This window comes from Rissa tridactyla, chromosome Z (assembly GCF_028500815.1).
Source record: "Rissa tridactyla isolate bRisTri1 chromosome Z, bRisTri1.patW.cur.20221130, whole genome shotgun sequence".
Taxonomy (NCBI): Eukaryota; Metazoa; Chordata; class Aves; order Charadriiformes; family Laridae; genus Rissa; species Rissa tridactyla.
In genome coordinates, this window is record NC_071497.1 from 28,581,451 (window position 1) to 28,653,539 (window position 72,089).

The 72,089-nt window shown below is 38.5% G+C and overlaps 1 protein-coding gene across 6 annotated transcripts; it reads right to left on the reverse strand.

Annotated features, from left to right (window-relative positions):
- Positions 1-4,176: 4,176 nt before the first annotated feature.
- Positions 4,177-49,502, reverse strand: FAM174A (family with sequence similarity 174 member A). 6 transcript variants are annotated; one of them, XR_008463774.1, is made up of 4 exons: positions 49,149-49,502; positions 41,932-42,066; positions 6,790-7,098; positions 4,177-5,337 (listed from the first exon to the last, which is right to left on the reverse strand). XR_008463774.1 is itself a non-coding variant. In XM_054185365.1 (3 exons), the coding sequence occupies exons 1-3, from the start codon at positions 49,442-49,444 to the stop codon at positions 7,044-7,046; spliced, it is 486 nt and encodes a 161-aa protein (XP_054041340.1). In that variant the 5' UTR covers positions 49,445-49,502; the 3' UTR covers positions 6,586-7,043. The 6 variants fall into 6 exon arrangements, 2 of the variants coding, with proteins under 2 accessions (XP_054041340.1, XP_054041341.1); XR_008463775.1 differs by lacking the exon at positions 4,177-5,337 and adding an exon at positions 5,351-6,484; XR_008463776.1 differs by lacking the exon at positions 4,177-5,337 and adding an exon at positions 41,713-41,825 and having other exon boundaries at positions 6,580-7,098.
- Between the last annotated feature and the right edge of the window lie 22,587 nt (positions 49,503-72,089).

Here is a 72,089-nt window from a genome sequence, read left to right on the forward strand (position 1 = left end):
CACAGTATTGGTATCACGAATGTGACTACTTGCAGCAGAAAGTGGTCACTTTGACCTTCATGTTGAACGTAATGATGGACAGGTACCTATTAAGTAATCTCTGTTCTGCATTAGTTAGAAATACATTCTGATCATAATAACATCTAAGTTATTAAAATGTCATATGGCCTAAATTCTCAGCAGACATTCAGCTAACAAAAAAGACCAGAAGAGTGCTTGAACGATGTCTTGCATTTCACTATAGCTTTTCATTTATGTCCTATTCGACTCCCAAAGCTGCAGATCAAGCTGATGCGCATAAAGTGGTGAATAATACTATAGGAAATATGACTCCTTGGAAAGGATGCATTACTGGACTAGCTCATTTGTCTGGAAAGTTTTGGGGATATCAAAACATGAAAATGCATGAGCTTTTGGGTTTTAGAGTAAAATATTTCTTTCTTATATCCAATCTAAATCTAACATTTTTTATTTTAAAAACAGTGCTCCTTGTCCTCTCAATACAGGCCTTGCTGAAACTTTATATATAGAAGGGCTGCAATAAGATGACCCCAGAGCCTTCTCTTCTCCAGGCTGAATAATCACAACTCTCTCAGCATGTCTTCATAGGAGAGGTGGTCCGGTCCTCTGACCATTTTCATGACCATTTTTGCCCTTCTCCGGACCTACTCCAACAGGTCCAAGTCTTTCTTGTACTATGGACCCCAGAGTTGGATGCAATACTCCAGGTGGGGTCTCATGGGAGCAGAGTACAGGAGGAGAATCACCTCCCTTGACCTGCTTGCCACACTTCTTTTGATACAACCTAGGATACAATTGGCTTTCTGGGCTGCAAACACACATTGCTGGCTGATGTCCAGTTTTTCATCCACCGATATTCCCAAATTGTCTGCAGGGTGGCTCTAAATCCCTTCAGCCCCCAGCCTGTATTGATATTGGGGGTTGCCCTGACCCAGATTCAGGACCTTGCATTTGACCTTCTTGAACTTCATGAGGTTCACATGGGCCCACTTCTCAAGGCTGCCAAGGTCCCTCTGGATGGTATCCCTTGCTTCAAGTGAATCAACTGCAGCCCTCAGTTTGGCGTCATCTGCGAACTTGCTGAGGGTGCACTCAATCCCAATGTCTGTGCCGTGAATGAAGAAATTAAATAACACTATTCCCAGTACAGACCCTTGAGGGACACCACTTGTTACTGGTTTCCACTTGGACACTGAATCATTGGATGTAACTCATTGGACATGGCGATCCAGACAGTTGCTTATCCATCTAACAGTCCCTCCATAAAGCCCATATCTTTCCAAGTTAGAGGTAAGAATGTTGTGGGGGAGTGTATAAAAAGCCTTACAGAAATTTAGGTAGATGACATCCATAGGTCTTCCCCTGTCCACTGATGCAGTCACTTAATTGTAGGAGGCCATTAGATTATTCAAGCAACATAAATGTCTCAGAAGGTGGTCCAACAGCCAACAGCAGGAAATGAAGAGTTAATTTGGCTAATCAAAACCCTGGGGAGTAAAATCTGACTGCAGTACTGTTTATCTCCAGATTGGCAGATTTACCTTAGTGGACATTTAGCACTTAAAGTCTTGAACTCCCTTCTGGAGTCAGATGTTTATGCCTGGCCTTTCTCCAAAAATACTTCTGTCAGCAACAGGCACTCGTTTTTAACCAATACTCAACAGCTGACCATTTTGCCTTTGCCATTTCTTCTTCTTCATGGGGAAATTTGAACCCACAGCTTCTTCTCTGCCCCCACTCCCACTCACCCTTTGATTTCTGCACCTGAATATGACAGAGACTCTTACTGCGTATGAAAGCCACCTTGTCGACATGCATTGAAATCTGTAGTCATGCCAAGTTCTCATTTTGCATGGAGTATTAAGCAGGTCAGGGAGGAGGAGACCTCCTGAATCTTTTTTCAGGCATTTTGTGAATGAGGAAAGAGATACATAGTCTCACTGACTGATACTAGAAGGATTTAGTCATTGAGCATCAAATGGGAAAGAAAACAAACCACTGTCACTCTTGAGACTGAGGAAGAGTAAAACATTTCTAGGTCTTCTTTCAGGGTCAAGAAACTTTCCCTCCAGGTGTTATGCACTGACACTGGAAACAGCTGAAATAGCGTCTCTGAACCTCTCTCCCTCTTGTTCCCTCAGCTGTTTATTATGGGCTTCCTACTCACATTTTCCCATCCCCCATCTGAGCCGACCAAACAGACCAGATGAGAGGGGTGAATCCGAGCCATGTGGAGGGACTGCACACTCACATCAGAGCTCTTGTGATGCCTTATCTGTGGGGACTGTCACCTCCAGTGGGTGGCATTTCTGAAAAGTTATTGGCGAACAGTGTTTTGAATCATTTCATGTGTATTTGCAACCACGTCTGCAATGTATTACTCAGTCTCTAATTCTGTTCTGATATTCAGGCAGCTGACTGTCCATCATATTTTTCATATCCAAAGCCTGTTCTCTTTCAGAGAAGCAAGGACTCTCTAAGAATGAGCACTGCTGTGAACAGTCTTGGGGGAAGCATGAGAACCAACTAATATTTTTAAGTGCAGACAAAAGAAAAAAAAAAAAGCTGCTTTTCTGTATCCAGGCTGAGGAAAAAAGTATTTGATGCACTTTGTGAGCTCTGTATAAAAACAAAGGTTGGCACAACTAAAGATTATGCACATCAATTCCACTTAATTGACTTCTTACATGGTTTACATTTCTGTTAAGTTAGTTGATTAACAGAGCTTTCATATCACTGTTACACTGTATTCTCTGGAGCTATCCAAGTTTTGGTCCCCAGCCCTTATAAGGCAGGAAACGCCCCTCCTTCTGCTTCAGAAAGGAGTAACAATTCAGCATCCAATTGAGATAGTGTAGCTATTTTAGTAGTATTGTAATATTTTTCCCTCAAGGAGATGAACTGCATAACCCACGAGATTGGGCTGATGCTATGTTTCTACACATCATGAAAACCTAATATATAGAACCTTTTGAAGATTTCTCTAAGGTTATATCATACTTACCTACAGCTTGCAAAGCATGTTACTGTCACAAAATTTAGTCCTCTAAGGGTATGCTCACTTTAGTGAAAACCAGTGCATTTATAGAGAAAAAAAAAATAAGACACTGGGATCCCTACTACATGAGTTTCAGGGGTTTACCTTAGCTAGCTCCACTCTGGTTCCAAGGACTGAATTACCATCAGTGGCTGAAGACGGGTAGGTGCATTCCTAGAATGCATCTTCTTTCTTCCATTCAGTGGTACGAACTAAAGAATGCTAAACAGGGACAGTTTGGAGTTTTGTTTCAAAAGTGCTAAAAGCAAGCTTACACAGAGAAGTGGAAGTTTCTGAAACAAACCATTAAGAGTTTGTTGTCATCCTCTCCTAATCATTAGATTTTCTCAAAGGCAGCTCCAAAAACTTGTCTAAACCCTCTGTTATTTCTTATTTACATGGCATGACAGAGACATATATATGTATACTCTCTTGCCTAGTCCAAGCTAAAAGACACTAAAATTAAAACAAACAAAAAAGTCTTTGCACCTTAAATGAAAATCATTTTGGTCTTTTCATAAAAGCATCCAAGAAATATTACTGTTTTTTTTAAGTTTTAATTTTAAAACCTTCTAAATTTGTATATATGTAACATAATTCTGATAGGTAAAAACAGTTTGCATTTGAGCAAGTATTAAGTGTCCACATGTATTAAATTAAATTTTTTAAAAACTCCCTCACCACTTATCTGTGAATGCTGCTTAAAATTCATTAGACTTTGCTGTTGTTTAGATTTTCTCTTTAATTAGTTTTCAGACTGTACATTCTTTATAATTACCCCAAGCAAGATAAAATGAGAAAGTTTAATACACTCCATTTGTGCAATGAACTGAATCATTTGTGGAAGGTGCTGTATGATTAAGGTAGGTTTGTTGCTGACATACCATTTTGCATTTGATTACTGTTCACGTATTGCAATGTCTAATTTAGGGTCCTATTGTATTTTGTGGATATATCTTCGAGACATGCTAGAAATGCCCTCAGCTATCAAAACAAAAAAGCCAGAATAATTTTTGAAAAATTTGTTTCATTCAAAATGCAGAAACCATTTAGTTTTGATTGTTTAGGGTTTTTTTTGGTTTGTGTTTGTTTGGTGGGGTTTTTTTTGGGGGGGGGATGTTGGTGGGTGGGATGTTCAATAACTTGTGATTTTAATGAATTTTTCTACTAATAATGAAATCTCTTCTTTTGGACATGTACTGTTATTGGATCCTAACCTGTTACAAACCATTGATTTTGATCTGAGGATTGTAAAATTTATTGAAATCAATTATATTTTAATGAAGCCCATCATCACAAGAAAAATTGCTGTAATATCGTCTATACTAATGTTTGTTCACAACCTTCATGAAAGGTTACAAATAAAACACTAATAATTATTTAAATATTAATTTTCTTGTTTCCTTTTGGTTTTTAATTTGTTATTTATTTATTTAATGAAGCTATTTATTCTTTGTTTTCCTTATCATACAGAAAAAATGGAAAACCCTGTTTCAGATGTTACATTGTTTTTACTGTTTTGATTCAAACACCAAAACTGAAGGTATTTATTTGAAGAAAAAAAAACAAAACAAAAACAAACCAAAATTGAAATAATATTTTAGCAAATGCAGTACCAGTACATGTGAAGAATGATTCACCTGATAATTTCTCTTATAATAGTTTTCATGCTTAACTAACACAATTGAAGCACATTATTGTATTTAAAAGTATATCCTTATTCTAATGCAGTAAATATGGCTGCAGGTGTAGAATTGCACAACCTGGGCTGACACCCAGTCAGTTAAAGTCTTTGAAAGTTTAGGCCATATTTATATTCCTGGGAAAAAGTAAGGACCTCATTCTTTTCTGCAAAATGATTTTAATTTTTTGTGTTTCAGTAATTATTCCATTCTTTTGTTTCTTACTAGAGCATAAAGAAATTAATTTCAACCTGAATTAAAGCTTATGGATCATGAAAACTGGAGTTTCTGGTTACATTTGCTCTGGGCCTTTAATATGACATTTAAGTATGTGCTTTAAACACAGGCATAGCTGCATGAAACAGGTCTGTAAAGCTGAGCAGTAATAATAGATCCTAATGGATTCTAAGATTTCTTCATGCTTTACAATGAAGTAGGTGCTTGAGTAACAAAATCTGAGTTCCAGGTTTCTTACTATTTCCAGCAAATACCCTCCTTCCCATTCACAGTGAATCTGTCCTTACTGGGACAGCCTAGCCTTAAGAAACAGCTGCTTCTGTTCAGGTACTCCATCTCAGACACTGGCAACTACTGGATCTGTAGAGAAAGAAGGTAGAAAGAGGCAAGTACAGGAATTATTTTCTTTACCTCTGAAAAGCATCATTCAGAAAGTTCCTCAGTTGGAAATTCTACTGTGGCTCTTCTGTTCCCATGGTTATCCCACATCAATGGATTTTTCCTTCCTGAATTTACATCTGTAGGGTTTTCAGGCATAACACCCTTTTGCAAAACGTCTGGCAATCAATTTTAAATTTATAGTAGGTAGAAAATATCTTCCTTTGAAGCCTGATGTCTTAATTTAGGGGTGTTATGGTAAGTGTTGAACAATTGTTCTCTGTAACTTTCTATCATATTTATGCCTTTATAGATGTTGACTGAAGGGTATGTTTCTGTAAGGAATTCTCAAGAATGACTACTGTATTCTGAGTATAATGATAAATAACATTGCATCGTGTCTATTTTTTTAAATTTTCCAAAAAGTAGATTCCAAACAAATTTTGTTTGGAAACAACCAAAAAAGCTCTGGGAAGTTCCCACTTCAGACGAACGTGCATTTTCCATTTTGCCACCCTACGCCATCTATCTGCTGATGCAGTTACAGCTTGAGCTCCCTCACAAATCCCAGGGAAATTATTAAATTCTAAAACGAATTAACCTGAGTTCTTACACAAGTAGCTATAGAAAGGTACTTGTTTAAGTAGCTTTCTTGTGAAAGAAACCCAATATACACCTGGATATTCTGCACACAAAGTGGATAACAGACTATTGAGAACTACTTTCTCTTGCTGGCGAGTAAACCAATGACGTGTTAGGGAGGCACACAGAGAAAAAATCTTGGGCCGTGATGTGCTCCAATATCGTGCAGCTAAGTTAAAGAGCATCGATCTTGCAAAGAAATGGCTGTATGAAAGACAATGAGAAAAACTGGACTGAGACCATACAGCAGAGAGTGTGAGAGGAAGGCAGGTTGAACCACCTTGGAAAACCTAATCTCTGACTCTCTTTGGTGTGTTTCTACAAGAATTGGGTGCATTGCTTCTACAAAGCTATGAAATCTGACATTACAGACTCATCAAGAGAAGATGTTTATATCTAAAAAATGTGACCAAAAATAGAACCCAAGCTGAGTTCCCATTGAGTTCCAGAACTATCATAAACAGAGTCCAACAACTGCAAAAATATCCTAAAAAAGAAAAAAAAAACATGTCACTTAGACATGACCCTTATCTCTCATTTTCTCAGATAAACAGCTTCAGCACTTCCTGCTTCTTATCCATATGAAAGCCTTTGTGGGTCTCTAAAAGATACACGTCTCTGAGAGGTCTGTTTTTTTTTTTTTTTTTTTTATAATGTGGAAATTGTAACCTGTCTAAAAGAAAAAAACCCAGATATTAAAAGCTCTGCAGGCAGCAAGTTAGACTAGAATTGCAGCTAGAAAATTCCCAGTGTTTGACAGTTTACAAAGGCTTTATTGAAATAGGTACATACTTCAGTGCACTGTTAGTTGAAAGAAGTATTTCAGATGTAGTCTTGTTCTATGGTCTTCTAGAGGAATTTATGAGAGACTAGGAAGGTGTTCATCTCTGGTACGTCTTGGTTTTATCAAATATGTAGTATTTCTTAGGGGCCAGATGAGAAATCCAACGCTTGGTATTTGCCTCTCATGCCTTCAGCTTCTGAGAAGGGCTTTGTTGAAATCTCAATGAGCTTCTTGTGTTCAGTTTTGACAGGCAGTTCTTCAACTAATTCCTTTCTTGAAAAGCTGACGTCGTCCAGTCGCTACCAGAATTTTTTTGTCTGTAAGGAATGAAGGTAAATCAAACAGAATACAATTTTTTTTTTTTTTTTTCAGGTATCTTTTTTTTAATACTTCAGAAAGAAAGCAGGGTTTCTGTCTGGTATTTCATATGTGGGATATTCACCCAGAGTAAATGCAAATGTTTTATTGGAATCAAATTTTTTCAGGAACCCATCACAGTCAAATGCTTCAAGAAGTCAGCACTTTAGGATTTTAATAAGTACCTAATCTAAGCTTGTTTTCATCTTCATAAAAGTAATGTTGAGTGCTTTGCAATGTATCTGTTCAAAATAATGTTCAGGGACAGATACCTAGAATAATCCTCTTGATGAACTTGGCAGAACTTCCTTCCTATTTTGCTGTTAGTAACTTTTTTTCTCTGAATAATTTCTCTATTTCACAGCCCAGACACTTACAAAAAAGATGGCTTTGGAGCAGAATAAATGTGTTTAGTCTAACACAGCTGGAGGTCTCCAGTTTGCAAACTGTATAAGGCTTGGATGATCAGCAGCAGAACCAGATAGACATATAAATATTTGGAATATTATATGACTATCCTTATCACTACTGCTATCCTTATTTGGTGCTATTTAATGAATATATTGGAATCACTTCTGTGTAGATACAGACTATGTGTTTTACTATTTGTAATCAAGCCCAGAATACATTCAATATATTTCCCGTATTTCCTCAATTTAAATGTTTTCTAGGACTGCTATCTTAAAGTATTTTATATTCTCAGTATCCCCATAGCTTTAAGTGACATAAAAAGTTGAAAGTGTTCATTCTATGCTGAAACATTTGTTACATGTATGGAAGAGTATAAAAAACTACACTTTCAGAAATGCAGAAATGATGGTATTTATTACATTAGTTTCAACTTGAAAGTATCTTCCGTAAAGCATTTAAAACAACTGGAAACTCATAATGTTACTGATATTCATAGACACCATGAAATTTGTATTCCAAAATGTTATCAAAGCAAGGTGACGCGTGACACAGTGCCGTGTTTTCATATTTTCAGTAAGTTCCTTTTACGTGAGTAAATGATGCTTCCTAAGACATCTATAATTTAACTAAAATGACATGGCCAGCTTAATATTTTGAACTCCTTGACATAGTAGCATAAACCATAAAACTAAACAAAACACACAAAATCAATCAAGAGTGACTGGGAAAGAGCATGTGACATTTCTTAGTAATGTCTTGTAGATATGGAATAGCTGAGAGTTTAGACAGGTTTTTGGGCTGCCATTGAGTGTATCAAACGGCTAGGAGAGGATAGCAACAGACTCCCAACAGTTTATTTTAGAAAGCTCCATTTCTCAATGTAATCTTGCTGTTAGCAAGAGAAAATTGAACAATTCAAATTGTCCTCTAATTCTCTTAGGAAATATTCTTTTCCTGTCATCCTATTACTTAATTATATAGATTATATCAATAATAATTTACAGAGATTACACTGTGCCTGAACTAACAGCATATGTCCTTTGCTAATTTATTACATCCATTTAAAAAAGACTTTTTTTGCTTTATAATCAGAAACCTAACTAAGAATATACTAGTTAATCATTCATAAAAAACCCCATCAATTATATCAAAAATAATTAAACTTTTAATGCAAAAATAATCGTAAACCCCATCTAATTATGCTACCCTCTGTTTAAATTCCCTGTCTGTCTTTGTCTTGGCTTTTTGGTTAAATTCGTATTTCTTTTTTCCACCTAGAAGCAGACTATTATCCAAATAGATGGGAAATTCAACCTGTGTTATGATTTGCCTTTATCAAAGTGATTTTGCTTTTGAATTTGGCATTTACTAAAGAACTCATGTTTATGCAAAAAAATTCGGACCAGCTCCACCCATTCTGTTTTTGTGACTGCCAATTTTTCTGCTGTGTTTTGTAGCTTGAACAACTGTCAGTAATGGATAGATTTTAACAACTTCCTTTTATTGTTTCTAGCAAAGACAAAATAAAACAAACCTCTTTCCCCAAATTCCTAGAGAAAATATAAATACAACATATCACACATTTTTCATAGCAGTTATGAAGAACAGACTTCAACAACATTTTTACAGAAATGTCTGCCTAGCTTCCTTTTCTTCAGTCACTTGTACAATGGATGTTCTGTAACTTAATGTAATGTAATTTAATTTCCTATTTAAACTCGAATTCAGGAGATATCCATTTAATCCATGCAAACAGACTTTTGGAGTGGGCTTCTGTCATACAAAGCCAGACAACTGTGATGTATGCTTTGTTTGACAACTTAAATTGACGTAGACATTTTTGTAAAAAACTTTATTTTCCCATTAAAGTTATGAGTGATGGAAGGTGTGAAGTGATTCTGTCTGGTTTCAGAACTAAGGCAAAGAACTAAGTGCAGAGGATGAATCTAGGAAATTAATATTTAACTGTTTGTATTATCAATCCATAAGTAAATATTGTTTATAAAACAAAAAATCTTCCTTTCAAGAAAAACTGGTTAAGTGATATCTTTTAAAGTTACAGTTTATTTATACTTCTTTGCAGTAAAACTTAGGTATTGTCAACAATAAAAATCACTTACACTATATTAGACAACATAAAAGTTATGTAGTATAGATATGCATTCAGAGCCAGTGAAGTGAAAATCATTGACTGGTAAGTGTCCATGACTAATTAGATTTATGCAACTATAAACCTAGCGGTACTTATCCAGAAAATGATTAAAGAAAAACATCTGAAGACTATCTTACAGGAAAAATACCCTCATGTTGCTTTCTGTTTATTCATATTCACTACACGGCAGAAGAAAGAGCATATGTCCTAGAAATTCAGCCTGGTTTTTGGTTTTGGTTTTGGGTTTTTAGTGACACATTAGTAAAATAAGGCAGACAAATACAATGAACACATTAATGTCAGTATAGTCTAAATTAACAGGAGCAGAAAAAACATATTGAATCGCTGTAAGGCAAGTCGTGAAGTACAGAAGTAAAAGAGAGATTTTTTTAGACCTAAGAATGGCTGTGGAGGATTTATCATACTCCACATCTGCAGCCATGGTGCCTTATGCTGTCAGTATCTGGAAAATAAGCTATAATGAGCTTTAGGAACAGAGGCGATAGCATCACAGGACAGATAATTGAGGCTGGAAGAGCCCTCAGGACATCTCTAGCCCAGCCCCCCACTGCAGCAGAGCAGTGTTGGACCAGAGGAGTAATGACAAATATTTGCCTCCTCCAAGCAGGGCCAATTCCTCTCACACTGGTGTTCTGTGAGGATGCTAGCTCATGGCAGTAAGTTTTTGATAGCCAATGTTTGGAGGAAATGTCCAAAGAGTGTTGGTGTTGGCTTCTACACTCTACCCATTGCCTTATTGAGACAGTGTTAGAACTTTCAATGGAACTTTGTGCTGTAAATTAAGCAGTGACAGGTAGTATTCAAGTACTAAAACTCAACAAGCTATTCTATGTTAAATGACTATAATGTTAAAATGATCACAGGCAATTTTAGGGGACCAAAAACTATCTCCTAGAAAATTCTCAGAGCCAGTTTTCAAGTTAGAAAGGACTCAAAACCCATTCCAATAGGCAGCTTGCTATCCTGTTTAGTAGGTAAAATATGTTTAGGTATAAGGATGTAGGCTTTGTAGTGCCAGAGTGACAGAAAGCAGCCCAGGTTGTGTTCATTAGCCATGTTTAAAAAGGAAAATTAGTCTCCTGAATCACTGCCATAAATCTGAGAAATCGAAACGTAAGCAAAGACTTGTATCTTTATCAGGGCTTATTTTTCCCCTCCTGTCTTTTAATAGATCTGCTAGATCTGACTACTTTTTCTTCCCTTTTCCTTTCTGCCTTATGGTGGATAAGCTGGTCCCCATAAAAATGAGGATTAAAATCGTTATCATTTTCCAGTATTCTATTATGTTTAACTAGTTCTTCTACTGCCAATTCCTTCAACACCATTTTTTTTCATATAAGCATATACACAGAGGGTGAAATAGGAGATAGTTAAAGCTTTTTAAGAACAGTCATCACCAACTGCAGTAGAGATACTGCAATACTTGTGTTAATGATAATATTGTTAGAATGTTCTGAATGGTCAAAACATTAACCACTGGCTACAGACCTGTTAGTCTAACTACAGTTCCTGGAAAAATTATGTGGAAGATCATACTGGGTGCTACTGAAAGGCATTTAAAGGTCAATGCAATCATCAGGCACAGTCACCATGGGTTCACAAAGGAAAAGTCCTGCTTAGTTAATCTAATATTCTTCTAGGATAATGTTGCCTGCCTTGTGGATGAAGGGAACGTGGTACATGTAGTTTTTCTGGATTTTAGTAAGGCTTTTGACAGTGTCCCTCATAGCATCCTTCTGGACGAGTTGTCTGACTATGAGAACAAGTACGCAGTGCACTGGGTGATGAACTGGCTGAATGTCAGGGCTGGTGGAAGAGCTGGAAGGCATGTGAAGAGTGACTGAGAACCCTGGGTTTGTCTAGTCTGGAGAAAAGAAGCCTGAGAGGTGCCCTCATTGCTCTCTATTGCTCCCTGTGGAGAGGGAGGTGCTGAGCTCTTCTGCCCGGCATCCAGTGATAGGATGTGTGGGAATGGCTCAAAGCTGCGCCAGGGGAGGTTTAGACTGGACATTAAGAAGCATTTCTTTACCGAGAGGGTGCTCAAACACGGGAACCGCCTTCCTAAAGAGGTGGTTGATGCCCCAAGTCTGTCAGTGTTTAAGAGGCATTTGGACAATGGCCTTAATGATATGCTGTAACTTTTGTTCAGCCCTGAAGTGGTCAGGCAGTTGGACCGGATGGTTTTTGTAGGTCCCTTCCAACTGAAATATTCTAGTCTAGTCTATTTCAGAGCCTCATGCAATGCTGCTAATACTATGTGCTACTCTACCCACAATATATGCTATGCTCTTGGCCAAATTTTATTGCTAACACTTCAGAAATAAATGATCCTTCTGCCATACTAGATTGCCTACTAAGAGCACAGTCTTTTATCACACTTACAAACTTAGTTTGAACAAAAGTCTTTCCTTTTAGCTGGACAATCACAGAGTACTTGTTAGGTACCTGCCTTTCCAAAAAGTTTGATATGTTTTTTCAGAACACAGCAGAGAACAGTGAATTATTAAAATGTCTAAAATTTGTTTCTGCTTCTTAAGAACTTCCTTTACTGAATATTAATTACTTTGGAAGTATGGACCAAAAAAAAAAGATTATTGAAATAAAAACATTTCGACAAAGTTATAATTTGAAAGAACTTTAGAACTTTAACATGACTTTTATCATGCACAAAACCTAAATTGTTGGGACCAGGTAGTCTAAAAATTTCACAGGAATAAAATTTTCTTCCAATGTCTGCATACCTGATGTACTCACAAAAGTCAACACGATTGTTGTGTACAATGTTTTTCCAGTTTCTGCTGGAGAATCTTCATACATAATAACAGCTTGTGCAGTTTTATAGGAATGTGCACTGCCAGTTTGGCCAAAGGAAAAAAGCAATTCCATATTCAGTGGAACTAATACATTCTGGTTTCCAGTGTATCAGTCCTGCACACATTGTATTTGCTTTAATAGGCTGAATTTGCAGTTTTCCCCCTTGAGTTCCTCTTCTCTATTTGACTACCTCTTTTTTCTTTCCTTTTTTTTTTCTTCTTTTTTCTTCATTTTTTAGGGAGGTAATGACTTTAAAATACCTCTCTCTGTCATATCTACATGAAATGGAGCATGATCTTTCATTATTAAGAGAGGCTACCAGAAAGACTTTTGTACTCATGGAGATTATGTAGTCATGAAGCTTGCTTCCTTAGAAGGCCAGGCTAAAAGTAGGAACTTACCTACAATAACAATTTCTTTGCAATACGGTGTAATCCAATTGAGAGCCCAATAAAAATGCAGGTGCTTTCTAATATTTCATTCTACTGGGAATAATTTTTTTGCGTCAAGAAATTGCACGACAGACATTATTCAGCTTTACAGTAATTGTTATTAAAATGAAAGATGACTGAAAAAGGTGTAATTTACTCACAATTAAAAACGTTTTGGAATAGGATTCTATGAAGCATAAAAAAGGTCTTTAAAATCCATCCAGTTGCACAAAATGTTTCCAATGTGTATGCGTATTCATTAGTTTTTTAAGTACTGTATTTATTAATTTTTATGTATTGTATTTATTTGTTTTTATGTATTGTATTCTTTCCAAAACATATTTTGGAATACCATGGTTTTTGGTAATGTAGATCCAAAGGCAACATACCCTGCATCATGATGAGTGATCAGTACTTCATATTTTTGTTAAATCCCCTATTTTGAATGTTACCCAATAGAAGCTCACACTCAGAAATGAAAATCCAATTTCAAGTGTTTGATGAAATTTAAAATACATAATACAACAATAAATTAAATATTCTTCAAGGGAGGCAAGAATGGCTATTATCAGCAAGGTTAAAATTTATGGAGGGTCTTGTCCTTTTCTTTCCTTGAATGTTTCTTATTCTGTCCTGCTGAATCTCCCTCATATTAAACGTTCTGACAGAAACAGAAAGTAGAGTGCGGAGTTGGCAGATTATAGATATTTTTTGATTTTTACTAATCACCAAACAAGTAGACAAAGCTTTTCCTGATTTTGGAACACAGGAGCAACATGTCTCCTGAGTAATACTACTCAAATAATGCCAGAAGGACACTGGGCAGTATATGAGAGAGCTCTTTGTGATCTACTGTATATGAAAAGAAGTGCCCACTTATTTTCTTGAAGAGAAATAGAAATCATTACAAATGTAGTGGAAATTATAGCTCAATGAAACATGTACGCTGCTCATGTTGCTCATGTAGTCTTAATTCCTGTAGCACATTCACACAGAAAGCTACTGAATTAATGACATAGTGTGTGTGCATGTGTGTGTGAGTAAGAAAAGTAACTAAGAAAGGGAAGAAGGGGAATGGCTATGTCTGGATACGTTAATTATCTGGAAGACTATGAATTTCTACATGCCCTCTCACTTACTCTCTTATATGAGATTTCTTTTCTCATTAAATTGTAGTTTTTGTGAGTGTGGACTTTTGATAAACACTACAGACATGCTTACCTCAACCTGCTCAGGAAACTCCCCTTTTCCAAGATACACAATCTAAAAAAGGACTTGTTCCATTGTTAAAAACAGCTTCAGACAGAAAAGAATGCTGGGACGCTCAGGATTTTTATTAATACAGTAATATTTATCATACATGTCCAATTTTGAAGATGTGCTCACATACAGAAGCATCTTCAGCCTTACTAATGTAACTAACCACACTGGTGAAGAGCAAAGGCTCTTGGGCCAATGTTTGTTCACTAACATATAGCAGGTTAATAAACATGTGCACTGAAGTAAATGAAGTATGACACGCAGTTCCACTAGATGTGTGTAATAAATAGGAGACATATAAAAGGAGATTTACAGAATCTATTACTGTTTCATGCTGGAGAGAAATACAAAATGAAGTCCTAAAGGGGATATATGATTGTAAGCCATAGAATACTAAAAAAGATTGCTTATGCATCACTTTGTTCCCTAGGGGTCCAGTTTAAGGCAGGCCAAGCAGAGGACAATGAAGAGCAGATATAAAAAGTGCTTAAACCTTGGGGGCACAAAAGACCGTTGTACGAATGGATAGTTTATAATCTGAGCAGCTGCTTTACAAAATCAACAGGGAAAAAGAAAGAACTGGAAAATAATAAAACATTAAAGACACATTATTTTTGTTCATCATGAAAAATTCAGTAGAAGAGGTATTACTTAGTGCAACTAAGGTAATTCAGCAAATAATATGTGATTTATCTTTGCCAAACTGGTTGCAGCAATTGACAAAAAATCTGTCCATTTGTCTTACATTCTAAGCTTGCTACAGGCGTTGCCATTAAGTCCTTGTCATTGCTTTTGACATCACAAGTATCTGCCTGTGGAAATGACAGACATGGTGATCAAAGCGTAAATGCAATGTACTGCATAAAAAGTTCACAATCTGCATTTCACCTGTGCAGTCAGCAATGTTCATTTCTGAGAACAAAAAGACTTTGGAAGGTGAGGTTGTACAGGTGTCTGAGCACATGAATCAGAAAGAAAATAAAAGCTGAACAAAAATGTCCAAAGGGCAAATATTCCTGTCTCACCTCTTTGTTTTGATCAGATGTTTCAGATTTACAAAGAGTGCTGACAATAACTGAAACTCTTATGAGGTGAAAGTATATCATGAATAATATGAGTATTTCATGTCTGATATCCATCCCAAAGCACTTGATCATATTTTACAGATTTTGGATCTGAGCCTACAAGTTTTGCTGCAGACTCAGTTTCTTTTTTCCTGGTGTTCCATGCAAGCACAAAAATCTGCCTGCAAACTTATAGGTAGAACTGACCTGGTGAAATTTGGCTTCTCCACAGATGTGTACTTATTTTCTCACGCAAAAGAATATGAAACTCTTGCCAAACACCTTCTTCTGAGGTTAACTCTGCTGGCTGGAAACACTCCCATTCCACAGTGTCCACCATGGCCCTAGCTGGTTGTCACCATCTCCACATCTCTCTCTCGAGGGCAGTCAGGTCAACACTCCCATTCCTGTCTGGGGTAGTTCAAACATCCATCCATCCATCCATCCATCCATCCATCCATCCATCCATCCATCCATCATCCTCTACCCCCATTTAATCATAAAACAAACACAACTGCTTTATATGAAGGGACTAACTACCCTGTGCCAGAGGGAAATAAGAAACAGATGAGCAGAAATAATATCACATCTCTGCACACTGAATATTTGCCCATCCCTCCTATAAATACAGTCTGCTAAAGGTTTGAACAGGTCTTCAGGTGTCTGACATATTCCCAAAAGAATTTAAATTACAGTTTTTTCCTCTTGGTTGAGAAGCTGGCTTCCAGAATAGCTAATTTAACAAAACTTTGCAGCAATGTACTCTATTGAAATTTTAAGCATCCGAAGGCTGGAGGAAAGCTTATACTTACAATTTAGGCAATCAGCCACTCTTTCAAACTGATGAATGTTTACTCCTTTGCAGTAAAACCCTAATGATTTTTAAACTATGAAATTATATATATTTCTTAGCTTCCTATTCCATTCTTCACTACATCAGCATACAGAGTTGCTGCTTTTGATATAAAGCTTTGAGGTTTGTTTTTTTTTTTTTTTTAATTTCTTTTTTTTTCATTGTGAGTATGCTGAGTTTTCTAGAGAGGAAAGAAGAATTTATTAGAGCACATTCCAGGACATGACACATATAAGTCTACAGTCATTTCTACAGTCTACAAGGTTTTGCAATAGGGGCAGAAAGTAGTCCACTGATGTCTGACACGACTGGTCTATTTATCAATAATTTCTGTCCTGACACCTTCATTTCTTCTACCTAACAACTAAAACAAGATAGTAGGACTCAGTGTCCCTCTTTATCTGCTATTGTGGAACTATTTCATTTCCTGAAATGACAGGAGAAGGAAGGAAGAAGTTTGTCAGGACACTGCCAGTCTGAAGAATTAGCACAATGAACTAGCAAAACCAATCTGCCATTTTTATAGTGTTTAATTAGTAGCTCTTGGACCTGAGTCACAGTCACAGCCAGTGTTTGACTTTGAATGTCACTCAGGTTGATTTTTCACATAGCAAATATTCTTTGGTAGCAGTATTCACTCTCAGATGACATTCAAAGAGCAAGAAGAGTACTGGCAAGCCTCAGTAAGAGAATCTGGGGGTGACAAAGGTTAATAGGAGAAATCAAAGCATACAAGGCCTTTTGTAAGGCTTCAACTGATAAATATGGTTGGCTTTCTGTGGGGCAGAAGGGAAGGAATTCACATTTTTTCCCAGCCCCTAAGCTGTATCCTATTTTGCCTATCTCCTTGAACCAGTCATAGCACAGCCATTCTCAATGTTTCCTCAAGAAGCTTTCCATTTAATTGCTGAGCAAGTTTATTCTTTGTGTGCCAGACATAACGTGGCAGCAGAGTCTTTGGGCATGTTCTCGAGTAAGGAATATACAAGCACAGTCACAGACCCAAATATTTTCAAGAATAATGCAATTGGCTTTGTCTGAGAAGGGTGAAGAGTTGTGCTAATACAGAAAAGGGCTGTAACCTTTGAGGAAAGGAGGGAGGGAGAGAAAGAGAATGGATGAAAAAAGATGAGTTAAGCAGGATCTGCAAAAAGTGCTAGGAAATGACACTAAATATGGAAGCGCAAATGATATGTTATAAAGTGATGTGTTGTCCACAGAATTAATAATATGACCTAAGATAGAGGACAAAAAGTTCACTATAAGAGTACTCCTTTTCTGTATGTAAACACACTCACACACAAAAGAAATTCCAGCCCTCGTACTTCCCATTCCTGGGGGGTTTCCAGCATCTGTACCCCCCTCCACCTTTCGATTACTGACCCAATGGTCACAACTGAGGTGGGTGTGTGGCCAGCACTGGCGTAGAGGGAGGAGGGAGCTGAGATTTTGCTTGCGTATTACCCTGCTGTGACCATGTATTTCTGTAACGATTTGGGCATCTCATCTCCCAACATATAGACAGATGCAGCAGAGAGAAAGAGAAGTGAAAAAACCCCAATAAAGTTCCAGACATCTCTGCTACCCAGCACATATTTTAGTTCCTTATTCATATCTATTTTAGTATTTCACGTTTAATGGTTCACTTTTCATCTGAGAGTCTGTCTAAACGCCTTCAAGGCTACCCATAAAGAGGTCTAAAGCTACATTTTTAGAACAAAAGTAAGTATTATTGGTTTTAAAAGAAAGTTCTTTTTTTTACAGACAGACATGCTTGTTAAACCTCTATTCCACTCCTCTCTTAAAAGTTTGACCACCAGTGTCGCAACAAGAGCCAAATTTTTCTGAAAATCCATCAGCTATTGAAGTGCCTAAATGGGAATGAGAATTTTCTTAAAATCTAGTTCCAGATGTGCTGAGCCAAATAATGTCTTGCTTGAAGTCTAAACATCAGGTTTATGGGAACTACAGAATCAAGCTTGTGCAAGCAAAACCTCAGATTTGCCTCCAGTAATTGAATTTCAGGAAAACCTCTTCTAGGCTTGTAATTAATGAAAAAGAAACAGACTTGTGGAGTTTGGGGTAAATAAACAAAAGGTTGACCAGGTTATACAAGGGTATTTTTGCTTTTTGGATACTCCCAATAGCACAAGAATTGTTGTTCTCTCAAATTAGGACAAAATTGAAATAGATAGACATTTTGCAGATGCAAATATGCTCTGACATTATTTTTCAGAATTCACTAAAATGAAATATTTCATTGCTTTAAACCAATATTTGAATATTAGACTCAGTGTTTCAAATGAAATTTCAAATGAAATTTGGACATAAAATGGAAAGACAAATGCCTACTTGAGACTGGAATTTTTGCTTCAGTTCAGGAATTGAAATAAGTGTGACTTTTTTTGCTTGGAACAAGAATTATAAAACATTTTTAAAAATAGAAAATATTTTTGTGGAAATAAACATTTTTCCATATAAAAATTTATCTTCAACAGATTATATATTTGGCTAGCAACATTTCCATACTCATACTTTTAGTATGAAGTCATAGGTACTCATATCTGACAGTTGGATCCTCCATAGTCATCCCCATATTGAAATATTTTGACAAGTGTCTCCAATGAGCCCATATTTGTTTTCTACCAAATTAGGGTATTTTTTTTTTCTCATGCAAAACTTAGTAAAATATTTGTTTGAAACATAACCATGCTGTTCTGACCCATATTAACTCCTGAATTATGCCTTAAAATTGTCTGGAGAATATACACTGAGCAGAACTGTCTCAGGGGCCAGCAGTAGTATGATAAGTTAACTTCCAGCACCTAGAAATGTTTCTACAAAATATTTAATCTAATGTTGTTTTGAGTCCTTGCTGATTTAAAAGCTACAGAACAAGACTGATGACAATCCAGTTTGTTCTGAAATTTTCTAAATGAAATATTCTGAAAACGTGTTCGTAGCCAAATACCTTCATTCATTTCCTTCTATGTAAACACTGTAATTTCTATGGAAAGTGTACATAAACTTTGTGTGGAATTTCAACTATCTCTAAGTATAGATTCCCTATTCCATACATCTTGACTTGGTTATAGCACAAATACATTAAACATGGGAAAATTCAATGACGTTGGCATGACATGCTCACACCTGAGACAGTTCCCATATTTACAAATATGTACCGAGAATACATAAACAGCTTGTGATCTTGCTGACATGTCACACAGTCATCAATAAAAATTCCAGCTAAACTACAGCCTAAATACTCTAATGAAAATTCAAAGAATTAAGCTGCTTTTTAAAAAAAAAACTATTCACCTGCACAAAGTGAATTGAACCAATACACTACTCCAACTATTATGCAGCAATCTGTTAATCACTGATCCCGGAGTGTATATTTATTGCACAGAAGTATATGAGGCCTATTCATGGCCAGCATTATTTTTTTCCTAAAACATAGAATGTCCTCATTTTAGACAGGTGCCTCATGCCAACTGCCTAAGATATGAGAGACTTTTCTTTAGGAAGAAACTTCTTTTTCAGAGGACTATATATGTCACAAAACTGATGCTCTCCTCCTGGGAGAAGCAACTGACCTAATACTGGGTTTTACCGTAATTTAGAATCATAGAATCACAGGATGGTTTGGGTTGGAAGGGATCTTTAAAGACCATCTGTTCCAGCCCCCCTGCCATGGAGCAGGGGCATCTTTAACTAGATTAGGTTGCTCAAAGCTCCATCCAACCTGACCTTGAACACTTCCAGGGATGGGGAATTCCACAACTTCTCTGGGGAACTAGTTCCACTGTCTCATCACTGTTTAAGTAAAGAATTCCTTCCTTATATCTAATCTAAAACTACCCTTTTCCAGTTTAAAACCTTGTCCTAGCTTGCACCGAGAGAACAGAGCTTGCATTTGCACCAGAGCTAAACAAACTGTGAACGAGTTGAGAGACAAAATGTATTGCTGATCACAGAAGATTCATAGACTGTACTGCCATGGCAAAACAAGAAGTGGGAAAATGAAGTAGATGAAGTAAGAAGGGGATAAGACAGTGAAAGCATTCTTTACAAGGAACATGGTATTGCCTGACCTCAATCAAAATCTGTCACAGCTCTCTGACTCCTCTGCCTATTGTGTTGCCAGGATCAGGAGCCGTTTACCTGACCTTCCATAAAAGCTACTGGCTAGGAGAGGTGGCATACCATCTCCTCATACTGTTTTGTGCAGAACCTGAGCCTGTGCCGAGATGTACGCATGGCACTGTTAAGCCTTCAGGTATTTAAAACTTCAAGATTGAAAACTGGGATGTCCAATTTTGTGACTTTGCAGCAACGGAGAATGAATTTTATTAAACTAGATGATGCACTAAGATAAAGAGAATAGCACTTGCATTTAAGACCTTTTTTAAGTCCTTTTAAGAACCTAGCCCTGAAAAGTGACACAAATACATGAGATAAAAAATGGTCTTTAAAGAACATAGTTTGATTTGAAAAATAGAAAAACATTTAGGCAGCAGTATAGTGAAAGAGACTAGGAAATACTAAATACCACTTAAATAAATACAAATAACCTCTGGGTCTTTCAATTTCTTTTTCATGAAGTCTTTCAAAATGTGTTTTAAGGAAACAAAATCCTTGCATTCTTCCTAGCAGACTCTCTTTTTGTTTCTCTCAAAGAATAAAACGACCATCCTCCCGTTTCCAGCACCTGGGTCCTGTCTGAAATCTATTAGGAAAGCTCTGTGACAGCAATGAGGCAGCTGGAAAAATACGCTTACATTAAGTATGGGAACTAATAAGATGGAAAATGACTGCTCTATAGCTGTTCTCAAAATTCACAGTGTATATTGTCTACAGGAATCCTTACTTGCTTTGTTTTCCCCTTGGACACTGAACACATTGCATTTCCTGTAACAAAATTTAACCAGAGGTGCTGATCTTTCCTTTAGTCTTCTCTTTGATATTTCTAATTTTCTATTTCCATTCTTATCGCCATAGCATTCCCCTCTTCAACTAAATCTTCCATCCTTGCATTTCTCCAGCCTCCTTCCTCTCCGGATTCTACCTTTGGGTGGGCTGAAGGACCTGAGAACTTCACTTTTCTCTAACCAAGCTGACATTTCCTGTCTACTGCCCTCATCATTTTATCCTGCTTTTACTCTGTAGCCACAAAGGAGGAAATTAAAGTGCCAGTTGTACTTATGCTTCACGTACCAGTCCAAATAGAAAAGGGTAGTAATCTTACAGAAATAATTTCAAAAGCTTCCACCTAGATTCAGCTAGAACTGTGTCTCCTACTTACTCAAGAGTGAGTAAACATGTTTCCTATGGAAAGAGACACCTAAATTAAGGAGGTTCAAAAGGAGACATGAATCATACGATCACAGTGGTAAGTGTGGTCCATTTGGGGCACAGGACAAAAGAAGGTTCTCTTTTCAAATAATAATCATTTCAGTTTGCATTTTTATTACACTACAGAGCCTACCAACTCAAAGGAATTAACAGAGATTTAACATCCTGCCTTTACATGGTTTCTCATGTGTAACACCGAGTATTACATGGTGGTTTTACATATCTATGCAACATACTTAAGTTTCCTAGCATTTACTCATTTCGTTTAGATGTTGCCTTAGGACCATGGAAGGCAGCCAAGAAACCATAGATCAAAAAATAACAGTGATGAAGGAGTAAGAGGAGATGAAGGACAGTTAAATGTTGAGAAACAAGGGGATAAGAGAGAAGAAGTAGTCCCAGTTTACAAATGGATTAACACTAAATGTCAGCGTCAATAAAAAAATTTAGGCTTCAGTAAGCTCAAAACAGTAATGAAACTCAAAATGCTGGACTGAAATTGCAATGTGCAATCAGTGATGTTGCTCTGTTCATTTAATTTTTGTTACCTTGTCTCTTAATTTTTGTTGTCTTGACCCTTCCCAGCTTGGAGAAGAGAAGGCTGAAGGGTGAGCTCATTACACTCCACACGTTCCTCAAGGAGGGGAGCAGAGGAGGGTGCTGATCTCCTCTCTCTGGTGACCAGTGATAGGACGCGAGGAAATGGAATGAATCTGCATCAGGGGAAGTTCAGGCTGGACATTGGATAAGGTTCTTCCCCGAGAGCGTGGTCAGTCACTGAAACAGGCTCCCTAGGGCAGTGGTCACAGCACCAAGCCTGTCAGAGTTCAAGGAGCACCTGGACAATGCTCTTAGGTTAGTTTAGTTTTAGGTAGTCCTGCAAGGATCAGGGGGCTGGACTCAATGGTTCTTATGGGTCCCTTCCAACTTGAGATATTCTGTGATTCATCAGATTCTAATTCTCACCTTCTTCTTGATGGCTTAGTTGTATTTCTCTTCCCAACTTTTTAAGATGCAAACAAATGAAAGTTTGGTCATTTGCAGACTACGGAGTAACACAGAAGTAGTTATCACCTTGCTTATCGTAATGGTATGTTTAGAAATTATATTCTAGTGTGAAATACAACCAAGCACATTAAAATAATTGCTAACTTCCTGCATTACAAGAATAGCATACACTAACTTACACATTATGTAAGAATGCTAGTGTACATTAGCTGTATTCAAGTTGCGATTTCATTTATTAATTATTATTGTGCTCAGTGAATTCCTACCATTGTCTTGGGTTGTACAGCCACCAGTACGCTCCGCTTGGTAGGCTTTTACAAAAGCAATGGTACTGCTCTTATAAAAGCAGCTCACACAAGAAGAGGAACAATAGGAAATAAAGTACACAAACAAACCACCAGCAACTGCGGAAGAAACAGAAGGTATTCATCCTGACTGAAGAAAGGTACTGGTCACCTGGGGTCTTCCAATTGTAAAAGACTTTGGTGAAGATAGTTCTCAAAGATCTATGTCACCAGAGTAAACATAAAATGAAGTAAGTTCTCAACAATGAACCCGGATCAAAGGGAAACAGGAAACCGAAAACAATAGAGCATTATTTAAAAGATACGGGTGGATATTTTTAAATAGGAGTGCCTGTTAGAATCTAAATACGACAACATTGTTATTCAGATTTGGGCAATATGGAGAAGAAAAGAACTTTGAAAATGTACTCCATAATGGTGACTTTAAAACTTTTTTCTCAAGAGATGCAGGAGATCAGATGCTAAAATACTGCATGTAAATTTCTTTCCTTATGTAGTTACAACAATAAGGCTACAGAAGGCCTAATCTCACCCAATTTATACTTGATTCTAACTTTCCTAGCCTGATCTAGGATGTCGGCAAGATTAATTTCATTTTAATTCTTCACATCTATTTTGAATATAAATGCATTTTTTCTCTACTTTAACATGAGTGAATCACAAAGCCCCTGCAACACTATTTCTACGAATTCAGTTTACTGTCATAGTGTAAACAAAAGGAATCAGTACAATGTATTCCAGTCTTTAAAAATAGTGATGATATTTATAAATAAAGAGCATTATCACACAATAAAGGACTACAACATATGTGAATAAAAAGTGGTTTATAGAGCAGCAGACAGTGAAAAATATTTAACTTCAACGCCAGGTTTCTGACACACGTACTCTGTCGAATTTTACATGGTTCTTTTTACTTGTTTCACAAGCACAACAATCACCTTATTGGATGTCCCCCTTTTCAGATGCAATCTGGATGAATAAATAGGTTGATTAAAGATCCACTGCTGCAACATGAAGAAAGGTTTCACAGCCTGAAAAAAGAATGATTTAGCTAGAGCCAGACCCCTGCAGTACTTATAGTCACTTGTAACTCTATTATGGCAAGATTCATCCATGTCTGCCCATCAGTTGGAAAAAGGGCACCTTAAAATGTTAGGTTTTAGTGCTAACAAACCCCTTAGAACAGAGCCCATTATTATTAACAATTATCTACTCATTTGTGCAAAGATTCTGGGTCAAACTCCACTTTATATTATTTAGTGCAAATTCACATATCTAAATCTATGTCTTCATAGTTTTTCTTTACCCTCCATTCTCCATTTCAAAACTGTGAGCTGAGCTACAGGAAATTCCATGCTGAAAATTAACAAAAACTGAAAAAATAATAATATGGAAACGAAATGTATTTTCATACTAGTACAAATCCCTTCAGGGCAGAATTGTGCATAGATTTTTTTCTCTACAAGAATAAATATTTGAAAATTCCCACTCCATTAAGCTGTTTTCTGTATGCCACACTCTACTTTGACCTGTTTCCATCTCAGAATCCACCATAAGAGATATGCAGTATACTGCCTATTCTCATTTTTCATATGCCACAAAAATAGAAATAAATTGTCCATCCACTGAAAAAATGACAAATTAGGTTTCTTCACAGATAATTGTCTACTGAATCTAACTCAAGCAGCACATGTTGTACCTGTCCCAGTGGAGTTCACACACTTCCTTTCCACCTTCTTTACCTTTATCTATCTTCTTCAGTGGACAATTTATTAATGTGATTATATACAGGTATTCCTTAGTGTTTTGAGGGAAACACCTTTGCACACTGTACTTTCTCTCACAGTACGCTTAACTATTTTTTCTTGGTGTAACACTTGCTGTGGAGTAGGGTGCTTGTTTTAGAGAAATAATATTTACAAAGACACACAATTCATGTGCTGAATTCAAAAGATGGCATTCATAGATAGGCAAAGGATAAAATTGCGTCTTCTATGTTCAGAAAGTGAGTTCAGGAAAACACGAGTACCAATGCAGTTTATTTTGCTGTAAAAGTGAGGATGAGAGTGTTTAAATAGTTCACGTGAAAGGCATGGTCGCTCTATAAGTTGCAAAACTGCCATTTACAATCATAATGATGAAAAGCCATCAATATTCTGTGAGAACTGCTCAATTTCTGAAAAGAATGTCTTTCATAATACACAGCTGGGAGAATTTGACTGAGTCTGCTTAAATGGGGGCATCTGAAATAACGTAATATAGAGGATACAGTTCTGTGCATTCTGCACATTGTGGCAGAGTTGTGGCTGCTTCTATTTAGATGCATTAGTCTTTTCCTTTATAGGTCAGTTATAAATCACCCCTGCCAGCAGGCACACTACATAAAATAGGATTCAAGTGAATATTTACAGGGCATTTAAGGGGATCTTTAACTTGTTCTCACCGGGCTTCCTAATCGTTAGACACCAATAAAACCCAGGATGTAATTCTTGCGAGGATTTTAAAAGAACAGAAGACTCATAATAAATGCAAGAAAAACACACCATTTTCAGCGGTATTTAAATTTTCAATAAATGGGGCTTGTCATCCTTTAGTAGTCCAAATGTAATCCTTAAAAAAAAAAAAAAGAAAACCCTGGCTTCTTTGAGGAAACAAAGAACCATTAAATATTTTCCATTAATTGATAATGTATGAGTCTTTTGATAGAACAATACTGGCTATATTTCACAATAAATACTTTCTTTACAATATGAAAGTATTTCATCAGAGGAAGAAAAGTAAAGTCATACTTTACTGGTCTAAAGAACACCTCATGAATGCTGAAGTTCTCCAAAATTCGGATATATATTGCACATTTGAAGTTCTATAGTCTATTTTGTAAGGCATAGAGCAGTTCTGTTACATATTTAATCATAATTCTAAAATCACTATACTTAAAATGCATTATTTAATACATCACTCTATAAAAATAGCATTATCTCTCAGAGAAAGGTAACTTCAGCCATTCTCAACTGAGAACAATAATTTTGTAAGTAAAAGGTATCTTACCAAATATAATGAAAATTACTTTTTCTCCTCATCCTTCACACTTGAAATATATTTGAAAGACTTGCTCCTGGTATTCACTTATTCACTGTTCTGGATCAAATTCTGGAGCGAATTTGGAAAACTCATTCTCCTAGACTACTAGTTGCTGTACCCTGTTTGATTTCCTCCTTGACAGCTTGAAAAAAGTCCTTTCTTTCACTTGAATACTTACTTCCTACCACTTTCAGCAAACGTTAACACTATCATTGGTTTTGGGTACTGATGTCAGGTTGTAGCAACCTGTCAGAGACTCCATTTGTTAACAAAATTGAAATTAGAATTTACACTCTGCTTAAGAACTGAGATTCCAGACAAAAAGAAAAAGGAAATAGTGAGAGCCCTACAGTTGCATCTGGGGCTCATCGGAGGGTTTGGTGCTTCTCATTCCTCCCTCTGGGTCCTGGTGAACCCCTTGAGATAAGGAGCCCCGGGCTTGACGCTTAGTGCTGCCACCCTGTGGCCAAGAAAACAACTGACGACGATCCCTAAAATTTCTAAGCTATTACACGTCAGAATAACAGGAAATAATAAGGATTTTTATATTTTTTTTAAGTGTGTGTGTGGTGGGGGGGAAGTGTTTATTCCCATAGAGAATTAAACTGTGTTTAATTAAAGGAAAGGAAGGAAGGGACTCAGGCAAGGGAACCTTGGATACCAAACAACAAACATAAATTGCTAAGCACTGAAGTGACTCAAACTAAGTACTAGCAAACATGCATTGTCATTTTCCCACAAACTTTGGTTGATCTGGAAAGTGGAGCTCTGCATACACAATCCTTTTTAGGGATTCAACTTCCTTTCAGGAGGATTAAGTCAACAGTGACATTAATTCCTGGCTGCCCACTACTTCCTGCTGCTGCTGCAGCCTAAAAGAGACGAGCAGCACTGAAATTGATTGAGCTTGATTGTCCCTTGTGTAGCTGAGGGATCCAAACTCTTTTCAGGACCTCTGACAGTGGGAAGCCAAACGCCGCTTCTCACTCTTCCGCACGCACTTTTAACTTTCAGCTGCTCAGGCTCATCCTCCCTGAAGCATCATCTCTGTCCACATTCAACTAAGTATGACCAACCAGTATGCAAATGGGAATCTGGTGCATTAATTAATTTCTCCTCCTCTTTGCCCCAACCATCGGTAGTTATGTCTAGGACTGCCTTGTTGGAGCAATCTCTCGCTGCCCAGCAGCCGGTCCCCTAACTTATCCTTTAGTTCAGCCCAAGGATTGCACAGATTGCGGGTAGGCTCTGCAGCGTCCTCTGGAATTCCCAGATAATTCCTGTTAGTTAGGTGTTCAGGCATTACTGGTAAAGTAACTCCTCACTCAGAATAAAAATGACCCTTTCTCATTCTCATATTTCATTATTTATCTACATATAATTACACTGGTTAGACATTCAATAAAATTTTATTACAGGAAGACCAAGACCAACCATCTAATTTGTGTTACACGGTAAGGTGGGATGTACCTTTCCCTGCTTCAGAAAAGACACGTTATTTAAAAACTGACCCTTAAATAAAGTTGTTGCATCCTTTTCTCACTCCTTCACAAGAAAAATGAAAGGAAAGCTTCTGCTCTCATTTTTCTTGAGTGAAAGATCGCAAGTGGTTAGACTAGCAAAGAGTTTATAATTTGCCCTACCTGATGCAAAGTTTGTGGCAGTCAGTAGTGGATACTACATTTATGTAGCCATAAAATGAAGACACTGCTGCCTCTTGTCTATTATTTCTTCTGTGCTTCACTTGCTTAGTTTCTAAGCTCTTGGTCTGTTATTGTATTTATGTTCAACCATTTATGTTGAACCATACACAGTAAATCCTTGATTGTACTTGTTAGAAACATTTTGTAGGTAGAGAATAAAACCAAATACAAGTGGTTGTGAAGGAAACAAACCAGATGTTTACAAAACAGAGCACAGAGCTGAACCACAGCAAGCCAGATAGCTGACATGCATCTATTGCAAGAGAGAGTAAAGCATATCCTCAGACAGAATTTAAAATTTACTCCTGCCAGACAAATGGCTCCTTCAACCTTTTAGTCTGCCAAGCACTGAATTCCTGCTCAGTCATCCTCGAGCTATAACTATTGAGTTCTAGATAATTCATGCAGCTCACAGATCCAGCTTTGTAACAAGTTATTCAAAGCAAATCAATTCAGAATTAGTTTCTCTTAAGAGAATGAAGTAAATTGAAACCTGCGGAAAAAATACTGCAAAGACTGGTCTTTCTTCTGAACACATCATCTCATATCCCCTACCCTCAAAGAAATCCCCCTTCCTTCAGAAGAATCTTTAATAAAATAGTCCCTCCCAAAACAAACACAAATTTAACAGTTCCCAAGTTCATCCTCCTTTTTCTTTTTCTCCTACTAGCCCAGTTCTCCAAAGACAAATAACTTTTTTTTAATCATGGCAGAAGAAAGTTGCCCCCTTGTGCATATGCACTGCAATACAGTCCTTAATTACATAATCAGAAAGTATTTTTCCCAAAGGATGCTGCTTCATTCAGCATACCAGATGGAGCGCACTCAAGGAATGAACTAGGGATACACGGTGATTAAAGATCTATGCACTTTACTACAAGGTTAAAAGGAAAAAGAAAGGGAAACAAAATTGAAGAATGCTCTACAGAAACAGATTGTACTCCAGGCTCTGACACGGAGTTTCCAGGCGATACTAAACAAATCTTTTAACTCAAAATTTGTCCAGTTTGTCATTCACTATACATTTCTCATTTTCTGATTGATGAAATTAAGATTCTGACTCTGATCTGTGGAAGTTCTTACAACACAATGATGAATAAAACAACACATACTTAGAACACGTGAAATGCTTCAACAACCTGAAAAATAATTTGTAGCTTTTTTAACTGAAGCAAACTTAGTAAAATTAGTAACATTTTAGTCTCTCATGGCCTCAGTATCCTATTTGTAAAATGGGAATAAGAACTTCTGGTGTTTCTGTGAAAATTGATTTGGTTTTATTCGTTTGAAGTTCTAAGCCACTAATGGCATGGGCGTCTTGGAAGAAAGCTAAAAGGAAAGTTGTCTTTGGCTATGTACAAAAACAACTGAATTCAGGAATAAGGCCTAAATCATGCAAATGTGTGAGAAAAACGGTACTTGAAAATTTATTTATTAATTGGGTTTCTTTGCCCTGCAGTAAGTATGGCACGTCCTGTGAAAAAACCCCCAAACATTATATATTCATTAATAGTGATATCATTATCAGTTTATACATGAGAATTAAATTAAGGTTGCGCAGAAAACTTGTATGATACTTCCCAGTACTTAACCACTTGATCTTTTATTGTAACTGCAGCTATTTTTAACTTCTTTGTATGCAACATGGGCACACACACACACAAGCCGTGAGAGAAGCTAACAAGAGTCAGAGAATGCCTATTTGAAATATTGTCTATATAAATATTGACTATCAGTTCTCAACTAAGAGTTCAACTATGTTAATGAAAAGGTTTTAAGATTAAAAAAAAAAGAAGCGTGTAAACCCAGACCATTGTTACTCTAAGCAAGTGCAAAGCAGTAAAAGAGGGAAAACGAAACTTCTGATCATGAAGGCCAAAAAACCCTTTATGGTTAGTAACATTAAACATTACTTGGAACAGATGTTAGTGAATGCATGTAAAGATTTACGTCTGTCTTAAACACAGACTCATATCAAACATGAACCTTCAAGCAAATGAACTTATTTTTGAAGACGGCAGGGAATTTTTACTATAATACAAAACAAGGAATAATGTTTAACAGAGCATGTAGTTGAATTTTCCATATTGCATATGGCCATTAAATATGTAACTGTCATTTTTAAGTTGAATGAGTGTTCCTCTTCTCGGTACACTGCTGAGTATCTGCTGTTGAATACATGCGATGAAAGTGGTTTGCAAGTTGTTCTTCTGTTGCAAGTGATCATTCAAATGCATCTCCTTCAGTGAGACAAAACTCTACAGTACGTCAAATTTTGATTAGTACTACTAAGTAATGCATAATTTATTGACATGAACCGGGTATTGTATCTGCCTACACACACAGGGAATGGCTTCCCAGTAGCCTGGTACAGGTACCTGCTTTTTCCAGACAAACTGGAATTCCATTACTATAATTTATAATGCTTTAAGATCTTAGCTGAGCAGAGACGTTAGACATACGTTAAACCCAGTTGACCTCTGTGGGAATTAAGCATATGATTAAGTGCTCTAATAAGTTTGTTTGTTTTCTTGTTTGTTTTAAATAAGTATCAATATTAAGGCATAGTAAGAGTATTGCAAGGCAGAGCTGTGAGCAGTGCAGTTATTCCGGAGTTTAACGTTGCTTGTAAGTAAACTGTTTCTCAGTACACTGTGCTGAGAAGGTAGAATAATCTGTCTCAATTAGAGCTCTTTAAGAAGGAATTAAATACATTGTAATGAGATATAAAACCATCGTGCCTAGGTTGCCTCTTCACATCAAATCCAGATTTGAAATGAAAATGTTATCATCTGCTGCCTGTTTGAGCTTTCGTCTACATAAAATGAGCTTGGTTGCCCAGATGCATTCACCTTAGAAAAATACCTGTCACAAATCTGAGACAACGACTTACACACCTGTCCTGTTTGCACACGCCTGAGTGACCATCTAGGTCAGTCTACCACATTATTCCCAAGGGTTTATTTAGGCTACGCAGCTTCACCTATATGCACATAACATTCCCACACGGCAAGACATCAGTCTATCTCCCCTCATACCTGTGCTAATAAACGACAGAGGGATAGCTAAATCAAGATCTAAGGCATGAAAAAGGCATGATCTAAGGCGAAACTTCCAAGACTTGCTCTAAGTCTGGCAAGTCTGCTCTGGGCCTCTTCTCACTACCAATTCACCGGCACCTCTCTCAACTATCATGTAAGTGTTTTTAAGCTCTGTCTACCATTTACCTTCAATGTCCACAACACAAACCAACCTATGACTACAAGGTGGAGGTAGAGGAGACAGAGCTTTTATGAAGCAGAACTTCAAGAAACAACTAGTAAAGCACAAGAGAGGCAGCTACTGAATCTGCACCAACTTGGTCAGAAAAAAGAAAAAAAAAATGAGCAAGTTGTTGTCCAAATAGTTTTGAGTTCTTGGCAGTTTTGGGGCCTACATCCATCATTGATAAAAAAATTACAGGTATACAAAGTTGATCCCCTCAATTTCTGATCCTAAATTTCAGGGTGCAGGAGGTTACATTCCTGAGCCAGTTGTTGGAGCTGACGCTATGTTCAACTCAGTAACCTGCATTTTCTGGGCTTTTCTTGCAATCCAGAAGCAGGCAACACTTCAAGGGATGTGGAGCACAGCAGTTTGGTTAACATAACTATAATCAAGGTCTGTGCCACCACCTGAAATTTTTAGCGTAAGGGCCACAGAATTCAGTTCCAGCACTGCCAGTCCATAGACGAGGAGACACAGAGAGCCTGCAGTCATAATCAGAACAAGAGTGAAATGACAGCAGTGTCTCTCAATCAGAACTCCAGCAGCTGTCTCTCGTGATAAGCTGGCACCTGTTTCAAACATGGGGCAACAACCAGAATGTTGTCAGCAGCACTGTCTTACCTCTGTTGCTCTGGTGCCTAACTCTGAAGCATGGACAAGTTTATATCGCTTCCTCTACAGGCAAGACTGTAGTCCACGGTCAGTCTGCTACTTTAAATGAAAAATAATCGTCCAAACAAAATAGTCAAATTGAATCCTGAAAATATCAAACTATTATTATCACCTTGCCATTTAACTAGAAACAGATTTTAAGAAGCTGTAGATTTAACTTTGCTAAATAAACCACATTCACAGCAGCCTTCTCTTGCTTTTTCTCACTGGAGAATGGCATGCACGCTACCCAAAAGTGGTGTTTGCTGTGAGAAATGAAACAAAATGACAATCCTAAATGTTTCAACAGGATTTTGCTCCAATATTGCAATATTTAAGGCAAGTCTCACACTTCGGCATAAGGAGTGTCAAGCACAGTTACTTAACTACAGTGACCGTTAGCACCCCTTGCACTCAAAAGCACAGCCGAGGTGACAGTGACAACTGCAACATTACCCAGCTACATGGCCTGAATCTTCAATCCTAAAATTTCTTTTTTCTGGAAGAACTGTTTGGTTAAAGTCCTAGATTATAAATCAGAGGAGAAAAAGAACATCAAACCCTTTCAACTTGCATTTTTAATCAGAATTTTGCCCGTTCACAATTTTAGAAAGACAAAACTGAATCCAATATGTGAATTTTTATTTTCATTTAAAATTTGAAGCGTTACCAACAATGTTGTTAGTGATCTGAGTTATGTTATTTAGACATGCAAATGGGCAGAACAGTATCTACACTGTTATAAATTGAGGAAAATACTTCAATTTCATAGGTACTGAAAACAGACATATCTGCACCAAGGACAACATAATTTATATTCAAATAGTAAAATAAAGAACAACACATTTTACAATTAACAAGTTTTTTTATATATCCTACTTTAGTTTTATTTTTCTTGAAACTTCCATCAACACAAGTGAATTTAAGGGTTTTTCGCAGGAACAGCTAGAGTTGCCACGGTAAAAAATTAAAATCTTAATCAATCTCTGCTATTTATACCCAGAAGACTATAAACACTTTAGATATACATCAATATTGCACACTGGAGCTCAGATGTTTCTGTATTGTTAGTAGAGACCATATAACATTGAAACCAGAGGCACCACAGGTGCTCACTCAAATAAGCCCTGCTCCCATAGCACCTCTGGGAAAATGAATGCTGGGATTGAGCAAAGCTCTAGAACCTCCATCCTGCTTGCAGATATGTAGTTATTAATATTTAATTTAGAACCCTATTTTCTGCATGTTTACTTTCTCGCATTGAATGGTTCCAATGCTGTTACAAAATCTAAGGTCCTAAATCAATACAAGTTATTTCAGGCACTAAAATTGAAAATATGATAACTTCTTATCTTTTATATGGGTAGGGGAGGAAGGAAGGTTTTTATTTCTTATGTTTGTAAAATTCAGAAAATGAACTGAATGCAAATCACTGAAGTTACACATAAGCCTCCAATCACTGAGCTACCAGCTAAGACTTCACACCATCCCTTTCCATCTCATAGGGGGGAAAATTGTACCTAAGTGGAAACGTTATTTTGACAGCTGTGAATATAAGCAGAAAAACTCAAACATGCATACTGCACTCAGGTAAGATACGTAGATGACTAAGGCCAAGTGTTGCTTCATCAGGAAAAACCACTTTTAACTACTGCTGTTGGAGAGCTAAATCTACATGGCATAAAACAGCACTTCACAAATATCTGATACAACCAAACAAGCTGATCTGGGTAAGAAACAGGCATGTTAAATAGGCCAGATAGAGTACTGAGCTGATGCAGATAAGCTCCTTTCAGTATTAAATTGGCTTATTCCTGGCTTGGTTTTTTTGCATGGTCCAGCATTGCCACATACCCAGAAACAGCATGCATGTAGAAGTTTTAAGATTATATATTATCTAGCATGCTTAAACACACTTTAATCAAAAACTTTCACTACAACACTAGTGGGGTAGATTGAAAGCCTTTTACATTGTGCTAACAACTGCACAGAGAGATTGCTGTGTAGACAGTTGACTCCCCGTTAGTTCTTGCATTAAACAAATTAAAAAAGAAAGCAGTGATCTTTGGTAGGGATAAGGATAGGTGGGCTATGTACCCTGAGGTCACACACATACTTTCCATTCCTGCCTGCCATCTCATAAGCAGCATCCACGGTCTTCTCTTTTGGACGCTGCAGTTCATAGAGTGTGTGAACCAGTCAGTTCATTTCCAGAATGAAATTTATTACACACCTACACCATAACAGCACCAGGAAAGAATCAAGGGTGCTTTGTTCAGGCAAGACGGAGGGCGAATATAATAATCTTGAAATACGTGGCAGATCTGCAATAGAACAAAGTTCTTTCAACCATTCACTATAGCTTAGGTGTAATAGGCTTAAAATTACTAAAAAGGAGATTTAGATTACACATCAGGAAAAACAAAATTAAAAACCAATCTATTAGAAAGGGTAGTTAAGCTTTGAACTACATTTTCAACTTACCTAAACAATCTCCACACTTGTAAGCACAAAAATAACTTTCAGAAACATCACAACAATGTCAGTATATTTGTTTCTGTTTTGAACTGTAGGTTTAATGTTTATCTTCACAAAACCGTATTTTATGTGTGTAAAAAGATGAAGAGCCTTTGGACTCTCTCAGAATGCACTATAAGAACACCTGTATTTGGTCTGAATAGAAATCCACCTAGTCATGCATCTTTTCTTGGACAGTGACCAAAGTAGGTTCAAGAGAATAAGATCAGTGCAAACATGTTGTACTTCCCCTGTGGAATCTCCGGGTTGCAAAACATTTATCGCATACAGGCTTTTGAATGAAGTAGTCTCTTGCACAAGTGTGTTTTAGTTTAAAACCCCCTAAAACTAGACATTTCATAAAGATTCCTCATAAATACCATTTGCCATACTGATAAGCTTTTTTGCTGCTTTTTTTTCTTTTTTAAGAAAATGCCATGTAATGAATAAAAAATTTGTTTGTTAGAAATGAGTAATTCTTTGTACAAAGTTCCATAGCTGTTGAACTGACACTGATTTTTCTTTAAAACATGAACAACAAAAAGCTTGGGTGAGAATATGTATTGTTTCATCCTCTGTCTTTATGGACTGGGTTTTCTCAGCTATAATGAATGAATCTTTGTTTCTATTAAATAGAATGAGGCATAGGGAAGAAGATCCACAAACAAAGTGCCCTCTTGGAATAACAGTTCAAAAAGATGTCTGGCATAAATTTTGGTTTTGACCTCAGATTACGCCCCTGCCACATACAGAATCATAGAACAGCTCAAGTTGGAACGGACCAATAAGCATCATTGAGTCCAACTCCCTGGTCCTTGGACTATCTAAAACTAAATCATATGACTAAGAGGATAGTCCAGACACTCCTTGAAGTCTGACATGCTTGGTGCTGTGACCACTTCCCTGGGAAGCCTGTCAGGAAGACTGACTTCACTTTCAGTGAAGAATCTTTTCTTAATGTGCAATCTGAACTTCTCCTGGCGCAGCTTCCTTCCATTTCCTCGCGTCCTATCACTGGTCACCAGAGAGAGGAGATCAGCACCCCCCCTCTGCTGCCCCCTTCAAGAAGTTGTAGGCTGTGATGAGGTCACCCCTCAGCCTTTTATTCTCCAAGCTGAACAAGACAAATGGCCTCAGCTGCTCGTCATAAGTCTTGCCCTTGAGACCTTTCACCATCCTGGTCTCCCTCCTCAGGACACACTAATAGTTTGATGTCCTTCTTACATTGAGGTGCCCAAAACTGTACACAGTACTTGAGGTGGGGCCACACCAGTGCAGTGTAGAGTGGGATGATCACCTCCCTTGACTTGACTCCCTTGGGTAGCTATGCTGTGCTTGATGCACCCTAGGACATGGTTAGCCCTTTTGGCTGCCAAGGCACACTGTTCACTCGTATTCAACTTGCCATCACTCCAAATCTCTTTCCACAGGGCTGCTCTCCTTCCTCTTGGCCTCCACCTTGTATGTATAACCAAGAAACACAATATATTTCCCAGCTGTGTGTGGCACATGGACAACTGCAGGTGAAAATTACCTTGGGAGGCTGATTTGGCATCCGTTACTTCAGACCTCATCTGAGTAGTTACCAGGGTAAGTAAGTACATTTCAGTACAGCAAATCGGCTGCTACAGGGTTAAGAAAGGCTACAGTAGACCCTCTCCCCACGCCATCACTTTAGAAATAACTTCAAAGACAAACAAGGTATTTTGATTTTGTTCAAACACTGAGAGTGGTCTAAAGTATCAGGAAAAATTATCCTGCTTTCCCCATAGCCCGTAACACAGGAACTTTCAGGAAACAACCAGCCACACCACTACTGCTATAGGAAGTTTATGACTTGATACTAGATATATACAGAATTATCAATAAATTTACACAGTAATTTTAATGAACTAGAATTTGAACATTTTGTCTGCATTATCAAGATTCCTGTGGAACTGCAACACATATTTTTAAAAATTAGGCCCTCTAGGTCTTAAAGCTTGTTCTATTAATTTTTACGGCACTAGCTAAAAAAGAAATGTAACTTCTGGATGCCAACTACATTCATATGAATATCACTGCACATATCATAGTAACAGCTGCTTCTGATGTCACTTTTTCTTTTTAGAGTTACAGCAAATTTAGTATTTGACCTAGATTGTTCAAAGAGTACAAAAGTAAACAAGGTGAACTAAAGTCTTATCTCTGCTTCACCACAGGTCTGAACGCTGACTTGGCATGGACTACACCAGCAGCACCCTAAAGTCGGTGAACAATATCTCTTCACACAAATTGAAAATGGACCTCACAAAAAAAATTCACTCAATAGTTGTAATCAATAGTCTTAACAGCAAAAAGATGTTGCAGTACTGTGTTTTACAAGATTATATTAATATCCTTAAAATCTACAATGTTGAAGCACCATGCTAAATGCCAGGAACACCGTAAAGAGTTTTTATTTGTTCACTTACATAAAACATGTTAATTCAGTTTAAAAAAAGTCTCAAGACAAAAGGCAGTAGTTTGGCTTTTTATTTGTAAAGCATAAAGCATCTCCTCAACTAAAATCAAGTTCTAACAATTCTGAGGAGTCCACAGAGGCTATGTTTACTTACAGTTTAATATCAGCAAAAAAAATTTGTTAACATTCCAGATTACTGTAGAAAAAGTGTATACCACACTTATGGTATACAAGATTTGTAACAAGCAAAAAATACCCTGTTTTAAAAGTAATCTCCTTTCCAAATAGTTTTTCATTTTAGTGCACTCTCTCTCCGTAGGCTTTACATTTAGAATCCTCTATATACAAAAAAGTACAACAAATTGGTACAGTATTTATTGCAACAAATTAAGGATGCCATAATATACACAAATTAAATTAGACCCCACAACTTGCATACCCTCTTGCTTCTTATTCCTCCCATGAAGCAGTCTCCTTCTCTGGTTCTAAGATTAAGTTCTTTCACTGAAAGGCACGTACTTCTCTACAACAGAAGAAACAGATGCATTAATCTGAAATGCCCTGTTTCAAGGGGAATCTTAGCCTATATTTTTGAAGATTAAACACTATTAAAAAAAAAAACCCATAGAGATGTAACATTCTATTATTCAATTTGCCTGTAAAAACTCAGTTACCATATCACTGTGAGGCAAAGTGCCATAAAACTCCATTCATTTAAACCTCCCAAATAGAGAAACAGCTCACTTACAAAAAAAAAAAAAAGGGTTTTTAGCATGATGGATTATATATATTTTAATCTTCCAAGGCTCCTGACTTCCTATGCAAACTTTGGTAACTCTTGGTAGCACTCCATAACTGGAATGCTGTCAAAAACTGAGTAAGCACTTTTCCTTGTGCTTTGCAGTGCAGCATCTACTGTGTGTAGATGTGATTTAATGAGGATTGTAAACTATTAGTCTGATACACCTTTGGAAAAGAAAGATGTGATATTAGGGTACTGTACGTCAGTTGACATGTAGGTAAAGATGGATGGTGGGAAACCAAAGATTAGAATTTCAAACTTTGACATGCACTAGTGTGCTATTGAACAAAATGGCTAAAGCATCCCATTCCGATAGGCTGCCCCAAACTGAAGAGGCACAGAGACTAGCTACATGTGCGATGACAACAGTGGGAATACACTTAAATTGCATCCATGTTACAACAGAGGGCACTGTGGACTTTTTTTTCACATAGCTGTGAAAGAAAACAGCAACGTTCGAAGTAATAACTGTAGTAGCACACCGGTATACTAACAGTGATATGCTGATTTTAGGAAAGAAGCAAGTTTCTCTGCTTAGCCTTGGAGAAAGTCAAAGAGACTTACCAGCTAACCCAAAGCAAGCCTACAGGGATTTCTAACACATGCATACTGTGCTGTAGACCTTTAAAAAAGCTTGATTGTCTTAGTCAAGAAAAATGAAAGCAGAGAGGACACTAGTGCAGCCTATTAACAGTTCATAAAGACGAAGGAAAAAATACAACTATCTTCCACATAAAACAATACTTATATAATTTATTGTCCGTAACAAATGTATATGAACACACCAGAACACATAGATTAGAATTTTCTGTAACTGCGTTTACTTTTTTAGTGCCTCCCGTTATGAGTTATGAGGATAAGAAACTTATGAACTGAATAAGGTGACTGTCGACTTTAGTTAAGCACAACTGCACCTGTGATTTACTTAATGGAAGACTAAACTCAACATAAGGCTAAACTCAAAAACCACTAAAGAGGACCCTCTTCCTTGTTCCAATTAGTTGCTCCAAGCCTAACTGCATATTGACGCTACCTTAAAAAATTCCAACCAATCATACCTCTGAATTACTGCAAGTGTCAGGACAAAGTGTAATGACATCTCCTGAGAATATCTGAGTATCATTATCATCAAGGTGTCTTCAGCGACTCTATGATTACTTTTGAGCTATCTTGATACAATAGTAACATCTTCTACTTCATCATCTATATTCTCTTCTGAAGATACTACTTCTGATCTGCTTAGTCAGGTTTCCTCAGCAAGATAACAGAAACATGTTGAAATTAAGTTTGGTTAGATTACTCAGTTACTCCAATACAATTACTTTTCTTGCAGTTTGACTGAGAGATTGACGTTATTATCTCTTCAACTTTTAGGACATTCTGGAGCCCCATAGGGCAGAAATAAAGGTATGCCTACACCACAAGTAGCATCACTCTATGTATTTACTCCAGACTATGACATGTTCAAACATTACATGCTACTTCTTTCTCCACCTTTTCTGGGCTCTTTGGACTTTGATCAAAACATCAGGTATAGCTTTTTCAGATGAAGCTGATGCTTTTAAAAATCAAGTACTACGGTGTGTGAGGAATTGTATCTATTAAAATAAATACGTGCTTTATCTTATGATAGCCACGCCATCAGCTAAATGAACCACCACTAATTATTCTAACTGTACCATATGTTATCCAAAGGACTACTTTTAAAATAGTCTGGATCAATAATCTACTTCCAAATACTTCCAAATTGTCTGGTATTGCTAAACTAAATGATGACTTGCTGCAGTACTTCAATTTAAAGAGGGGCTGAGTATCTGGAAATTAGGACAGGTAGTTTTTCTGGTGTGGGTTTTTGGGTTTTTTTTTGTGTTGCTTTTTTGGGAGGTTTTTTGGTTTTTTTGTTTGTTTGTTTTTCTCTAACTACAGCACTAATAATGGGATTTTTTTTGTATTTATCACAGTTAAGGGCAAGTGCAGTTCAAAGCCTGCTGTCTATAGTTATAAAGAGTTTGCTCTACTGCAAGTTAATTTCTTAATCATAAACCGAATTAATTTCAACCACAGAAAGCAGCAGTGGCAAAAACATTAATTTAGGACATACTTTCACAAAATCCATATTGGGACCAGAGGTAGGGCAATCCATAAGACAACCACTTCATTGAGCATGAGTTTCCAAGGTAAATTTTGAAGGGGAATGAATAGAATATGCTCTACTTGATTGAATAACTGTGATAGAAATATATAGGATCCTTGGTATGGCTGTAGCTAGATTTCAGAAGTTATCAGGTTTGACTCTTTAGATTGACAGGCAGCTGACAAGCATATACACATCCCAGCATCATTCTACCATGTTTGTGTGGCAAAAAGGGAAAAGTAAAATAAAAATAAGGACCTCAGTCTCAACCATCCTTCCTTTTCTTACTGTTTTCACTTTCGTTTTGTGTTTATACATCCTGTCAGGGACAAGAATGAAACATCCAAGAATGAAATAACTGAAGCAGGTAAACCAGATAAGAACAGTATCTATCTGCTTTACATACTTTGGTTACTCCATAAGACGCCGCAAGACTATGACTGTGAAATGGATTTTTAAAAGTACTATGCGTTTTAGATACTTCTACAATCAAATACTTGAATAAAAATTTTTTCTCCCTCAAATTGGAATGTTTAGAAACATACAGGGAAAAAAAAAAAAATCATAAATGCGCCCTCTGAAACCTCTGATATTATTTTAGTGAACCTTCCCTCTAGGGTTTTCATTGCTACTATTTTAAGGTATGCAGAGAAATTTAAAGAACAGACAAAATCACTTTGACACTTTGAGGCAGTTTTGTAACTTCAGACTTGAAAAATACAACCTTGTTTATCTTAATATACAGCAAGCTTCAAGCTAGGAATTTCAGATTTATCTGAGAACGTTCATTAAATTTAGACAGCAACCTACTAAAGTAAGAGTAGGGTTAAGAGACGCATGCTATTGAAAAAGTTCAGTTTCTGAAAAGCTTAATAGAATCCCCCTGAAATTTCCAAAATAGGTAAATTGGAAGTTATTATAAGCAATCAAAAAAATTAGAACACTTATCTACATGCATAAGACACATATTTTGATATCACTTATTAACACAGCCTCCTCTGGTCTAGAAGACACAGTAGATATACCTATTTAACACATTAATAATATAGTCACTTTAGATAAAATACTGCTTTTGAGATATAATCAGATCCTTGAAGCTTAACAACAAATACAACCATGCTTAATCTGCAAATAAGGATACAAGAGTATGAAGTAACCTCTATAACATGAATACAACGATACTGCTGTTAATTCTATAATACTGTTTGTTAATGAGGACTAGCCGTATTATCTTGTTCATTCCTAGTAAAAAGGTTACTTGATACTCCTTTAAATAAACACTTATGAGGAATATCACGTTAACTGGACATCAAATACCACAAAATCTAAGTATGCTGAGTTACAAGAGAAGTTAGAAGACCTAGGAAAGACATCAAGGGAATTCCTGGATATAATGTGGCAATTACCCATTACATAATAGTCATAATTTACACTGGAACAAGACTAGTAACATGGGATAACTCCTCTAATACAGAGGAGCGGTAAGTGGAAATACTCCAACCGGTTTCTTCTAATATATGGGGGGAGAGAAAAAGGAAACAGCGACTTTGACTTATGAAAAAAATTTAATCTGAAAGATTCCCTCTAAGGAGATAAAGTTAAAAAAGACTGAACCTTTCACGTCAAGTTCCAGAACTTCATCCAACATTGTTTCCTGATAAACAGCAGAACATCTGACTCATTACTCTAATACTTTTGAGACATTATGTATTGCATTTGTTGAATTGCTTTGCTTGAGACTTACATTCAGTTTCACATTAAACAGTATTGAATCAATTACTATCTGTGGCTGGCAGAATTCATCATTTTATCTCTTCTGATACTTGACAGCAGTCCTCACTATGACAATTCTACCAAAAATTTTTACTACGTCTTTGCTTGTGCACTGTGATGGCATTATTCAGTAAGGAAATTTTTTTTAAGTTTGAATTGCATAAGTTTAACTTTGAATTGATCATAATGTTTAAGTGCAAGGTCAGTAAGGAAATATAACAAAATTTTCCCGTATCTACATAGTTTCCGAGAGTGACTTAAGAATATGAAACTTTCTATGTGGCAGTATCAAATCTAAACCTTGGTGCAGGATCATCAACTGCTGACCAATTTAGCAATGAGAAAGCAGAATGGAGCTTCTGAAAGCAGAACTCATAGGATCATAGGAGAGAATACACAGGAAAAAATAAGGAGCCTCCAAAATAAAAAAAATATTAAAAAAAAAAAAGATAAGAGAAAGGAAAAGCTAGTTGTTGACTTTAACATAAGCTTCAATAATGACACTGTATTTGTAACAAAAATATCGTACCTTCCTCTCCATTTCTCTGGAACTCACATGCTGAAGACAAACGGTGTTTATCTTCTTGCCCACTAAATTCTTGCCCATTTAAAATTCAAGTGATCTTGACATCCCTTCTCCAACTACATGCATATGAAACACAGTAGTGAGCTTTCTCAGTGAAACTGCTTATCATCCACACTCCTTCACTTCTATTGCTAGAAGTACATTTGGCTTCTATATACAAACCTTCGAGGATGATTGGCATCAAATAGTGTTGTATCGTCATCATCATCATCTTGTTCTAATGGAGTCAGCTCCATGTTTTCTATGTTTGTATCCAAAACTCCATATCTTCGGGTTTTTCTGTTTCGCCTTCTAAGCCTGAAATGTATTTTAAAACATTTAAGTTCCATAAATACTTCTCTACTTTCTATTCCACAATGTAAAAAACCTATGCTTTAAAACACAGCTATATTGATACTTATCATAAAATTTTTAAAAAAAGCTTAGCATATGTAAAGTGTACACGCTTAGCTGTATGAAATTCAGAGGTCAGACAGTGTCAACAGTTTACATGAAATGATTAAGGCCAATAAGAATATACTCTGTGGTTTTGTACAGAATTACTGTAGTGAGTACAAAAAGCCTATACATGCACTTGGTAGCTAAATGCAAGAGCCAGGTGAGAATACATTAAAAAAGCATATTGCTATCAGATCCCACAATGAGAAAAAAAAATTGTCCTGCTACATATTCTTTATGTGTTTTATGCATCTCTACAGAACAACAGATCAAATCAGAGAGAATCTCAACAAAGCTATAGCAAAGATGTAACACAAGTCATGGGTGGCATCAAAACTTATTATTATTTGTGAAGTCTTTTGTAGCTATCCAGTTAAAAACATTGTTTGTGATTACGCTTTGGAGTAAGAGAGAACTTATAGAGTCAATGTCTTGTATGCTTCACAAAATGCGGAAGGAAGAGGCAGTGATTCACATTTCAGGATTAAGGCACAGTTCTTATCGCAGATGAACAGACCGCATCTGCTTTTATCACTTCCCACAGCTCCTCTGCGCGGGCCTGGGTCCCACGTAAGCCCCATGCACACTGAACTGTTCCGTTTGGCTCTGCAGAACTACTCCTATACACATCGAATATGCCTTGCTCAAGTCTTTGAGGATGGGGAACTCAGATCACTAGCCACTCAGAAAACACGATGCAAAGGCATCTGTTTACAAAATGCTGACAGTCTCTTTCAGCTACTGTATACTAGCAAACAGCAGCTACATGAAAGCTATTGCACTTTAAAAAAAAAAAAAAAAAGAATCATTTAGTGCTAAACTCAAAGGTGATAGAGGTCCTTCCTTTAGAAACTCCAGAACTGACACAACCCAAGCTAGGTGCCTACGAAGGGTGTTTACAACATTCAGGAACTTCTGATATTCTGAATACTGGATATTTCAGATCTAATAAGATAACGTATGTATAACGTATTATGCTACTACATATAATATACACTACTACTATTATACTGTGCATTACACCTCTCTGCCCCAGACTCAGGCACCACTTCAACCACCTTGTAAGAGAGAGCAAATACAATGTTGAGACTCTCAGCTTCAGATTGTCCTGAACTCTGGTGTGCTTAAATAATTTTTTTAAAATATGCTTCTTGGAAAATCATTCACCTTTTCACACCAGGGCAACTTTGAAAGAACACACAGCAGCATCCAGTCTTGGTTTAGACTACACTGCAGCGAATCAGACCTCCCTTTGGAACTGAGAAGCAAATATAACCTTGTTAGGATGTATAAAACACAGACCCTTCTTCAAGGTGCTCCAACTTCTGATATTCTAAAAAAGAAATAATCAGGATGATCATTTCCTCCACCCTCAACTATGATTTGAAGCAGCAGCAACTGTTATGCCAGGCACGTGGGTGCTTTAGCACAACTTGAAGTACCTAACTTTACTGTTTAAAGCTAATAACAAAGACACTTATTTCACCTTTTGTTTCAAGACAAACTTCCTTCATTTCATCTGGCCTTTAGTCCTCATCATAGAACGAAGCTGCATACTTCAAAGCACCAACTAGAAGAAAATTCTAAACCTTTAAGATGATAGTGTGATGAAAAATATATTTTTTTTATATATATAATTTTATTTTTTTATATATATGTAGTTTTATAACTACTGTCTTTTCTTTTGTTTTTATTAAAGTAGAAGCTAAGCAATTGGCACTAGGATAAGCACTCAGATATTCTAACAGACTAGAAATTATTTTAAACACAAATAAAATAGGAAATGGACAGTCAGTTCATGCTATTTTTATAGTCAATATTTCTGTCACTCTCACTATACACTTTACTTATTATATTTAGTGGTGTAAAAAGGAAAGTGAGTCAAGAATAACCTAAGACGGTCATAGCAAATGTCCACATTGCACATAATGCAAAAAAATCCTATCACAAGGCTGCCACAAATTTCTAGGTTCAAACGAATGTTGCTGAAAAACGGATAAAAGAATTACTTGTGACACGAAAACTTTCTCTATATACAGATTAGTCAAAAGACTAAAGCTAAAACAATACTGGAGACACTTATGGAACATGTATATATAGTCATAACTATGACACTAGAACAGTGTCATAAGTGTTACCAAAAACTAAACTTAGAGAATTTTACCCTGTGACTGTTAGTAAGAAAACCTAGGAAAAAATCCCAATTTCATTAAAGTCAGTAGCGCTCTCTATGCCTCTCACAAACTTAACAGGGATAATTTTTATCATTGTAGTTACTATGGATACCTTGGGGGTCTAATAAGATAAAGTTATGAAAATGGATTTAAAAGTACATAAAAAGTTAATGTTATACTCCGACATGCTCAGTCCCACTCCTTCCTTGAATACAGCTAACAGCAGTACAGGAATCCACAAGAAAATATGAACTGATATTATCTGACTAACATCAGAGATGTCATAGATAATAGACTGTTAAAACAAGAGGAGACCTACACAAAAGAAACAAAGAAATGTTGGTTGAAAAAAAGAAAAGGCAGGAAGCATGTTAAGAAAATGAGAATTGCAGCAAAACAACAGATCAAATTTAAAGAACACCCAGTGCCTAAAGAAACATAAAACTGCAAGGGACTTGGGAGGGTGGGAAGAGTTAAAAAACCCCAGAGAGTAAGGGGAAAAACAGACACTACATAACATGTGACCTCCTTTTCCAGGAGATACAACTTCAAAACTGACCACTGATAGAAAACTCAAAATCTCAGTCTTCTCAGGTAGTTAAACGTTAGCTTAGATCCTAGAACTTCCTTGTACAAAAGAGGTATTCTCAATTACATATCTGTAAGTTTTTTGAATGCTCACCTGATCTATCAAATACAAACCTCTTCTGAACACATCTGCACCAAACAGTGACAGAAGAATCATTACTAAGCAAAAAGCAACAGAGCAAGGTACCTTTCCATTAAAGGATTTTGTGTGCAAGCAAGACCTCCAGTCCAAGGGACTCTAGAAAAAGACTAAGGTTTCACTACAATGAAAACTTTTTTCACCAATGGGATTGGAGAAAACCAAAAAACAGTAACATCATCAACAAAAAACAATAATAATACTATCCTACTGTGAGAGTGGTAAAACACAGGAACACGATGCCCAGAGAGGCTGCAGAATCTGCATCATTACAGATATTAAAACCTCAACGGGATAAGAGGTGAGCAACCTGCTGTGGGTGACCCTGCTGAGAGCAGGAAATTGAGCAAGATAATTTCCAGAGCTGCCTGCCAGCCTCTGCCACACTGTGACTGTCAGTTTCAATTGTCACAGCTCTTGACAATACCTCCCAAAATAAGCTTCTTAGTGTAGCAGGAGAAGGAGAGGTGCAAGCAGCCCAACCTTTATAATCAGAGGGTTAAAACAAGTCCCCACCTAAAAGTAGAAATGAAATTATTTTTTTTTTTCCTGACAAAGAAATTACACCATCAGCAGTATCATTTGAGAAGGCTGATGGGAGATTGCTATAGTTTATATAACCATTCCCAACCAAAATTCACCTCCTGTGTGAAGAGAAGTTAAGAGTTAGCCACATTAGCAAAGTTGTATCAGCTTGCACAAGATTTCCTAGAAAACATATTTTCAGGGCACCATTTTCAAAGAAAGTCCCATGACTCTGAAAACAGAAAAGTCATACTTTTATCAGAATGTATAGACTTGATAAAGGAAGACATTGCTACCTTCCTGAGTCAAGCAAAACTTTGGCTAAAGGTATCTCAGCAGAGAATAGCCACATTTCCCAGGTACTCTTTACCAGAACTTGAAAAATGTTATTTTTGATTTTAAAATTACAGATCTTTCCTGTGAATAAATAAAGCTGAAGAGTGTGTATATATTAAGCTAGACTAGACTAGAATATTTCAGTTGGAAGGGACCTACAAAAACCATCCGGTCCAACTGCCTGACCACTTCAGGGCTGAACAAAAGTTACAGCATATCATTAAGGCCATTGTCCAAATGCCTCTTAAACACTGACAGACTTGGGGCATCAACCACCTCTTTAGGAAGGCGGTTCCCGTGTTTGAGCACCCTCTCGGTAAAGAAATGCTTCTTAATGTCCAGTCTAAACCTCCCCTGGCGCAGCTTTGAGCCATTCCCACACATCCTATCACTGGATGCTGGGCAGAAGAGATCAGCACCTCCCTCTCCACTTCCCCTCCTCAGGGAGCTGTAGAGAGCAATGAGGTGACCACTTAAGCTCCTTTTCTCAAAGCTAGACAAACCCACTCCTCACAGCACATGCCTTCCAGCCCTTCCACCAGCTCTGCGGCCCTACTCAGGATGCATTAGAGTACCTTAGCATTGTTTTTAAATTGTGGAGCTCCCAACTGCACACAGTATGCCAGGTGAGGCTGCACCAACGCTGAATACATCAGGACAATCACCCCTTTTGTCCAGCTGATCATACCATGTTTGATGCACCCCAGGATGGGGTTTGCCCTCCTGGCTGCCAGGGCACACTGATGACTCCTATTGAGCCTGCTGCCAACCAGCACCTGCAGATTCCCTTTCTGCAGGGCTGCTCTCCAGCCACTCCTCTCCCAATTCTACTTGTGCCTGGCATTAATATGTCCTAGGTGCAGAATCCAGCATTTGAACTTATTAAATTTCATCCCATTAATCGCTTCTGATTGCTCCAATCTATCTAGATCCCTCTACAAGGCCTCTTGTCCCTCAAGAGAATCAACACCACCTCTCAGATTTGTACCATCAGCAAACATACTAATGGTACATTCAAGTCTTGCCTCCGGATCACTGATAAAAATATGAACAGAACTGGCACTAGAACTAAGCCCTGACGAACAGCACTGGTGATTGGCCATCAGACAGATGTAGCCCCATTCACTACAACCCTTTGAGCTGTTCAAGCTGTCCATCACCCAGAGCACCACGTACCTGCTCATCTCACAGTTGGACAACTTGTCCAGAAGGATGCTGTGAGGGACACTATCGAAAGCCTTACTAAAATCCAGAAAAGCTACATCCACTACTTTCCTCACTAGGTGGGTCACCTTGTTGAAAGTTTCTAAATTTTTTCAAAAGGAAACTAGGAGGTTTGTACCTAAATCTTAAATTTTTTTATACAACCCTTGCCAAAAATATTTCAGCCACAAGTTAAAATTTAAAAGCATGTTCTTCATCTATTCCAAACTCCAGAAGCAAGATGCAGCAGAAAGATGCAGAAGAATTACAAAAGAATAACATGAGGTTTGACCTTCCTGTTTACAATAGTGCCTAGAATACAGCGCTTCAGGTTCAAATGCGGAACAGCAACATTACACAGAATCACAGAATGATGGGGTCCCAGAGGAAACGAGAAGCCTTGTTCTGGGAGATCTCATTACACAGCATAAAGCTGCAAAAATGCTCACAATATTTTAAAATCTTTTCAATTTTTCAAAGATTAAAAATCTTTTCAATAATCTTAAATTACAGAGAATCACAGAATGGTAGGGGTTGAAGGGCACCTCTGGAGATCACCTAGTCCAAGCCCCCTGCCAGAGCAGGGTCACCTACAGCAGGTTGCACAGGAACGTGTCCAGGGCGGTTTTGGAATGTCTCCAGAGATGGAGACTCCACCACCTCTCTGGGCAGCCTCTTCCAGTGCTCTACCACCCTCAAAGTAAAGAAGTTCCTTCTCACATTGAGATGGAACTTCCTATGCTCAAGTTTGTGCCTGTTACCTCTTGTCCTGTCGCTGGGCACCACTGAAAAGAGCCTGGCCCCATCCTCCTGACACCCACCCTTTAAGAATTTATAAGCATTGATAAGATCCCTCCTCAGTCTTCTTTTTTCCAGACTGAAAAGACCCAAATCGCTCAGCCTTTCTTCATAAGAGAGATGTTCCAGTCCCCTAATCATCTCGGTAGCCCTTTGCTGCACCCTCTCCAGCAGTTCCCTGTCCTTCTTGAACCGGGGAGCCCAGAACTGGACACAGTTCTATTTCATTATATATTTCTATAACAAGCCAAAACATAGAATATAAAATAATTGCCACTTATCCAGAAAACAATGGTAGTAGATGAGAATTTCCTTCTCCAGCTCCTGCAATGAGAAACTCTTATTTATTTATTTGGCCTTTCCACGTACTACTGAGAACTCCAAATCCAAAAGGCTCCTGTTAGGAGGAACAGGAACACTGAGAAATGCTCTTGTCCATTTTCACTTGCTTAAAAGATTATGCCATTTCCTTTAAGATATAGTATCATTGAGATATGCATTCCAATGAAAATAAGATTGAATGCTACTCAAGAGTGATCTGTAAGAGCTATGGAGCAATCAGGATATCCTAGCTCACTTGGACTGCAGGTCTCATTAACTGCCCCACACACACCACCGTCTTTCAACCACCTTTCTGGAATAAACGTTGAAGGTACTTCACACTAACCACCAATATATCCAACTACAATGAAAAGTACATAGAGACCTTGCTGTGTAATGAATGTGCTTCATGCATAATCACACATTTGGGCCTTGCCCAGAAAGAGTTCCCAGTTTAGGTATGAGAGAGAGCAAGTAAAACTGCACGGACAACAAAACGCAGAGACAAACACTGTAATTAACCACAAAAGCACAAAGAGTTATGCAGTCAGTCGAACGCAGAAAAGAAATATGTTTACTGACAAAGAGGTGGAGATGGTCAAATTCGGTAGCTCAGCGAGACAGAAGTTTGCAAGCAGAACAACAGCAACCCACAGAATGTACAAAATTAAGTTCAGGTGGACCAAGGGACGTCAGCGGTGACGAGTCCACCTGAAGGAAACAGGAGGGGGCCGGAATACCCCGCCGAGAGGTATCGCACCCAGGAACCGAGGGGACCCCGACAGCCACCACAACCGGCCGGCCCCGGCCCCGGCCCCCGCCCGCCTGCCTCCATCCGGCGCGTCCCCCGCCCTCACCGCACGGTCCGGATCACGAAGTAGACGATGAGGGCGGCGCTGGCCAGCACCAGCACGGACAGGGCGCGCTGGGTCATGGGCTGGCCCTGCTCGGGCGGCGCCGACACCTCAGACAAGCGGCTGCTGCTGCTGCTGCTGCTGCTTCGCGTGGCAGCCCCGCCGGCCACCTCCGTGGGGCGCGGGAAGGCTGTGGCGGCACCCGGGGGAGGACGGGCCGCCGCCGTGGCCTCCCCGCAACGGGCGGCCAGCAGCAGCCCCGCCAGGAGCCAGGGCAGCAGCGGCGGCGGCGTCCACATCTCGCCTTCTCCCCCTGCCGCCCGCCGCGGCCTAAGCGCGGCCGGCCCCTGCCGCCGTCTGGCCGCCGGAACCGGAAGCGCGATTTCTCGTCGCCCGCCGCTGCCATGGAAGCGCCGGCGGTTCGGCCCGCCCGGCTGCCGGCTGCCGGCCCGCCCGGCGCAGGGCGGGGCGCGGGGGGAGCCGGAGGGTGGGAGTGGGCGCGGATTCCTTACGGACGCCCGGGACCTCGCCGGCAGCGCTTGGGCTGCCGCGCCCCGCGGGGGCCTGCGTGGACCAGGGCTGCGTGGGGTGGGGTGGCAGCCCCTACGGCCGCCGGCTCTGCCTCCCGCCCGGTGGCCGGTGCTCTGGCTTTCAGAGCTTGGGGGTGGCTTCAGTAGGCCAAGCTGGTGTGGGATGTGGGTTTTCTCGGTCGTTATGGCGGGATGTGGAGGGTCCGGTGGTGCGGGACCGGCTCTGTGGTCTGCTCGGCTTTGCCTCTGTGCGAAATGGAAGATATGGGAGGATAAGTAAAAGGAGGATTTGGAAGACATTTGGGCCTGAAGGCTGGGACTGCAGTGTTTGCTTCACTTGAGGTGGAATGGAGGAAAGCTCAGGAAAGTTGGTTGGGTCGTGGTGGACCACAACCAAAGGCGGTGGAGCAGTCGGTGTTTGGAAGCTAGTGGACATTCATGAACCTTGGAGGCAGGACCGTGAACTTAGATTAACACTTTGTACAGAGTGAATTGCCCATATTGCTTATCATGCTTGTGTCACATGCATTCCTTAAGTAAATGCTGTTCTGGTAGGATAATCCTGTAATTGTTAGAGTCCATTATGAAATTATTTTCTTTGGCTCCTTTTTTTGTGAACAGTAAACTACAGCAAGGCTTTCAGGGGTCAGATGTGCATATAGAAAAAGAGGAAATCCACATGGGCAGTGAGCCCTTTTTCATTTGTCACAGTGTAGAAGGAAATGACAGAGTAGCAAAGAAGACTTGTGGAGCAATATTTCTGCAGTTGAAACAACATGGGTAACAACCAGATTCTGTGTACGAGCAGACTTGTTTTGATATCCCAGAGGCCCTAAACTTTTCAGTTTATCAGTCATATTTGATTATGTAAAATCACATATAGATAATTTCAACAGTTAATAAACTGTTAACAAGCTGTTAGTTAGCTGGGAATACAAATTGAAGGTCTTCTGTCACGCAAACAATGAGACAGCGTTTGGGAAGGGTGAAACTCAAATAGCATGTGTGCCATTTAGCTGTCATCTCTATGTCTTCCCCTTGAAAAGTCATGGTGCTTTTTATGTGAATATTGTTTGAGATGCTTTGAACAACAGTTTTGCTGAAGGGAGCGTGTGGGTAAACTTCATTGATAGCTTTTTCCATGGTTTATAACTTTCATAGAGCTTCACTGATTCAGGTCCCCCCACCCCCAGTATCAGGCTGCTTCTTCCCCATGAATTCCCTTGAGGTGTATTTCTTCCTGACAAGGCCAAGCAACTGCCTTCCAGCGCAGTTAGGGAAGTGTTACATTAAAAACTCGAGGAATACTTTTTAGGTCAGTCATTGATGTTAAACTGTCCTAAAGAAATGGCAATGATGCATGGACTGTGTAAGATGTAACACTGTTGGGATACTTGCTCCCTCAGGGGCAACATATTGCATGGCAAACTGTATGTCAGAGAAGGGGGATTGTCTCGGTCAGTGAGGACTATGGCATCACGTAATACTCTCATTTTTCAGTGTCCCTGTTTGCAAAACTACCCTCCTTAAAAACCGAGGGTTCTGGTGCTGTATGGCCAGGGAAAGTTGTGTTTTGAAGTTTTTTTCCAAAATGAGAAGCTAGTGCTCTTATTTCAGCGAGGCAAGGTAGTCTGAATTTTCAGAGTAGAAAACAAAAGTACAGCAATTTGTGTTCTTTATTTTGAAACAAAAACAATTATTGAAGTCTTTGTAGTCTTTGGGGTTTTTTTAAATAATTTAAATGCATAAATTTGTTTAGTATTCAAGTCAGGTATAAATAAACTTCAAGTTTGTATGCAAAAATTTGCTTTGAGAGAGCTATAAGACAATTCTTCAATGAAATGTCACATAACTTTTGACCTGCATGTGGAAATTGATTTGACAGTCTTGTTGAAGTTTTTTTTAAGTGTATCTGCCTGTTAGTAATTGTTGTCAGGTTTATTGCTTAAAGCCAAAGGCTAGAAAGAGAATTAAAAACAAATGGTGACATTCTGTGATCATCCTGGTATACAGCAGCTTTTGAAAGAAGCATCTTAGAGTTATATTCCCCCATTCCGTGTGTAAATTGTAGAACTTTTCTCACTTATGAAAGAACTAAAGAACTTTCATATCGTAAACCCAAAAGGTGAAAGAACTTGAATGCCAGTGAAAGACCTTGAGACTGCTGAATTGTCCATTAAAATTAATGTAGCTTACTTGACTTTTACCTTTGAGAAAAACAAAATTGGCCAATTTTTTTGAGTTCTTTAAAATAGGCCTTGTAGATGAAATGAAAGAGTAGAGAAATTACTTTGCAAGATTGTGTGAGTGTCAAGGATGTCTGGGAAGGGGCCTTTTCATCAGGCAATGAAATGGTAATTCAGAGAAAGGCACTTAGGAGCTCTGTATATTCTTTCTTTTTTTCATTTTGCTAGTTCAAGTAAAATGTCATTTTGTGCTTCCTAATACTTGTAACGACAAAGGGCACAGCACAAAACACATCTATTTCCTTTTCCCTTGGCCCTGTCAGTCTGTCAGTGTCATCCTTTATGAAGTCCTTGTGGAACGACTGGAGAAATGAAGAAAACAGAAGTGACCATGCTTCTCTGCTCCGATAGGAGGCTACCCAGGTGCAAGCTGTCCTCTGCCCCTATATAAGCCTTGGGCCCTGAATAGCACTATCCAGTTCTACAGGTCTCCAAACCACATTCAAATCACTATTATTTCTGCTGTCTGGGGACAGCATTGTCCAAATTATGTATATACTTGCCTTTGCATAGATCAGAAATCTTTTTGAGCAATCAGTTAAAAAAAGCCCAGAGGTTGATCTGTCCCTTTTCTTTTAATGACTCGTCCCCCAGTGATATGCAAACTAAGTAACTGCAAACTCTGGCAAGGGATTGTGGAAGAATATACTCTGCAAAGGATTTACTGATCCATTTTGTAAAAACCCAAACATATAACTTTTCTAAAAAAAAAAAAGAGATACATTTTACATTTATGTATGATCAGCTGGAGATTGGCCCCTGACTGCTTTTCAGAATGCAGCTGAGTGCCTCTAGGTAGGTGCCTTTAACAGTTGGGCTGTTTAGGTCTACATAATTGTTATTTTAAATGTCTTCATTGGCTCTGGACCAAACTAATTAAGCTATTGTATTTAGATAAAACTTTGTGGAAAAGACAGTATGATTTCCTGGATGTAAGAGTGGTATCTGGAATCTGAAGGTAAGGAATCTTTACAAAGTTTGAGAAAATACTGTCTAAAAACAGGTTTTGAATGGTATTCGGGTGGTGCACACAGACGTACCCCAGAGGAGACGCGGAACGGCTCTTCCTGTATGTGTGTGATTAGAAAGCCAGAGACTACTCTGCCTGGTACCATTGAGGTAAAACAATTCTATGGTGTTCCTGTCATGGTATTCCCACACAAAATGCTTATTGTAATTAAAATAACTGTTTGGGTTTCTGGGTAAGTTTTTGACCAAATGCCTTGAGTGGACTGAGGAATCTCACTGTGTGTAGTATTATATTTTTTTGTTTCTTTAGTACCTTTTGTCCTTGTACAAAAGGCTCTGGTAGTGCCAGGATCAATTTCTTGTGCTCAAGAACATGAAGTAAGCAAAAGGACAAAAGAATGCTGCAAAGAAAAATATCTGTCTTATGCTCTTTATTGTAAATGATGAATATATACTTAGGAATATATCACATAAGTTTAAATTATTTTTTGGAATAAAATGTTTGGGGTGATATTTGCTAATAAATCACAGCATTTTATGCACTCTGTATTTTGCTTTCTTGTTGTAAGCGGGAGAATAATAACTGTTGGCAATAAATGTTGCTCTTTTATTGTGCTTTTGTGAAATGGGGTTGCCAGATACAGTCTGCTTTTAGTATAATGGCAGATTGCTGAAGGTAGACAAGCTACTTTAATTTGTTTCAAGGAAGAAGTTGTTTTATATACAACTATAAAAAATCCAGTAGTTTATAGCAACAGTAAATTGGCTTAAGGATTTTAAAATGAGTTCTTATTACTGGTCTGAACAAATGTTTCTTTGTGAAGTTTTCGTCTACATCAGTGTCTTCTAGTATTCCAGTGATCAGTATTTTTTTTTTTTCATTACTCTCGCATTTATCTATCTTTAGATCCAACAGCTTCCAGCAGAACCTAGGTTGTTTGCCTACAGATGAAAGCCAGAAGGGGTCATGATTTGTATCACGTGTCATGTAGTCCAGTCCCTTCCTGGAAGCACTGAATATTCTCTAAAAGGATGAGTGGCCTGTGGCTGTTTCCTGATGCTGAAAGCACGTAGGATGTCTGCTGTTGAAAAAGAGGTTGGGGCTTCAAATAAACAGTATTGCTTACGGCTTTAATTACTTCTTAAAAATCTAATGTATCCCTTATACTTATGACTGTCTCTTTAGATGCCAGAAATGTATTAATAATTTCCACATGCATGAATACTGTCTTGGCTTGCATGATTATTTACATTTTAAAGTTACATGTTCACCTGTTTCTGAAACTTTTGTGTTTTGCTTGCTTACATTCTTCCTTGCAAAAGCATCAAGAATCCAATATGTTGCCTCAGTGGAGAAATGTACTGATTAGGGCTTCAATGCACTCCCAAAAGATGATTTTCAAGAACTGGAAAAAGGAAAAAGCAAACCAAAAATAAAATCTCTGAATTTTTTCTTGCGTTGTAAACATCGCCAAAGAAGGCTTGTTTTAGAAACAATAAAAATACAACAGTTAAATAATGCAGTTGCAGAAATCCGTTTTATTTCCTCTGTCAGGCTGTGAAATGATACTATGGTTTTCTGCTTAGAACTGCCCGGACTGTTCACAAAGTGTGAATTAAATCTCAAATGTTTAGATTGTCAGTGTTAGGCACGTACCTTATTTACATTAAAACTCGTAAAATTAGGCACAACTGTGCTTTGAAGATGCACAACGTAGGGTTCATTATCAAATTTTTCTGTAATCCTGGAACAGATGGTGGTGTTAAAAGAGTAGTTGGTTGTCCTGGTTTGAGGTATAATAGAACCAATTTTCTGTTCAGTAATTTTACCTTTTAGCTAAGCCTCTTCTAATTCTCTGAAAGTAACGGCATATTGTGCAGAAACTGTTCGTTCTCAGAGTGATAAGACATCGGTTTAATACTTAACATTTTCAACATAAAAGTGAGTTAGAAATGTTTTCAAATACAGCCTACACACATCAATTGGGGTGTCAAAAAGCGCAGCTTTACAACTGGACTTTAAGAAATGTTTTTTATCTTTCCTTAGCTTGTGTCATCAAAGACATGCTGAGTGAAAGTGGGAAATGAAGAGCAGACCAGATGGGGTAATAGTTGAATTTTATTTAAAGAAAATATGGACAACACTTGTCTGTTTATAACATTTATTATTGTTTAAATATATGGAGGTGTTACCTGTCAACAGCGAAATACAATACAGACAGAAAAAGAATTTTTAATCAGTAACCTTTTGTTGAGAAACAAAAGTTTAGCAAAAGTGTCAAGTGTGTCATATCCAAGTAAGATGCAGCCAGAAAATAGAGCCCTAAAGAGGGCAGAAAATTTCATAATAGGGCCTGTCTAGACAGTACACCGAGACTCAGATGTACTGTAAATCAGGGGTTTTACGGAGGTAAACCAGCAAGAATGTCTTGCACCTTTACATGGTGTTCTTTCACTAGATGATCATATTACAGCAGAAAAGAGAAGCTATAGTTGCCATAACTAATACCTACCAAAAAATCAGTCTTAAATTGTGGGATTACATGCTGTAATACTATACTAATTTGTTATGGGAAGTAATTTGTTATGGTGAGTTTCCTTTTATATGTCGGCCCTTTTTATCGTTAACAGCTTTTCCAATATGAAAGTTTCAAGAGTGGCTTTGGGGAATTTTCTCACCCTCTTTTATATACAGGTTCCTTACAGAAAAATTTAAAGTGAGGCTGATGACAGATGACATTGCTAAATTAGGTTCTTAGAGTCGTAACACCCATCTTTTCCACCTTAAGTAGATTAGCAGAGTACTTACAAAAAGGGGAAAAAGAAGAGCACATTCAAAATATGCTCTCTTATGTACAATTTTATTCCAAAAAAGTGCCTCACAGAAAGGTTGAAAATAGCTTTAAAACTGCAATGTCTTTGTAATCTTTTAACGTTGAGGGAAAATACTGGTCCGTGATAGAAAATAAAGTTTGCAACCTTTTAACAGTTATACGCCACATTTAAATGAATAATGTAATGCCTAATTCTTATTATGTAAGAGATTGTTGTATCAGAAGAGATATAGCAGGAAAGTGAGAGAATGTCTTACATGAGTTTTCTCTGTGGATGGAGGCAATGAAAAAGTATATTGACTATAAGTGGGCCTATAGCAGAATTGTTTTTCAGACCATACATCACACTGAGTCAGAGTTTCCATTTTGCATCCTTCTTTTGTCAGATGAATGTCTGCCTCTGAGAGACTTGTGACTGTTTAGGTATATTATTGATGATACAATTTTCAAAATATAATTTTGAAGGATAATTAGAAGTTTGTATTTCTTAATGAACTCTTTGACTACCAAAAAAAAAGGAAAAAAATAGCATCCTAAAAAATAATTTAGTCCTGCAGTGAGCAGGAACCTACTAGAAGCTGACACAATGCACCATCAATACTTGCCAATATACAGACTTGAAAAGTCTTTTTTGGGTTGGCGTGAGAGGAAATCCCCACTGCTGTTGCCTCTTTTGCCTGCAGGAAAGCTGAGTAGATGGTGATGATGCTTATGTCTTTGGTCCTCTTTCTCCACCTCCATGCATTGTTCTCTCTTCCTTCCTCAATGCGGTGTGCATATTGCATACCTGGTTTATCAGCTCTGCCTTTTCCCTTCTCTTATTGCCTCAGAGGGCTGGGAGCAGGTTCCTTGTGCCTGTATCTGACAGAGAAGCCACAGAGGTGAAATAAACCAGCTTGCAAACTCTGAGAGGCTCTGAAGAGGAAGGCGCTGGTGGTAGTACAGGTGGCATTGGTAAAGAAGGGACCTCCAAAGAGCAGAGCTACCTCCTGTATGTCCTTATCCGAGGTGCCTGACTGCCATCCTGGGCATGCGGAGCCAAGTCACCACTGAGGGACAAAGGGGTGCAGAAGGGTAAGAAAGAAGAGCCTTGAGAGTACAGACTTGCCTGGGTGCTGTGAGGCCTGTTGTGACAAGGTCTGTATGAGTCATGTTTCCTCCTCACAAGCCTGGTAACTGCTGTCAGGCAGCAATGACCTGCCACCTTTGCAGTTCAGCTTATTGAGAAAACTGGAGCAAAGCCTTAGAGGAAAAGCTGTTAAAGCTAGCCCACAATCAGCTCTAAAGAAATTTAAATTGGTGTTTTATTTTAAGTTATAAAGGTAGCACTTGCCTTTTTGGGTGCTTTAATAGCATTAACACTCATTTTTCCCGAAATTATTATTTTTTTTACTGGACCAGATCAGTGTAACTTAAGAAAGAAATCCCATGTGAGTGAAATTCAGGCCAGATGAAAAAAAGAAGTCCTCCTGAGTAGCTCACCTCAGTGCCCAGCATTATCTTAGTGAGACATTTCTCCTTGCTTCTCCGGCAAAGGACTGTCCATAATGTTCCTGAATATTTAATGTCTCCCAAATGTACCATGAAGCTTATATTCTATGAAAGCATGAGGCAATGACTGTAATGGAAGATAAAATAAAAAATAGATATTCAAGGATACAGCTATCAATCTTCATTTCTTCTGGCTTGACTCCTTTTTCCTAACTGCTGTCACAGAAGTTTTTTATGTATAGAGGGCACCCATGGGCACTAATAAATGTATACAATCAAAATGAAATCCCTAAGGAAATCCCATCAAACCTTCTTTTCCAACCTTCAGTTCCTCTCTTCCTCTATCTTCCCGCTCCTGCCCTTAAAACCTCTCCCTTATGCTGAGGAGCAGAGTGCAAGTTTACTTTATCAATGGAACAGGCTACAGGAGCTGTTAACTGTGTCGAGGCAATGGCTCCCTTAATTGCTGGTAGCACAGAGGTGGTTTTCTTGACTCAAGCCAAGCAGGATCACAGGATGTGCTGTGATAACTGCACTGAAACCATGGACCGGAGAGTGCTTCATCTTCACAGGGAAGGGGAAGGACTACCAACTAGAGCAAGGCACAGGAAGGGCATCCTCTTCTAGAGGGAGTCTAAGTGACTAAGGAAACGTAGGGTAGGACTAGAGGTCTAGGATTTAGGGAAAACTCTTAGTAGGGCAGGGGTGAGGATGGCTTTTCTAGATCTTACAGTGCAAGGGTGGTGGAGGTTAGGTAGTATGGACTTCTGCAGCTAAAGGCTGAGGGCTGCAGTGTATTGATTTATGGTAGGTCATTCATTGTATGTATGATTCGTACGCATATGGGAAAGGAAGGAAATTTTGAACTGTATCTCTGACTGTATCTCCAAAGTTTGCTGCCTCTGTGTTGGACTGTTCTCCATTTAAATTTAGAGCAATATCCGATTTCCAGTAGGTAAGTTAAATACAAAGTCTGTAGTTTTCTTGCAGACTAATTTTTTCTAAAGCTGTTAATGTTTTGTGACCAGAGTTCCTTGTTCGGTATTTTCTGCTTTTCAGAAGCATTCAATAAATGTATTAGAAAAGACAAAAGCCTTAATAAGTCCCTTAACACATTTCAACTAGTTCCACGCCTCTCTGGCAGTCTGTCCAATCGTTGTAATTTTCTGTGTTGTGACCATTTTTTTCTGTACAATTAGAGAAACACTTTTGTACAAATTAACATGAGCCACAATTTTCAAGAGAATTTCTTCAGATTGAAAACATGCAGTTTCTAGCTTCTAGTACACAGCTATTATGCCATAAAGTTAAATCCAAACTAATTACTAGTACATGCACAGGTTCAGCTTCCCAGAATTTTAAGCTTGAATTCCAGAAATCCAGTTTTGGAAACAAATTTCTCAATCACCAGCCTCCAGATTCAATAAGACTTTTGATGACCTATTGCCTTAGAAAATCTGATACAACAGTTTATGAGTGAGCTAGCATCTGTTAATCCCTTTCATTTAAAACATCCCATTATACTTTTAATACCTAAATGCTCTGTACTTCCGTGCGAGTGCCCTGGACTAAATAGAGCAGTTGTGTATCCTTGCATACCCAGTCTTTCCTTCATTTGCTTTCCACACACTTCCAGTCTTGTGGTAGTCGATCTTTGTGTCTAGATTCAAAATATTCGTGACACCACTCCTTTCTGTCACCATTTTTTCATACTGTTGGCATTTGATTGAAATACTTCATTGTGTGCTTGTTTCTTGATGGTTTTCTTTGTTATATAAAGTGAATGTTCTACTTTGTGTAGCAGTACTTTGTGAATGAGAGCGGTGGTCAGAGGTAAGGTTTTCAGCACAGACTCGTACAGTTCACATGTGCGCTTCTTACTGGGTGATGTCAATGTGAACACTTGCTAATTTGGTAAGGAGAACTTTCAGTTAAATTCATCAGAGGGAGTGTAGGGGGTGGGGGATGGTCTTGTGTCTTAATGCCAAATGAGAAATTTGGAGATTAAGTGTACTTGTATACTTCAGTCACAGATAGATGTGCAGTGCCGCTAATTATATGACTTCCCTGTCCTATGGGACAGCACGGGCCAGGGAAGGCCAGGGCAGGCCAGGGAGGCAGTTCCAGCCCTGCAGTGCATTGTCTTGCAGCAGGGCTGAGTGTCCCTTCTGTTCCCTCTCAGGTGCCTGTGACATTTCCCCTCTCCATCTGGAGTGTGTCTTGAGGTCTCTTCCAGATGTCTCCCTAGGGTGACAGACAACTTCAATCAGGAGACTGGGTAGAGGATATGCAATCTTGATTGGCATTTTCAGATTCCTACAGCACCTAACCACTGGCTTGGTGCTGATGCTGGCGTTACCAACCTGCACCCTCAGAGGTTCTCTATGTGCCACGATGACACGTGCACAGCTTTCACAGCGAATAACAGGTTGCTCTTTAGGAAGGATAGGGATGGAAGAAGAGAGTATCATGCTGTATGTAAAGGAGCTCTTTGTCTTCACATCACTCCAGTTTGAAACTGAGGGCATGCCTTCTGAGGGTGTGTGGGTCAGCATTAGAGGGAGACGTAATGCCAAAAATGTGGTTGCGATCTGTTACAGAACATCTAGGAGGAAGTAGAGAAACAACTAACCCAACCCTGCTAATCGTCTTTCTTCTCATGGGAGATTTAACTATCCAGACATCTGTCAGGATGACAACACACTGCACAAGCAATCCAGGAAGTTCCTAAACTGCCTTAGTGGCAGTTTCCTAATGGGAATGCTAGAGGAGCAAAGAATAGGTCATCCTTTGCCTGACCTGCCTCATACAGACGGGGAAGAGTTGGTGGCAAAAGTAGCCATAAAAGGCAGCTTGGGTTCCCATGACAAGATGATTGAATTTCAGTTTCAGAGAAAGGCAATTAGGAATTAGGACTTCAGCAGAGCAGACTTTGGGTTCCTTAGGAAATTGTTAGGCAAAGTCCTTCCTTTAGGAAGCTGTCACAAGAGGAAGAGTGCTCAGATCAGATTGACTGAATTTACTGAAAGCTCAAGAAGGAGCAACTGTGTTGTGCAGGAAGGCTGGGAATTTTGACAGAAAGCCTCCTTGGCTGAGTTAAGAACTTAATTAACTAAAATGCAAAAAAGACAGCATGCAAGAAGTGGAAACATGGACAGCCAGCTTAGGAGGATCCCAAAAGCACTCAGACGCAAAATCAGGAATGACAACTGAATGACTCGGGAAGTAAAGAGGATTCTACAATACGCTGATAATGAAAGGTGGTTCAGACAAAGCTGATCTGGAGACAGCTTGAACATGGAGACAGCTTATGATGGACAACATAAAAACCACTGAAGTTCCCAATGCCATTTTTGCGAAAGACTTCACAGACAATATTGCTCCTGATTTCTACATACATTGCCAATGTTTGGGAAGGAGAGTGACAGCTAACAGTTAGGCAACAACAGATCTTTTATAGAAGTTAAATGTATTTGGACCAGGTGGGATGCAGGTGAGAGTGCTGACGGAGTAAACTGATGTGTCTGTGCAGTCATTATCTGTCATTGAAAGAAAATCAGGGAAATCACAGGAGGTCCCTGACAAATAGAAAAAGCCATTCCTATACTCATGTTTAGGAAAAATGAAAAAGGAGGATGTGGGGCCTATAAGCCAGTTAGCCTCTTCTCAGTTTTCAGAAGGATTATGGAGGATGTCTTCTTGTAATCCATTTCCAAACATGTGAAGGACAAGAATGTAATCATGAACAGTCAACACAGGTATGTTAAGGGCAAATCATGCTTGACCAACTTGATCGCTACCACTGATGAAACAGCTGTGCAGAAAGCAATGGATGTCATATCCCTTGATTTTAGCACAGTTGTTGGCACCATCACAGCATTCTTATTTGGAAGTATGTCCTGGATGAGCAGATTGTCAGATGGGATAAAAATGGGCTGTAGCACCTGGTTCAAAGTTTAATGAGCAATACAGTAACATGTGATTGGCAGCTGGCAACAAGCTGAGTCAGGAGTCAGTGCTGGGGCAAATACTGTTATCATCATCGGTGGTATACATAATGAGATAGAATACACTCTTAGCAAATTTGTGGATGGTACTGAATTATGGGAGCATGATTGACACATGCAAATGGCAGAGTTTCAATCCAGACAGACTTTGATAAACTTGAGGATTAAGTCAACATCAACACTGTGATGTTTGGCAAGGAGTTCATGAGGATAGCCTAGGATATTGAGGAAGCAGTTATTCCCTTCTGCCTGACTGTGGTGGGACTGCCAATGGCATGCCGGTCCAGTTTTGTCTCCCCAGTTCAAACAGAACATTTAAGATGCTGGAATAAGTCCAACACAGATAACGATATTTACGAGCATAGAGCACGTGACTTACAAGAAGAGGAGGAGAGAACTTGGCTTGTTTAGTCTAGCAAAGAGAAGGCAAAGGGAAAAATCTAATAGCAACCTACAGCTACTTGAAGGTTAATTACAAAGGTAATGGTGTTAGACAATTTTAGGAGGTGGATGGTATAATAACATGGTATAGCAACACTGACAATTTGCTGCTTGGACAGTTCAGATTGAATGTTAGAAAATACAGTTGTATCAAAAGGGTAAGAACTGGAACAGGTGAGTGAAGAATTTGCAGAATTTCCATCCATGGACATTACCATGCCTCAGATAGACAGGCAAAATCATAACTGACCTGATCTAGTATGGGTGATCCTCCTTTGAATGGGAGATTGGATTAAGTGATCTCCATCAGTCCCTTCCAATCAAATTTTCAAAGGTTTTGTAATTCTCAGTGGCTGTTTACTGTATAGAATGTGTTATTAATTCACATACCTGGTTAAACAATGGAAGTTGATTCAGTTTATATGTATCTGATGTGAAAGGTAGTTACAACCAGCAATTTCAAAGCTTATTCTGGTGCGTAATAAAACTAAAGAAATAGTAAGATTTCTATTAATAGTTAAAAATTACAAACTGGTATTGGCATTAATTCAGGTCCGTGTCTTATTCTCAACTGGGGTTCTTTTTCACTTAACTAATATACCTGATTTTCTTCCATAAGCGTGTAGAAGAAGAAAAGTTGGGGTTTTTTTAACTGATAGTTGTAAATGCATAGTTTACATTTGTTATTTGATAATTAAAACTTGCAATACTTACTTTGCAAAGGAGAACCTTAATTTGTTCAGTGGAGTTCTATTCAAAAACTTCATCAAGGAATCATGGAATCACGGAATCTTCAGAGTTGGAAGGGACCTCTAGAGATCATCTAGTCCAACTCCCCTGCTAGAGCAGGATTACCTAAAGAACATCCCTCAGGGCTGCATCCAGGCGGGTCTTGAAAATCTCCAGAGTAGGGGACTCCACAACCTCCCTGGGCAGCCTGTTCCAGTGCTCTGTCACCCTCACTGTAAAGAAGTTTTTCCGTGTATTTGAACGGAACTTCCTATGTTCTAGCTTGTGCCCATTGCCCCTTGTCCTGTCACTGGGAACCATTGAAAAGAGCCTGGCTCCGTCCTCCTTAAACCCACCCTTTAGATACTTGTAAACATTAATCAGGTCCCCCCTCAACCTTCTCTTCTCCAGGCTAAAGAGTCCCAGCTCTTTCAGCCTTTCCTCATAAGGGAGGTGCTCCAGTCCCATAATCATCTTGGTTGCCCTTTGCTGGACTCGCTCCAGTAGTTCCCTGTCCCTCTTGAACTGGGGAGCCCAAAACTGGACACAGTACTCCAGTTGTGGCCTCACCAGTGCAGAGTAGAGGGGGAGAATGACCTCCCTCGACCTACTGGCCATAGTCTTTCCTACGCAGCCCAGGATGCCATTGGCCTTCTTGGCGACAAGGGCACACTGCTGGCTCATGGATAATTTGCTGTCTACTAGGACCCCCAGGTCCTTCTCCTCAGAGCTGCTTCCCAGCATGTCCGCCCCTAACCTATACTGGTGTTTGGCGTTCTTCCTTCCCAGGTGCAGGACCCTACACTTGCTTTTGTTGAACCTCATTAGGTTCTTCTCTGCCCAGCTCTCCAGCCCGTCCAGGTCACGCTGGATGGCAGCACGGCCCTCTGGAGTGTCGGCCACCCCTCCCAGCTTGGTATCATCAGCAAACTTGCTGAGGATACACTCTGTCCCCTCATCTAGGTCATTAATGAATCTATTGAACAAAATTGGACCAAGTATTGACCCCTGAGGGACACCACTGGTTACAGGCCTCCAACTGGACTCTGTGGTGTTGATCACAACCTTCTGAGTTCTGTCACTCAGCCAGCTCTCGATCCACCTCACTGTCACCTCGTCTAGCCCATACTTCCTCAGCTTCCTAATGAGGATGTTATGGGAGACAGTGTCAAAAGCCTTGCTAAGGTCAAGGTAGATGACATCTACAGCTCTCCCCTCATCCAATCAACCCGTTATAACATCATAGAAAGCTATCAGATTGGTCAGGCATGATTTGCCCTTGGTAAATCCATGCTGACCACTTCCAATAACTTCCTGTTCCTCTATGTGTTTGGAGACGACATCCAGAATGAGTCGCTCCATTACCTTCCCAGGGACAGAGGTGAGACTAACCAGCCTGTAGTTCCCTGGGTCCTCCTTCTTGCCTTTTTTGAAGATTGGAGTGATGTCAGCCTTCCTCCAGTCCTCAGGCACCTCTCCTGTTCCCCATGACCTTGCAAAGACAATGGAGAGCGGTCTAGCGATAACATCTGCCAGCTCTCTCAGCACTCGCGGGTGCATCCCGTCAGGGCCCATGGACTTATGAATGTCCAGCTTGGCCAAGTGGTCTCTGACCCGGTCCTCCTCAACTAAGGGAAAATCTTCCTCTCTCCAGACCTTCCCCCTTGCCTCCAGGGTATGGGATTCATGAGGGACGGCTTTATCAGTGAAGACCGAAGAAAAGAAGGCATTCAGTAACTCTGCGTTCTCTGTGTCTTCCACCACTAGGGCACCCGTCTCATTCATCAGTGGACCTATGTTTTTCCTAGTCTTCCTTTTTCTGTTGATATACTGGAAAAATCTCTTCCTGTTGTCTTTAACTGCAGTGGACAAGCTGAGTGCTGATTGAGCTTTGGCCCTTCTAATCTTCCCCCTGCATAGCTTTGTTATATCTTGATAATCCTCATAAGTTGCTAAGCCCCTTTTCCAGAGAATGTAAGCCTTCCTTTTTTTCCTGAGGTCCAGCCAAAGCTCTCTATTTAGCCAGGCTGGCCTTCTTCCCCGTCGGCTCGTCTTTCGGGACATGGGGATAGCCTTCTCCTGTGCTTCTAAGAGCACCTGCTTGAAGTATGACCAGCTTTCCTGGGCACCTTTGCTCTTCAAAACTGCCTCCCAAGGGACACTCTCAACCATGCTCCTGAACAGGTTAAGGTCTGCCCTTCGGAAATCCAAGGTGGCAGTTCTGCTGGCTCCCCGCCTCGCTTCACCAAGAATTGAAAACTCTATCATTTCATGGTCACTCTGCCCAAGACGACCTCCAACCTTTACATCCCCCACAAGACCTTCTCTGTTAACAAACAGTAGGTCCAGTAGGGCACTTCCCCTAGTAGGTTCCTTCACCAGCTGTGTTAGGAAGTTGTCTTCCACACACTCCAGGAACCTCCGGGACTGTTCCCTCTCTGCTGTGTAGTATTCCCAGCGGACATCTGGGAAGTTGAAATCCCCCACAAGAACAAGGGCACAAGTACTTAAGGACATGCTTGACTTCTAGTGCTTTGCTAAATTTTTATAGGTTGTAGAATTAAGGTGAAAATTTTGTATCCGAGCTCTTGGTGTGTGCCTGCAGAGATATTACAAACAATGTATTTATCTGGTACAGGAGGCTGAAAGAAGAATATAATTGTCTTCCCCAGGAAGACTGTAAAACAATTTTTATATCTGGCTTGCAATAAATTTTATGCCTCAGTGGATTTTGATGGAGAAAATAAACTGGTGATGTGCAAAAAATGTGTTCGGTTTTTTTTTTGTTTAGTTAAGTCATATGCTTTATGTGAATTACTCTACATGAAATTGTAGGTCTAAGTTGCAGTTCTCTTCTGCCCTGGAAAATGCCAAAATCATTTCCTGAAATGTTCTCTGAACATGGCCCTGCGATGCAAAGAGAAACCAGCTGTTCCTAGGGAACACAGACAGGAACAAGGATAGCCAGCCGTTTGTACTCGTCAGCTCTTCTTACATACAGGGCCAGCAGTCTCTCATTATTTGTGTAAGGTGAGCTATTCAGAGTCTGTGTTGAATACAAGCAGGTTTTCAGACTGAGTAAGTAGCTTGAATTGCAGGCGATAGATATCAAAGGCTATGATACAGGGAAAGTAGAGCGTGGCCTCCTCTCTACCAGATAATCGCTGGGGCTGTCTAAGGATCTCCTGTACACCCTCTCATGTGCACTTACCATCTGCTCTCTAAGTGTGGCCATATTTGAAATGAAAGTAAGGGTGGAAAAAGGGTGATGGGCTAGAAAATGAGAGGATTTTGATGTTTCTGAGGAGTTCATGTTTCTGTAAGCGGTGATTGTGACCTCAGTAATTTGCTGTGAGATCCCTGGTGGTCTAAATGCAAGCATACCTCATGCAGGCTGCCGGTGTGAAGTTAGCCTGCCCAGCACTTCAATGCAAGACCATATATACCTGTGGACCCTAGCTTTGGAGAATAGAGGCTGAAAAGGAAGAACATACTGCAGTTACTTCATCTTGTTCTCTTACTTCTGCTTCTCTTCTTGCTCTTATTTCCATGCAGGTGCTATCTCTACAAACAAGAAAGTGGGAAGGAGTATATAAAGTCCAAATTTGTAATGTGCTTTGAATACAATAATGATTTTTTTGTGCATAAAATTCTAACACCTCTGAAAATGAATCCAGTGCTTTGTGTTGGCTATACAATAGCTACAAGGTTGTTTGGTGGTTTGTTTGTTTGTTTTGTTTTTTTTAGGTCAAAAATTAAGTTTTTCGTTATAGGAGGGATCTCCTTTCTGCATTACCTTAAAGAATGGCACATGCCAAATACAGAAGAGCCCTTTAGATGTCAGTCAAATGTAGCAGCACAAAATATCTTTTTAATAGCATCCTTTCAAAAACTGCATTCAAATGTAAAATAAACCCCAAACATGAAGCATACTAGAAAGGCACAAAACAAAAATCTCTTACTTTTCGTGTTTTATTAAATAAGTAGCAATTAATCAGATAACTACAACAGTAGCTCTGGCTGCAATGCTGCCAGGCATTCTGTGTTCTCAAGTGCAAAACTCTGTTTAGCTTTTGCTAGAGTAATTTTTTTTAAAGATTATTAGCTTTTTATGGGGGGCCAAATACCTTTTATCCCCATGGCCACCAGCCCGCTGAGAGGCAGGCAGATTTCACAGACATGAGCCTGCAAACAGAATGGCATACCTGTACCAGCAAAGCCTAAGAATCTTATGGGGAAATCCAACTGGCACCACGTCATCTGCAATACGGATCTTTGTATTCTGGGTGATTTCGATTTGTTTTTCTGGTAAGTGCTTTAAGAAAGGAAAGAACAAAAACCCCAGAGACGTAAATGAGAAATCACAGGCGAATGGGTGGGAGGGAGTTGTTCATCACGAAGTCAGTGGTTATAGATTAATTTGTTAAATAAATAAACAGTGAAGAAATAATAAAAATACTGTTATTTGCTGTTGATACCCATGGCAGTTTGAGGGAGGTTGAAATAGGGTGTTCTTACTGCCCTTTGTCATAGCACATCAATATGTTTCTTTGCTAGCATGACCTGTGGGAGATTCTGCTCAAAGTTAGTGTTATTCATGGAGGAACAGTGGAGGAGATCTTTCTAAAATTGTAGCATCTTTACTTATCAATCAAAGTCCGGGAAAGGATTTCCAGTGGAAACTCTTCCTGTCATGGCTATTGTATCCAGCTTTCTGCAATTTAAAGGGTTTTAAGAATTTTGCTTTTTCCCCAAATTATACATTGTAGCAGTCAGAGGAGTGAATACAAAACACATTACATAGTTTTTAATTTTATTTTTTTTTTTACCATTTGGTATTGAACTTTCTGAAAAAAAGAAGCTCTAAGTTAACTGATACAAAATGATACGCATGAATTATTTAGAAATTCTCATGCCAATATTTTAGAAAGGTCCTCTAATAAGCTGATTTTTTTATTTGCTTTTCAATTTAGGATGCACTAAAACCTGTAGTTTTATCAGGAAGTTAAAAGAGCTGCATAAATGGCAGTGGGGAAGTGTACAATATCTATCGCCCATTAAAGAAGCTTTCCAGCTACCACTAAACTGTTTGCTTGGATTGCACAGATCACGTGATATCCTTGTATTCAGACAAAGTTAACAAAAAATAAATAAAAAACTGACAATATAGCAGGTTGTTGCACATTTCTACAGGTTTTAAAAACAATCTGGATACATTTCTGCTATTTAAAAGAAAAATATCAAAAAGTCTAGATTATGAAGTGCTATCTTTTCATTTGGTCCAAAAAAAATCCTGTTTTATTTCCATTTAAAACCATCATATTAAAATACACTGTTTAAAACGTTCTGGCATGAAATCTCACCAATTGCAACCACTTCATAATTGTCACATTCTGTGTTGCTGAGTGTCATTAAAAAGCACTGTCTTCTGCAGACATATGGATTTTCATGGTTATGCCAACCATAAAAAGATCATTAACAGGGGACTGCAAATAACATAGTTTTCTTTAGCACATCACTTTGATAGACATGATCTACCTTCTTTATAAAAAGAACTAAAATCACCCAGCAGAAAAAAGAACTAAAGCTTGGTTTTATTGACAAAAGGGGATAGCTAATCATATCAAAAGCATTACACAAATAAACAGTACTATCCTTTTCAAAGCTTAATGCTTGTAATCTCTAAATTTGACAAAGCAATATATGCTGAAAGAATTAATTATGACTGTAAGGCTTCACTATTACAAACATTCCTTTAAAATTATATCTAGAATTTCGATTATCTGAAGTTTCAAAAATGAAGGTTTGATATAGTAATATTGGTTGCTCTCCAATACTTTAATTTGAGGTGGTTCTCCATGGTCTCTTACTTTGGGTACATTACCAGATTTAAAGTGTCACTAATTACTTTAGGCTCTTACTATGTAGCTTATTATTAGAGTTTACTCTTATGGTTGATTCTTATATTAAATCACTAAGATACAGACACACAGTCTATGATGCTCAGAGGCCACTTTAACAAATCAATTCTTAAAGCAAACTTAATTTAATGTAATTCAAAGAAGATCAGAAATGTACAAATTTTATCATAAGTGTAAAAATTGTGTAGTCACTACAAAACAGAAAAAAAAATTAATGTTCAGAACTGTTTAGAAGTACTAAACTATTCCATATTGCATACGACTTCTTGCCTGGTTGCTAAAGGCATTCTGTAGTCTCAGTCAGGCGCTCCTGGTACATGATGAGTACTGGAAAGACATACATAGAAAAAGAATATTCTGTACTTAGGTCTCATGCAGTTTTTCCTAAACTACTGGCCACTGTTAGGGACAGGATACTTTACTGAGACCATTAGACTGAATATAAAATCTGACAAAGAAATACAAAAATACCAGAGGTAGCATTAGAGAAGCTAGAACAATGACTGGAGAACAAGTGTCTTGCTGAGAACAATTATTTTAGATGCCATGCCATGCTATGCAGTGCAGTTATGCTGCTCCATTCAGCTCTCTCTTCACTCTACCAGCAATACCTGGTGAAGGCATTTATTATTTTTCCTTTCCACTAGCTCAAGGATTCCAGAAATCCTACTTTATACCACTTTAACATGCATTATTCCTTTTCAATTTCTCTCACATTCTCTCTGATGCTTTAATTTGCGAACAAAGAGATGCAGCCATGAAGCACACCTCCCTCGCAGGCTAGACACAGTTTAAGTCGTGTCCTGCTATGGAGTGGAGATGCAGCCTGATGGCATCCGGACCTGCATAGCTAAATGCAGCAGAGACATGGCTCCACGCACCTGGACTTTCAATCAGCTCTATTGTGTGTTCTTTGAATCCCTTGGCTAGAAACACCTTTCTTGCAATGCACTAAATCGTCTGATTGCCTTCAAAATTCTTGATGTCTGTGCCCACTCCCTGCCTGATATTTTTCTCATTTTTATTTTTCGCTTTTAGTATACCAGTCCTTGTCCATCACACTGGTCTTTTTCATCCTTTTTTTTGTTCATTTCTGGTGAATTAAGCTTTCTGTATTTACCCATACAGGCTCTAAACTTACTTTTTATAAACAGCTACATATATTCTACATTTTCTCCTCAGTGAATCCTTCTACAAGGCCCATTTTAACCATGTTACTGGACACAAACAAAAGAAAAAAAAATCCAAACAGGACTAGTAAGGGCTAAAAATTAAACCAGAGAAATTAAAATAATTTGTAGAAGTTAAGACAAACATTAGGTATATATAAATTTTTATTAAGGAAGAGGAGAGAATAAAAATATCAATGAAAGAATAGTATAGTAGGATTAATTACAGCGTGCAGCCCCAGTTCAGCATTAGAGTCTGCTGGCAATCATCACTGGAGTTAAAGGTCAAATAAATTTATGTAAATTAATCTCAGTGGAAGTTATAAACTTTAAGAATTAAAGACAGTAACTGCTATAGATGGGTATGGTAATAAAAATAGAAAATCAAGATAAGAAAAAAGATGATAGAAGCTGAAAATAGCCAAAAGAGAGAAAGATATATTAAACATTTGCTAATAATGTTTGCACTGCAAATGCTTCCATTCTCCAATGCAAAAGGTCAGTCTTTGGTAAGGAATGATGGTCCTCTTAAGAAGGAAAAGTTGGCACCTGGAAGACTGATAGAAACACATCAGAAAAAAAAAAAATTGATCTCAGGAAAGGAATGTGGGGACATTCAATGTACCACCAGTCACTGAAATTGTGATCAGCTATAGTATATTTTTATGAAACAATGGGGAAAAGGCATTTTAATATTTAGATGAATTTTAGTAATAGGGTTAATACACGACTATGAGTGACAAGTTATCTTAGAAACAAGGCTGGATTTACCAATTAAACTTTTATCTCTGCCAAATAAAGGGACAGACTGTTACTTAACTTCAGGAAGAAACCATGAGCTGTCAGAATTAAACATGAGTATTTGATCTAAACACCTTAATTGGCTCATTGTATTTGCTATGCCAGAAGTTTTCTTGTCTCTTCTAGTGTTACCTTTTGAAAGTCATCATTACTAATACAAAGCCTCAGTATTTTGTTCAGTTCTCCAGATCATACTTGTGTCTTATATTTTGTGAAGCCTCAGAACTAAATTCTGCTGCATGCTGTGGCAGACTGGAGAGACTGGGACAATTTAATGCACAGCAAAGTAGAAATCGATTGCATTTTTCATTTTCGTATGTATTTAATCAGTGAGTGTCTCCTGTGTTATTTTCTTGGAGATTAAATTCAGTTTATCTTAAGCCATCACCACACTTCCATTTTTTTCTATGCTGGAGGTTTCTGGACTGGTAACACAAAGCTGCACTGATAAGGACTGCAGATCTGCAGGCTTTAATGGCTGTGTAAGGGAGAGCTGGGCCATAACAGAAATGATGTCAGAGAGCTTTTGAGTTGTAATATTAGTTAAGTGGACAGTTTGACTAGAATACTCACCAACTATATCATTAAGGCTGGCATTGCATTGTAATTTTTATTTTGCCCTTAACACTCCATTTAGAGGATAAGGCGTTTAATTTCTCTTCAGACCTCTTGTTTCTGGCTGTCTGTAGTTTTACGGAGAAAATACTGAACTGATTATGAATTCTCTGTGCTGCTCTCCATAACAGCATTTGTATGGAGGCCACAGGAAAGATTTTCTTTTCTGTGCACACTTTTCAGTCCCTGGGGTTGTGGCTTCCCTTAACAAAAGCCTCAGGTTTTGCACAGTAGCTGCAAAAGGTCCTGATGACAAAATATTACCCAGCACAACCCCGTATTCAGGGGTAAAACACACCCTACCGCTGTAATCTCTTTGTCATTCAGTCGAGTGCCAAAGACTCTGAGGAACTGGCTTGCTCTGTACCACTACTGCTAGTCTGCACGGTGGGGACAGAGCAAGAGATGTGGTGGATACTGTGCACTGTGCCCTAAGTGCAGATTGTAGATAAAGACCCTTGCCAGTGAGGTATAATTCAGAGCAATCCTGAAGCCTCTCTGAACTGTGCTGCAGCTGGGTTCCTAGAGCGAAGTCCTCGGGGACCCTGCTGTTCCCATCATCACAGAGCGCAACTTTGAGAGTTGCCAACTGTAACATTTCAGTTTTTATACAAACATCCAGTTTATTCCCATCATCAAGACCAATTTACCTCTATAAAAACAACAACCCACAAAATACAGATTTGCTTATTTTAAACATTACTCTCTAGTAAGTAAAACCAACTGTAATCCCAAGATAGTTTATGGTCCTGGAGAATATTTTTATTCATGCCATTTTATTCTTGCCACCAATTCAGTAGTGGATTATTACTGCTAACTGCATGATAATATACTTCCTTGATTTTAGGTATCGTTTCAGTATTGATCTTTACTGTGATAATACGGTACATAAAAAAAATAAAAAATTGTTCTGCTATTATCTTCGCTCTGGAAATCAATGAAGGTGTGGCTAATCCATGGTGTCACCTATATTCCATGGTCATTTACACATTTCTTGGAACTTTTCCATCTGTTAAAACCTGATGGAGAAAAAGCAGAGATTCTTTTCTTAGCAATGCTTAGAGACATAGCAAAACACAGGGCATTTGATGGAGCATAAATCAACCACTCTCTCCATCTACATTCCGCTTTACCCATTTTTCAAAATGAGAGGTACTTTAATAAATAGCGGCTCTTGCCACTATCACAGAC

What these genes read in the sequence shown, in the direction of transcription:
- FAM174A (XM_054185365.1), bottom strand. Translation starts at nt 49,444, where the DNA reads ATGTGGACGCCGCCGCCGCTGCTGCCCTGGCTCCTGGCGGGGCTGCTG. An exon ending in TTCGTGATCCGGACCGTGCG is followed by an intron (nt 42,067 to 49,148) that starts GTGAGGGCGGGG and finishes AATACATTTCAG; the next exon opens with GCTTAGAAGGCGAAACAGAA. An exon ending in GATGCCAATCATCCTCGAAG is followed by an intron (nt 7,099 to 41,931) that starts GTTTGTATATAG and finishes CATTCCTTACAG; the next exon opens with ACAAAAAAATTCTGGTAGCG.